This window comes from Mucor mucedo, assembly GCF_025094135.1.
Source record: "Mucor mucedo strain NRRL 3635 chromosome Unknown EV154scaffold_185, whole genome shotgun sequence".
Classification (NCBI taxonomy): domain Eukaryota; kingdom Fungi; phylum Mucoromycota; class Mucoromycetes; order Mucorales; family Mucoraceae; genus Mucor; species Mucor mucedo.
This window is the reverse complement of record NW_026252469.1, coordinates 1-64196: the sequence shown is the minus strand read 5'-3', so window position 1 is coordinate 64196 and position 64196 is coordinate 1. Positions and strand designations below refer to the sequence as shown.

Below are 64196 nucleotides of genomic sequence, written 5' to 3'. Positions count from 1 at the left end.
ATAGTAGAGAAAGATGTACTAGAAGAGGCCTTATGTCATTACAAAGTATAATTTTTGGCTCCCGATATGATGATGAGTGTTATATAAAAAAAAAAAACGTAGCGGATTGTCCTTCATTTCATCTTAAATATCACATAAAATTTTAAAAATGAACCAAACACCTGTCAACATTCAGCCTAGACCTCAACAAACTGAGGAACTGGAAACAACTCCACGTCTGTCTGCAGCTACCCCTAGACCCCAGGGAAGCTCCACGACTAATAGTCGTCCTGGTGTTACAGACAAGATCCCGAATGCAAAGAGCTGGATCAATGACTTCGATAGTAATGGCAAGTGCTCAAAAGATATTGTGGTTGAATGGATGCTAGTAGGAGATAATTGGAGTAAATTCAGCGGATGTGAAAGTCAAAAACCAGGTGAAGCCGAAAGCCAAACAGGTATGGCGAAAAAGCTGGCCCAAATCCTCGTCAACAGAGGACATCGTGAAAGAACCACAAAAAGTATCATAGAGACGATTAGATATTTGAAAAAATCGTTTACCGCTACTTACAAGACGGTAACCGCTACTGGATATGGTGTTGATCCTGCTGTTGATGGTAACGTCACTGTTGAAGGTAAGAAGAAAACTACTAACTGCTAACTATTATACCGTTAAATTTGTTTAACTTACTATATCTAAACTTTTAGAGAAAACCACTCATTTGTTTAAGTGGTATTATGATCTTCTCCCTTTACTTGGCTCGGATCCACTTGTAACTGGTGAAGGAATGCAGTCGAATGGGAATATCGTCAGTGGGACTCCTGATTTAAGTGCGTATGATGAACAGCCTGATTATGAAGACGATGTTCATTCAACCAACATGGATGATGTTGATGATGTCAACTTGGATGATGATGATGATGATGATGACGATGATGTTTTGCCCCTCTCTTCCACTAGACCACCTTCGCCTAGACAAAGTAGAGGAAAAAAGAGGAGTCTCAATGAGTGCATTACCGACTTCTTTGAGAGACAAAGAAAAGCATCTAAGAAGTATGAAGATCGCGAGGACGAGCTATTGGAGTTTCAAAGAGAAAAGAGGGATGACGAGAGAGTAGCAATGATATTCGAGAGACAAAAGCAATGGCTGCTTTTGAATAAAGAACTTCGAAACGAAGAAAAAGGATCTGAAGGATATGAAACCATAAAGAAGTTTATGGAAGACCTTGCAGATTATTAACCTATTTTTTTTTTAAATAAATGTTTATTAATTTTGAGCGTTGTTATGCAATATATCATTCTTCAACTGATTTCTTCTGAAATTTAAACTACTATCATCATCTGACCTATTCTGCGAACTACTGATGAATCTTCTATGTCCACTGGCCTCTCTGAACTCCTCTATGTCAGTTGAATCTTCTAAAAGGAAATTATGCATAATGCAACAAGCACGAATCCATCTTCCCGCTTCGATCAAAGTTTTCCTGTCACGAATTGTAATACGAAGCTCTTGAAGGCTTTGGAACTTTCCTTTCAGAATTCCATTGCAATGTTCAATTGCGATACGAGTTTGAGCTACATACAAATTAAATTTCTCTATTTCTTCTTTTGTAGCCTGTACTGAACCGGTTCTGTATGATGAGATGACAGTCGAGGTAACACTGTATGCACTATCAGCTAATATATATTCACCAGGGGAGAAATGTCTATGTGGGGATTTGGCCAGACTTGTTGCTTGATAAACATTATTATCATGAATAGCACCAGGACATCCAGTGACACAAACACGAATTCTTCGTTTGTGATCACAAACGAGCATTGTAGAGATACCATACGCACGTTTATAAGAATAAAAATTATTCTTGGCATAGCTGGGACTACGCTCGGTTCTTATAAATGTACCATCGACAAATCCGACGCATGACTTGAAGTGGCTTCTTTCGCCTATCTTCTTTGATATATGTTCCCTTTCTTCTGCCGCTGGCCAGTAAACATACTGATCTTCTTTAGCCAGAATTGCATTTATGGTTCTCTTGGTGTAATTGATCACAGTACCTTCTACTTTTAATGTTAGATCATAATAAATCTGAGCGTTTTTTTTGTCATACCAGAAACACCAAAGTAATCGGATACCTGCGTGATTGAAGCAGCATTTCCTTTACATCCCAATCGATGAAAAGTGATCAAGAAATGGAGCTCAATTTTCTCTTTCGTGAAGTTCTCGAACTCCTCATAATCACCAAACGCTCTGACTGCGTCTTTGAAGGCTTCTTTACTCATCCTTATTTTACTTTTAAAGACACTTTCTCTACCTTCGTTTAATAAATCGAGATATGTGCCAGTACGAATACGAGTACCCCAGTTTTTTTTTACGCTGTATCTTTCGGTTTGTAAAGCAAGGTAAAAAGCTGCCATTGTTTCCAGATTCTGTTTTGTCATTGCGATTATGCGACGATCTACTTCGGTCGACTTGGTTTCTCGTTCATATTTTGTAATGAAGAAAAACAGCATTTTTTTAACGTCTTCCATGAGACGTTTTTTAGTTGACAAGAGAGGCATAATAATAATAAAAGTGTTGTTGAAGTGGAAAAGACTAAAGTAATAAATTATGTCATGCTTGATAGCCTTACATCATGTAACGAAATACCAAAATGTTATTGGACGAAAAAAAAGCTGGAATTAATTTTTATTTTGCTGGAGCACTTTTTGCTCCAGCAAATTTAAGAAATCACAAAAAGAAATCGGAAAATGCTTGGCCAATAGAATTTATCTAAAATTTGCTGGAAGCTGGAACCTGGAGGCTCGATTTTATTTGAGCGTCCCTAATGATTAGTAAGAAGCTTTTGGACATTATGAATGATGCTTTGATCAGAACAACACAAAGAGCCACAGCGATGGGAGGTATTAAAACACTTTTTTTTGGTGATGTTGCACAGTTGCTACCTGTACGTATTGACGAAGGCCTAATTTGGGATTCTCCGCTATACAACTACTCTACTAAATTTACATTGCACGCACCGATTCGACAAGTTGATCAAATACTTATTGATGTTCTTAACAAAGTTCGCATATGTAATTTCGATGAGGAAGTGGTTAAGTTTATCAATTCTAGAACGGTCCTTAAAAGTGACATACCAGCCAGTTGCCTACGTCTATACACAACGCGAGTTAACGTAGACAGAGCCAATACCAAGGAGTTTAAAACCTGGAAGGCGATTCGATCTCGATCACTTCTATAGATATTTACAACGGTGGCAATCGGAAATCAGCTGTCAGAGCCTTAAAAGAAACCAGACTTCTTGAAGAACTATTACTGAAAGTCGACATGCCGGTCATGCTCCTTCAAAACTTGCGGGTCTCTCAAGGTTGGGTAAATGGCACTTTAGCAAAAATTTTAGAAGTCGATGATGAAAATATCTTACTTGTAAAACACAACGCCGACGGCAGTCAACAAACAATTTGGATTCAACGAATTACCAGATCGATTCCAGGCACAAGCTACGTCAGGTCACAATTTCCAATAGTCCCTGCGTTTGCTACTACCATACATAAAGCACAGAGTATCACAATTGATTCTGTTGCGATTCACTTAGATAACATGCCTTCCCACGGTCAAATGTATGTAGCAATGTCCCGAGTAAGAAAAGCTGATGATTTATACTTCTTTGGTGCAGATCTACCTGTCAGAATTAAAAGAAAATTTGGTGTGAACCTTGACGCTGTTGATATGATTGAATACTCTGAGCAAAGGCATCAAACCCCATGAGTCGTACAAATATTATTCTATAAATAACCACATACATAGCACTATAAATATCAACACAAGCAACATAATATGACTTTTAAATTATATATATAATAAATATCGACTACCAAGTCATAACGTTTAGTAACAAACAACTCTTAATGATGATCTTAAACCTCAATTAGATCTCAAGAAAAATTACGAAAGAAAAGTCGAAACAAAGTTACATAGTATTGTCTCCATTTCTTTTTTGCAATTCTCCTTAAATCACGGTAAATTGATTTAAGTACTTTTTTTTTTTTTTTTTTTTTTTTTAATATGTGAAAACGATTTTCTGCGTCCAATTTATAAAATTATCCCCTCCCTCCTTCACGGCAACTTATGAAATGTTAGACAGCTGGCGATCCTTCGCCTTATTTATAACTTATTTATTTAAACGACTTGTTTAATTATTTTTAAGTGAATCGTACCTGAATACGACAGTTTTATGTCGCTACAGATTTATTATTCTAATCCAATAACTCCCAGCTCTCTGGAAATGTTTAATCAACCTACACAGAAGTTTATTGAAGTAATGATTCAATATAAAAGGACCTTTATTTTTATTATGAAGAACTCTCCAACTTATAATGAAGAATAAAAGAGTATCATCCCTTTTTTTTTTTGTTTTTATTTCTATCTACTTATTTTATCCTTTTCTACTCCAATCATCACAAGTCCTATAGCCTCGATTATAACATTTCATAACACTATTCCACCTTCTTTCACATTTGTGTGATAATTTTCAGCAGATAATAATCCAAAATTGAATTATATATATGTTTGAACCTTTAAATCAAAGGCATTTCGTCTGATCAATAAAAAACAAAAATATTTAAAAAAATATTACGTAATCAGCTAATTTAATTTAGCCTTTATAATTGTTTTAACTTATCAAAAAGCATCTGAAAGGCTTCCTTGGCTCAGTTGGTAGAGCGTTAGTCTCATAATCTGAAGGTCGGCGGTTCGAGCCCGCCAGGGAGCATTTCTTTTTGCTTTTCTCTCTTCTTTGTAGTGCATCTAGATGCTTTTTATTTATGCCTTACATTGTATGGATGAATTTCCAATCTTTACGCACATTGCAGCATCTTATTTTACATTTCATCAAAGTCAATATGAATTTCAAGAGGACATGATATTTTATAAATGAAGTGAAACAAGTTTTGTACTAGTATAGATTTTTTTTTTTTTTTGCATGATAGGTGGTGTAATGTTATCTTGTAGACCTGAATGTTACCTAAATATGTAAAGGATCGACTTTTGTTTTCACCCAAAAAAAAAATAAAAAATAAAATAAAAACATAACCGGGAATTTAAGTTTTTTGTGTTTACAATAAAAGCAGCTTGTCATTGATAAATAAAAAAGTTCCCAGAAAAAAAATAAAAAAAAAAAATAGAGGTTACACTAGCGAGAAAAAAAAAATTATATTTCTTTGGAGTATGTTCCCCGGCGGTTTTAATTTTTTTTTTTTTCTCTCTCTCTCTTTTTTTTTTAAAAAAAAAAAAAATACATGAGCTTTGTAATGGACAGAGCAACAGAAGCCGCTGCCAATGATTTAGCAGAAGTTAGAAAATTAATCGAAGGCATGAATGCTCTTGTCAATAGCCAACAAGCTCAACAACAAGCACAGCAACAACAAGCTCAACAACAGCAAGCCCAACAACAACAACAATTGCAAAAGCAACAGAAACAACAACAAGCACAACAGCAGGCCCAACAACAAGCACAACAACAAGCCCAACAGGCCCAACAGCAAGCTCAACAGCAAGCTCAACAACAAGCCCAGCAAGCCCAACAAGCTCAGCAGGCTCAACAACAGCAAGCTCAACAACAGCAACAACAACAACAACAACAGCAACAACAACAACAAAAACAACAACAATCGACACAATCTAATGTGTCATCATCTCCTAGATCTGTGGAAACTTCACAAACCTGGTCCCCACAACCCAATACACAACCCGAGACGAATGCAGAGAATTCACCTGGATTCAAGTAAGTTTTTTTTTTTTTTACATTATTATTATTTTTTTTTTTCCTCTGATTTTTATTGATTAACTCTCCTTGTTAGTGCTAACCATGCTCAACAGAATTCGACAACAACAACGACCAGTGCTCCTACAAGTGGAATTATTATCGAAGTAAACCATTTAAGCTTAACTCGTACATTATATTTCCAATTATCTCGTAAGTGTGTTCTAAAATTTTTTGACATATTCGATAAAAAAAAAAAAAAAAAAGAAGAAAACTCACGGTTTTGACACGTAGCTGATGCTACGATCGAGCCACTGGTAGCTTGGTTAAAGTTGTCATTTCAAGATAATTCAATTTCGGGTATGGTGTTACAATACAAAGGTTTTGATGGATTATGGAAATGTCTTTTAAATAGTAGGTAAGGGATTTAGGGGGTCGATTAGGATCAAAAATGGAGTATAACTCACACTTCTTGACTGTATGTAGGAGATGATTCGTTAAAGAGAGTGTTAAAGCAAAGTCTAAAAAACAACACCATGTTACAAATGCGAGTTCCAAGAGAGCAGGATCTTTTGAGCGTGAGTTTTTTTTTTTTTTTTTTTTATGTTCAACAAAAAGGGGACCTATGGCTAACGATTTTTTATTTTGGCGTAGTCTGGATATACCGATAAACGTCTTTTGGCTCTTACAACAAGACCCTCCACACCCAATTCAAATGCATGTATAACCACACCTGAAGCTGGTGACAGTACAAATTAATTTTTTTGAATCTAAACCCAGAAATCTGTTATAAATAAAAAAAAAAAAAAAACAAGAATTACACATTTTTTTTTTTTTTTTGCCCTTTCCCCCCCTTTCCCTTTTCTTTCTTATATCCACTAATGCAACGTTCATCGCCTTCACTTCAACCGCTTTTAGATGAAGAGGCAGACATGTCTCAACCTCCAGCACCTATACAGTCTTGGGATCAACTTCGAAAAGAAGCAAGAACTCTGGAAGGCGAAATTGAAAGTCAATTAGCATCTTTATCTAAAATGGGACAATCTACTGCCACGTTGGAAGATGTTGGACAAGAAGCTAAAACAGACGACTTGCTAAAAAAGGTATGTACCCTTCTCTTTCATCTCTCCTCATTGTCATGAACATACTTAATATTGTATACTGTAGCTACAATTGGTGATTACAGGCATGGGCGACTTTATTGATAAACCTAGTTCAACACCCACCAACCCTTCCATGATTCATTTACTCAGTAGACATAAAGATATCTTGTACGATTATACCAAAGAATTCAGAAGAGCCAAGGTACATTTAATTTTTTTTTTTTTTTTTTTTTTTTTTTTGCATAAATTTCTGATGTGATTTCCCCCCCTAATTCATAGGCGAATATCAAGGCAGCTCGAGATAAGGCGAATTTGATGAACCAAGTGCAAGATGAGATTAGGACGTTTAATTCAGGAAATAGAGACAACGCGGATTATTACTTGACAGAGCGTAACAGGGTAGAGAGTTCACATCGAATGACAGACATGATTTTAGAGTAAGGAGTGGTAGATAAAAAGGGAAGCACAGGACTGATGTAATTGATAATTAGACAAGCGTATGCGACAAGACAGGATGTGTCTCGACAAGGTCGTATTATGCATGGAGTCAATCAACGTGTGGGTGGTGTTGTGAGTCGTATTCCTGGCATTAATAATATTATTTCTCGTATTAATACCAGAAGAAAGCGCGATACTTTAATTATGGCGGGTGTTGTCTCTACTTGTTCCATCCTCATCATCCTTTATTGGATGCGTATTTAATTTAATGTGATCTGTCTGTGGACCCCCGGAACCCCAAAATTTAAATAAAACCATTTAATTGTACCTTTTTCTTTTTTTTTTTTTTTTTTTCTTTTCCCCCTTCATCACACAGACACACACACACACACACACACACAGACACAGCTACACAATGTCGAGACTTGTCAATGCATTACAACAACAAGAAGAAGAATATGTTCGAAGACCTCCACTTCATCTACGTACCTCAAAGAGTTCCACTATACGACATAATTTATTACTTTCACCGACTCGAACTACCAGTGGATCACTACGAGGGGGTCCAACCAGTCGAAGAAGAACCAACAGTCTAAACACAGGTCCTAAAAAGGATTTCAAGTTGCTTCCAAGACTGGAAGAAGAAAACGCAAAATTGCCACCCCAAGTATATAATACCTTTATTTTTATTTCTTCATATATGTTATACTCACAATATCTATTCTCCAAAAAAAAAAAAAAATAGGAGTCAATCGAGTTTATTCTCGCTCAAATTGAAAGACAAAATGCCAAATTAGATGAAGACCCAAAATCAGTGTGTATTCAATCGAATCAACTAAAAACACACTTATCGACCATTCAAAACCTTGCAGTCACATCGGATGAAATCGTCGACTCGACTATCGATTGGGAGTTCTGGACTGCCCTGACTGAAGACTTTAGTTCGGTTGCTCTGAAACTACCTCATCTCGTCTCGGCAAAACTAAGAGCAGGAATTCCCCCTAAAGTCAGAGGCGTGATCTGGCAAGCCATGTCCCAATCCGCTTCCCTCAACCTCGAAACTGTCTATGGTCAACTCGTGGCTGAACACTCTCCCTATGAACGCATCATCCAAAGAGACTTGGCTCGTACCTTTCCCGGTATTGATATGTTTAAGCAGGAAGGTGGTCATGGTCAACAAGCCTTGGAAAGAGTATTGAAAGCTTATAGTCTATATGATTCTTTGGTTGGTTATTGTCAAGGTTTGGCCTTTTTGGTTGGTCCGTTATTGTTAAATGTAAGTCTCATCACTATCCTAACCCCCCTCTGTCTCTCTCTCTCTCTCTTTCTAAAACCTCCTTTTTCTCTCTCCCTCTCTGTAGATGCCTGAACAGCAAGCTTTTTGTGTATTTGTAAGGTAAGCAAAAGAAAAAGGAACTTGTATGTTTAAGGGATAGAATAAAAAAAAAAAAGGCTCACATATAGTTAGAATTATGGAGACGTATGAGATGAGAACCATGTTCACATTAAATATGGAAGGATTACAACTCAGATTATATCAATTCTCCAGCCTACTAGATCAGATCTTACCCGATTTATCGGATTTTTTAAATTTGCATGAAGTCAATGTGCCCATGTACGCTTCTCAATGGTTCCTGACTTTATTTGCTTATGCTTTTCCTATGGAACTCATTTTACGTATCTACGATATTGTGTTTGCTGAAGGTGCTGCAGAAACCATCATGCGTGTCTCCATCGCCATGTTGAAACGATCTCAATCTAAACTCATGAAACTTACAGAATTTGAAGATATCCTCGACTTCTTATCCAATAAACTGTATGATGCTTACAACAATGATCCAACACAAGTCATTTCAGATGCTGTCGAACTCAGTGGTCTTATCACCAAGGAAAAAATGGATCATATAGCAGAAACGTACGTCTCTGAATTGGAACAAGAGCAAAAGCAAACTGAACAAGTACTGGCTGTTCGTTTCAATTTCTGGTCCAAGAACAATACAACATCTAGTACGGGTAGTAATCGTAGTAACACACGTAAAAAGAAGACCATGTCTTGGTATAGTAGTGCACCTGCCAAAAAGAGTTATGATTCCGATCGTCATTCGATTAGCTCTCTAAGAGAACCCGATGTATCTCAATTACATCATCAAATTGAAGACTTGTTATTAGCTTTACAACAAACGCAACGTGAATCCATTGAATTAAAAGACGATTTAATGCAATCAAGGTTAGACAAGATGGATGTGGAAGCAGAGCGAGATGCATTAAAGATGACAATGGCTAGTGCGTTTCATAACACCAAGTATGAACGCGAGTGTATAGAATTACGTAAAGAGAATACAAAGTTAAAGCGTGACAATGATGATTTAGTGCATCAACAACTTATGTCAAAGGATGCATTGACAGCCTTGGTTGAACGTATGTTGGATATGAAGAATCGTGTGGATGCATTGGAATTAGAGAATCGAAGGTCACAACAGGAATGTCAACGATTAGAAAAGGATAAGAAACGTTTACAAATGATTTTTAATTCTTCTTCATCAGCCATTTCTTCTCCTTCCTCTTCCTCTTCTTCTTCCATCAAGAGTTATAGTAAAAGATGACTCTAAAATTTATATTGATATCCCCCCCACACACATCCTTTCTACCCCCCATAGTATCTTTTTTTCTCTCTTTCTTTTATCCCCCCACCCACTTATCCATTTTTTATTATTATAATACATAATTGTTTTTTTTTATAAATTATCACCAAAACAAAGGATAAAGTATCCCCCTTATTCATAAAGCATATGCGAATACACACAACGAGACTATCATATAGGCTGCTGTTATTATTATTGCCTTAGACAAACAGCCGAGTCAACTTTTTGTCAGGCATCATCTCATGTGTGTATTATGTCTCATTTGGGATGATCATATAAGTATGAGGGTTGATCCACCAATAAAGCAAATATACCTGTGTGGGTTTTAATAAAGTATCCAGGATCCGAATAGCTTGATCCACTCTACATCGTGAGCACTTTGCTGTGTATTGAGAGGATTTGATTAAAAAGAGGCGCATTTTAAAGTGGACTACCTTCTTTTGATACTAGGCTGTTGAGTGAGTTCAAGTCACCAACGGGGGGGGGGGCTGTAAGTTGGAAATTGTCCAAATCATCAGCCCCGCGGTCAGGCGAGCCCTAAGCTAGAAAGCCACCCCTCATGTTCCTTAAACAAGACATATATCATATGTATACATAGGAATGCACAGACACAAGCCTCCACGTGGCTGTTCTCGAGCAACACGCTTTTCTCTTCACTGGCTAATATGTGTCAACTTTGTTTTCGTCTCAATGGTAATTAAAGCTTGCAATTTTCTTTTTCTCTTATTACTGTTTATAGTTGGGAATGTCAATGTTTAGTCATTCAACCTCTGTCCCCCTTAATCGGTTTTAAAATGAGAATTGCTTTCACAATGGTGGTGCCAGTGCACATCAACCCTAGAACTGTTGTCCGACTTATTTATAAAGTCTTTAGATATTTCGTGCTGATGCCAGCATTGAAACATTTCTACAGTCTTGTCCAGACAAAAATCATGCAAAAAAAAAAAAAAAAAAAAAAAAAAAAAAAAAAAATGGTTTGTTTACTTTGCATATGTTGGCTCATAAACTTAATTTGCTTTTACTGGTTTTTTTTAAAAACTGATATTACCCATTGAGTAGTTTGTATTTTCCTCAACAGATCCATGTGCGTAACATGGTATATTCCATGCTGTATGCTGGAATAGGAAAAAGAACAGATTTCACTTTTCTATGGGTGGGATCATTTGTGTAACCAAGCGAATTTAAAGGTAAGCTCCCTCAATTTTCAATGGCGTTAATACCAGGGACCACTTTTAATGCAGAACAACGCCAGCAAACGTACTCAATGTACCAAACTCCTCTCAATCCATTAAATAAGGGTATCATGTTACTTTACTTTCACCAACCCAGTATTTTCTTAACCTTCTTTTCTCCTATACCCGAATCCCGTTCTTCAAAAGGTCTAATTCAAGACAGCAGCCATAACGTATATTCTTACAACATATTTAATACGGCTTTAATTGGGATGTCTTATGTGAGTTTGGTAAGGAATACTGGTCTATTATTTAATGTTCATAGGGTAGATATAGGTACATGACGGATAAAGAATTGAATGGCAATGAGAAATGACCAATTTCTTCCCGCGGATGTGGGTTCAAATTGGCCCAAGTTTTTATTTAGGAGGTATTCTCTTTTTCTGCGAGTAGCGCAATAAAGAGATCAAGAAAAAACAGAGAGAAAACTTACAAATCAGGATCCTGAGCAACTTAAATTAATCTAGGGTAAAAACTGCTAAACGTCTTTTGAAAAAATCGAGTTTATGCTCGATTTTGATCAAATCGATTGGATCGATTTAGTTAATTGACAAAGAAATTCAGGCCACCCGCTTCAATAGCGGAACAAAAACGTGAAGCGACGTATGCAAATATATCGTTAGATCTCTTAACATATAATTAACCAAATTATATTTATCTGATCAGGAAAAGAAAAAAATTCTGGAAGTGTGTATTTCTTGCAACTTTCTTAAATCTAAACACTTAATTATAATAGCAGTTTCTTCTTTTTCTTATGTTACTTTTAACACGATGTGACACTTCTTTTTGGAATACTTAGATTTTTTATTCTTTTTTACTTGATGTATTCTTTTTTTTTTTCCTTCTTTTTCTTTTACCAAACAGATTATCCGGCTGAATAGCTTCAATATCAACTCCTTTTATGTACCAAATTCTACTCTTTTTCATCTTTTCCCTTCCACTCTCTCTGTTCAAGGCGGCATGTGACATATGATATCACCCGCTGTAAGTGTATAACATATCCATTGTTTAACTCTTTTATCAACATCTTCATAGATATAAAGCCCTTGATACCGAGACGGATTTGGTTGCCCCTCACATCAGCGAATCGGAGCAAAAGAATGTTACAAGTAGAAAGATAGTAAAAGATCAAGTATTTAGGGTAAAGCACTCATATATTCTCTCGTATTTTGAACGAGAGGAATTCTACAAGTCGTACCAACAATGATGATTTTGTAATTATAAATATAAAAGACTGTAATCTTACAGGTAAACTGCTCACTCACGTCAGTGTTACAACCGTTACAAGCACTACCAAAGACCATCAAGCTGTTGAAGTCATCTATGATGATCTGAGCTTATGGGACTATCCGATTGAGGTAGTTATGTATCGTCCACTGTCACAGAAGCATAATTATTTAGTATGAGAGTTAATCCGGAAGTTTTTTTTTTAACATTTGTCAATGTGTGAGATGGGCATCATTTTTACTAATAAGATCAGGATGAATACGACAAATTGTATACTACGACTTTTGATGATAAAGTTCACAACAAAGTACAAACGGAAAATATCAACAGTTTAAACTTGGAAATAAAGCTAAAATCGTCAAGTTTATTCAGTAGTGTATATCTTGCATGATTGCTATTCTAATAAACATATTACATCTATCAGCGCAATAGGTTTGGTATTAATATATGTAGACAACTGTCACTCATCATTGTATCATCAGATAAACTAGTGGATAGACTGAAAATATGAATATGAGATAAGACATTATATATTATTTTAGAGGAAACCTTGGAAATGTTAAAACCCACATCATTCAAGAATTTGACAATCTCTCGCTTCCGCTTGAGTTTTCACATATCATGGATAGTCCCTGAATAAACATCATTAGATGGCTCAGTGCGTTTTTAATTATAAATATCTGGAAGCAGGAAAATACGCCGTAGATGCTGTATTGAACCAACCCGATATTTTTACGAACGGGATGCGGATTTATAGCAAGAAGAAAAAAGTATTGTATTAGACATGATAAAGCCGAAGTATTGAAAAAATAGAAATGCTAATTCAATTAGATACAAGTATTTTTTGGTAAGTTAATGTATGTGACAATGTTAATTTGCGTTAAATAAAGTGTGTAATATACATATATAAAGTATGATGTAAACGATGTTTTTTTTATTTGTTTCCATATGCTTTAAGGGGGAAGGATAGCAAAGGTCTCTTTTCCCAGACACTAGAGATTTTGCTACCGAAGAGTAGTCTAGCAAAAAGGAATACTGCGCTTCAATGTTAATAAGTGTTAGATAGAAAATTTAATTGCATGCTTTACCCTGTCATTCATGGTCACATAAGGTTTCGTACTACAAATAAACGGATTAAGCGAAACGCCGTGAACTCGTAAGCCTCTTCGTATTTGTACTTTCGTCGCTTTTAACATCCTGTTGTAGAAGAAAGAAGATGGAAGAAGTCTATGACTATTCTCAACATAGATACTATATTAACATCGGTAAGCGACTTAATTTTTTTAATTACGGCGTTGCTTACTTCGTATAGATTTGGGCTATGACTTTATCACCTCCGGAAAAGCAGTCATTGATAATCGTTACATGATTCTTAGAAGGTTAGTCGACATCAAAACAGCAGAATTTGTACGTGTATTTATTTTGACAGAGATTCCTTTTTAAAAAAAGTTCTGAACTCGGATACCGGACCTCAATTTTGTATGACACTACCACCAGAAATGTCATTGCCAGAGGAATCAAGGCCGATGAAGCGAATGAGGATCAGAAAGGGCTCCAGGAAGGCGTTATTTATGTACGCAACACCTTAAGCGAGCTTGCTGACATTTATTTAAAATCAAAGCAACAATCCTTCGACACTACGGCACTGTACGCGCTCTTGTACGAGGAAGCTATAGACCTGTTACAAAAAATACTGGATCAACATAGAAAAGAGTTGATTGCAAGTGAAAATATAAATTTTTTTTATTCTTTGAATCTTCCAACCAGTTGGGATCATGAAATAAGAGAAGAATTGTTCCTGCCTCTATTCGTAAAAGCTGGTCTTCTTCATGAAAATGATGGTCCGGGCAGGCTACTGTTTTTTTCGATGTTAGAGTTGAATTTTCAGAGCATGCAAATACAAGGATACGGTCCTAGAACTAGAGACATAAAGTATGGTGATCAGCGCGTTATGTGTACAATAGATTATCAAGGTACATACTCTGTGGATTTGAAATTGGTATCAGCTCAATATCCTGCTTTCAGATTAGCAAACAGAGACATGGTGCCACAATTGTTGAAACAAGCTCATTTAGTAATCCCGTTTGGACTAAAGGAACTACGATTGTCATTAATAGCATGTGTGGAAAAGCATTGTGATACTACGTTATCATCAGAATCTATCGACGACATGCTTGAAAAACTCAGTCAAGTTTACAAAGAATTTGAAATTTTCGTAAGAGTTAATGGAAATGAAATTGGAAAGATAATTAATTTTTTTTATTTTTTTATTTTGCCAGGAATATATAAGTGCTGATTTAGATGGTCAGCCATTGCCAGATTTGAAATCTCGCTGGACGAATGACTCAATCACTTTAGGGGACATACTTGAACATTTTTCTGGTTTTGTTGAAAAATTCTTTAGAAATGAAGTAGATAAATTTCTTGTAGGCAAGAGCAATACAGTACCCAGGCCAATAGACATTTTTTACACAAGTCGAATCCCGAGAACTTTTTTCGCTATGGGGCTAATCTCATCATTTTATTGTTGGTCGAAAAAGTATTTCTGGGAACTAAAAGAATTTTACATATCCGTGGAAATCGGTGATGATTCCCCCGTATTCGAAACATTTGACTATGATCACCGAACAGATGCAATTGAAAAGCTTTTAGTCTACCGAATGGAAGAATTTAACGTGCGCAGAAACCCAGTTATACTACCCAAAAAAGCAACAATGGAAGAACCCAAAAGTTGCTTAAAATCTATTATCTTCATCAATATCGGTAAATTGACTCCTTAGTGGCATCGGCTTCGTATTAACCTGATCTATTTGAAACCAAACAGACATATTGCCTACACGAATCCAGACTGCTTTTACATACCTAGATAAAGGTAGACAAGTTGAACAGAAGCAAAAGTTTGAATGGTAATGGAGATAGACGTCAAAATATCTTTTAAAAGAAAATCCAACTAAGTTCTATTTTATGGCATAATAGTGATATTCAACCGTTAAAATGTTTCATCACGCAATCAGAAATATATCAAAGACCAGTACTACACATATCAAATAGGTAAAACTACTTAAAGAAACGCTTATGATTGTCAATTCTAATTGTGCGTTTAGACTGAAGTTGGATTTAGAAAATATTTTTGGTGACTATCTTCAAATGTACTCAAGTTACAAAAGAAATGTGAAAAAAAGATTGCCAGTGAGCCCAGCATCCGAACTACTTGGCCAGGCTTTCCGAGACATGCGGAAGAGAAGAACTTCAAAAAATGATGAAGGGATAAAGTCAAGTAAAACCCCGCTAAAGGAAATCAGAAAATTATTTGTTTCCTCAAAACCAAACCTACTTGAACAGCTTACGGCAAACTTTGACATGGACGATCTTTTTGTGTCGAAGGACGAATTTCCTGCTTCGGATAGCGAGTCATTTACCACATGCCATCCAGGCTACATGTATTTTTTTATGCTCACATATCTGCACTGTCTCAACAAGCAAATAGAGGAAAAATTGGAAAGTAATTTCGGAAAGAACTGGCAAGCCAACAAAATTTGGTATGGTGTCTCTATTGATAAAAATCTATCGGACAATGTATTCGGTACAATAAACAAATTGGAAAAATCATTCTTTGCAAGTGGAATACTTGGGAAGGACGACGGACTTCGAAAAGCAAAATTATGTACCCGGGGTGAAGAAATTCTACCAGCTATCCAACACAAGTATCAACACTTGGACTTTAGTTTGAAATCATACTTTGTTGTTGCACAAATATCTTCAAAGCATATTCAACTCAGTTTGCATCAAGTGGTTAAACTGGCATCACCCGGAAAAGATCCAGCGTCCATCATTATTCAGGATGAAATGATACAAATCGATGATGTATATGATACACTTTGTAAGAGTATTATGAAGAGCCTACAAGTCAATTGTCAAGTTGACTATTGTACCACGCACAATAGTGAGGAAGACACACAATATGATTTGCAGTCATTAGAGATATATAACAATATTTATCGAAATTTAAAACCATGCGTTGTTGAACTTGTAAGCTGGTATACCTATAATTAGCGTCTCATTGTATTAATTGTTTTTTGGTAGTTCGAAAAAACCAAGTCAAATTTGGACATGGATTCCAAAATACAGCTGAATATCAACACGAAATGTGGTTGCAGTATTAGCATATTTCTTCGTGACATTATTGAAGTATGTCTTATGTCAGTGATAGAAAGCATATCAGGAGATATAACGGCATCTTTGACCAACAAAAAACTATTTGAAAACTATGTACAGAAATATATTTTCGTGTTTGGTGATCCGTTCAATCTGGCGCAGGGTTCAATGATCCACATAGCATACACCATGATTATGCAAAAAGCGATGGATGACGTCGTATATATGGAAGAAAAAGATACAAAGATATTTGTACTAAGAGAATCAATCTTCCAATTACTGGAGACGTTTTTATCTGGAAAAAAGCCTTACATGTTTGAAAGGTTTGTCACCGGAACTTTGTGCCAAGTATCAAGCAATACATACGGGATACGGATTTTATTTAGTTATATATCCCGATCGATGAGTTTCACCCGAATAAACAGTGATGGTGATATCAAAAATACTATTGCAGATGATGGTAGTTATTTGGTATTTATTCAGAAAGGGAAGCCAGTTCCAACAAAAGGGTTTATAATTCAGATCAATGAACCTAAAGGTAAGTTCGTTGCCATGATTGTACTTCTTCGTTTGTTCTAATGAGACCCACTTCTACTTACACATAGATATCAAATTAGGGATTCTTCAATTAGAAAGTTCAACCAGTACTGTTCCGGACAAGTATACTCTATTGCACAACGACACTCCTGGTGTTACTTATACAAACGACTCTTATTATTTGACGGGTATTTCTATTAATACATATGTGATAGAATATGAGCAGATTAGCAATAATTTATCTATCAAAATATCAAGAGGATGCGTGGGCAATATTAGGGACTATATTGATGAACCTTATTACTTAACCGAAAATATCATGGAGCCATTGACACTCGCTTATCTTTAACATATCACTGCCTTCAATAAAATCAACCTATTTTTAAACCACCGTTTTAAACCTACGTGACTTTCAATTTTAAAAATCCCCCTTCACTCTCCCCCCACCCCCCAGGGACACAATGGGCCCCCTTTTTTTTTAAAAGAAGAAACACTTTTTTCATAAACCATGCCTTTTGGATTAAAAGTACCTTTTAAGAACACACTGATTTTTAGTGGTGTTGCAGGTGGCATTGCAGGTTTTGTCTATTCTAGTAATAAATATGCCCAAGATGCCAGAACCAGACTTGCTCAACGAGTTTCTTTTCTCGCTGACAGACCTTGTGGTGTCCATGTAAGTCTTTTTTCCCCTCTTTGATCTCTCTTTCTTGTCCTCACCCCATAAGAAACTAGGAAATGCCTCGTAAAGTCACAGTGTATATTACTGCACCGCCTGGTGATGGACTTGAAAAGAGTCGAACTTGGTTTCGTGAATATGTCAAGGTAATATAATACGCCCAACCCACCGAAAAAAAACATGTCTTAAAAAAATGACACTCTTTACTTGCTGCAGCCTATTCTTGTTGCAGGTGCTGTCGATTACGAAATTAAAGAAGCTAAGTCACCTGGCCAAATCGGAGCTTCTGTCATGGAAGAAATCGTTCAACGTCGTCGTGAAGCCGTTGAAGTAGCCAATGCAGAATCAGCAGACCACGAACAATTAAAACACAAGTCCGACACAGGTTTTACATCACCTGTGGATAATATGAACAACAACAAGAAAAGTGAAGTGGTATCCGATGGGATTTTAGCGATTGGTAGAAATGCGAATCGTGAAGTGCTTTGCGCATTAGACAAGCGATAGGATACTATTCTTGCTGTGTTTGCAGAGGAGCGTCTTCCTGAAGTGAAGGATGTAGGAAGAGAAGTGGAGAAGACAAAGGATGAGACATCTTTTATTGCAGAGGAAACCCCGGAAATGTTAAAACACACATCATTCAAGAATTTGACAATTTCTTGCTTCTGCTTGAGTTTTCACATATTATGGATACCCCCAAATGAACATCCTTAGATGGCTCAGTGTGTCCTTAATTATAAATGTATCTGGAAGCAGGAAAAATACGCTGTAGATGCTGTATTGAACCAAATCGACATTTTTAAGAACGGGATGAGGATTTATAGCAAGAGGAAAAAAATATTGTATTAGATATGATATAGCCGAAGTATTGAGGAAATAGATATGCTAATTCAAGTAGATACAAGTATTTTTGGTAAGTTAGTGTATGTGACAATGTTAATTTGTGTTAAATAAAGTGTGTTATATACATATATAAAATATGTTGTAGACGATGTCTTTTTTTGTTTGTTTCCATATGCTTAAAAGGGGAAGGATAGCAAAGGTCTCTTTTCCCAGACACGAGAGATTTTGCTACCCTGTCATTCATGGTCACATAAGGTTTCGTACTACAAATAAACGGATTTAGCGAAACGCTGTGAATTCGTAAGCCTCTTCGTATTTGTGACTTTTCGCTTCTAACATCGTGTTGTAGAAGAAAGAAGATGGAAGAACTCTATGACTATACTCGGCATAGACATTGTATTAGTATGGGTAAGCGACTTATTTTTTTTAAAAATTATGGCGTTGCTCACTTCGTATAGATTTGGGCCATGACTTCATCACCTCTGAAGCGATAAATATTAATGGACTTACAAGAACTATTGGAAGGTTAGACGACATCAAAACAATAGAATTTACAAGTGTATTTGTTTTGACAGTGATCTCTTTTTTTAAAAAAGATTTCAATTCAAATACCGTACCTCAATTTTATATGACACAACCACCAGAAATGTCATTGCCAGAGGAAACGAGGCCGATGAAGCGAATGAGGATCCGAAAGGGTTTCAGCAAGGCGTTATTTATGTACGCAACATTTTTAGCGAGCTCGTCAAAATTTATTCAAAATCCGAGCAAAAATCTCTCGATAATACGGCCCAATACGCGGTCTTTTACGAGGCAGCTGTAGACCTGTTACAAGAACTACTTGATGATTATAAGCAAGAGTTAAATAGTTTAAATATGGATTTTTATTATACTTTGGTTCTTCCAACCAATTGGGATTATAAAACAAGAGAAGGCTTGTTCCAGCCTCTATTCGTAAAAGCTGGTCTTATCCATAAAAATGATGGTCAGGGCAGGTTGGTGTTTTTTTCAGTGTTAGAGTTAAACTTTCAGAACATACAGATAGATAGACCATTCCGTAAGGGCGTAGAATTAAAGCATGGTGATCAGTACGTTATGTGTACAGTAGATTATCAAGGTATATCTTCTGTGGATTTGCAATTGGTATCAGCTCAATATCCTGCATTCATATCAGCAGAAAGAAAATGGGCACCACAATTATTAAAACAAGTTCATATTGAAATGCCCTATGGATCAGATCAATTACGATTGTCACTAATAGCATGTTTAAAAAAGCATTGTGGTACTACGTTATCATCAGAATTTATCGACGAAATGCTTTTAATTATCAGTGAAGGCTTCAATTTTTTTAAAAGTATAGTAAGTATTTAAGGAAATGAAGTTAGGAAGAGAATTTAAACCAAATGTTTTTTTTTAAACTAGCAAATCTCGTTTCAGATTGTTTTATCCAGAAGGCCGTTTGAACACTTAGAATATCGCGAGTTTGAGAGGTACGGATTAAACAGAAGAGAAATCGATGCTATGAAATCAGTCACTATGGAGGACATATTTAAACATTTTTCTGTACCTGCTGAAAAAGTCTTTGAAAATGAATCAAGTAAATTTCTAGCGGGCACGAGCATCATAAAAATTAAGTCGATATTCATCTTTTACACAACTCGAGCCAATAGCATTTCTAAAGCATTATGGTTAACCCCATTACTTGAAAAGTGGACAAAACAGTATAAAGACGAACTAAATTTTTTTCCCAAATTAATCGGATATCGTAGATGTTCCGTATTCTGTGATATTGACGATTCTGCCCGGGAAGTAATAATTAAACAGCTTGTAGCAAATCAAATGAAAGAATTTAACAAGCGCAGAAACCCAGTCATACTACCAAAGGAAACAACAATTCAACAACCTAATAGTTGGTTGAAGCCTATTAGTTTCATCAATATAGGTAAAATGACTCCATAGTAGTAGTTATTGGCTTTGTATTAATCTATTTTGAAACTAAACAGACATATCGCTTACACAAATTAAGACTACTTTAACATACCTAGATAAAGATAGACAGGTTGAACAGATGCAAAGTATTGAATGGTAATTGTAATAGTCAGCAAAATATATTTTATAGGAAAATACAAACTAAGATCTGTTTCATTGTATAATAGCAATATGCAACCATTGATTAGTTTCATCAAGAAATCAGAATTATATCAAAGACCGATACTACAGATACCAAATAGGTAAACTACTTGAAAAATCGTTTGTTATTGCCAACTCTAATTGTACGTTTAGACTGAAGACATGTCTAAAAAAGATTTTTGGTGACCATCTTAAATTATACTCAAGTTACAAAATAAGTGTGAAAAAAAGAACACTAGTGAACCAAGTATCCAAATTACTTGGCCGAGCATCCCGAAAAATACAGAGGAGAAGAATTTTAAGCAATTATGAATGGATAAAATCACGCAGAAATCGACAAAAGGAAATCAGGAGATTATTTCTTTCTGCACAGCCAAACCTATTTAATCAGCTTACGGCAAACCTTAAAGTGGAAGATCTTTTTGTGTCAAAAGCTAAATTTTGGGGTTCGGATAGCGAGTCATTTACTACCTGTCATCCAGGTTATATATTATTTTTTTTGATCACATATCTGCATTGCCTCAACAAGAAAATAGAGGAAGCACTAAAAATTAATTTAGGAAATAATTGGCAAGCCAATAACACTTGGTATGGCGTCTCTATTGATAAAAACTTACTGGATAATGTATTCAGTTCAATAAAAAACTTGGAACAATTATTCTTTGCAAGTGGAATACTCGGGAAGGACGACGAACTCCGAAAAGTCAAATTCTGCACTCGTGGAGAAGAAATTCTACCAGCTATTCAACACAAGTATCAATATTTGGACTTTAGGTTGAAATCATACTTTATTGTTGCACAGATATATTCGAAGCATATCCAACTCAGTTTGCATCAAGTGGTTAAACTGGCATTACCCGGAGAAGATCCAGCGTCCATCATTATCCAAGACAAAATAATTTACATTGAACATGTATATGATACGCTTTGTAAGAATTTTATGAAATTTATACAAGCCAACTGCCAAGTTAATCATTGCGCCACACATACAAATAAGGAACGTATACAATATGATTTTCAGTCATTTGGGACATATAGCAATATTTATCGAAATATGAGACCATGCATTGTTGAGCTGGTAAGTTGATTTATAACTAACGTCTCAGTTTTTTGATCGCTTCTTGGTAGTTGGAAAAAAACAAATCAAATTTGGACATGAATTCTAAAATACAGCTGAATATCAACCCGAACTGCAATTGCAGTATTAGCATATTTCTTCGTGATATTATTGAATTAGGCCTTATTCCAGTGATAGAAAGTATAACAACAGATATAGTGGCTTCTTTGACTGACAAAACGTTATTCGGAAACTATGTGCCGAATTATATTTTTGTGTTTGGAGATCCGTTCAATCTGAGACAGGGTTCAAAGATCCACATCTCATACACCATGATTATGCAAAAAGCGATTGATGACGGCGTATATATTAAAGAAAAAGATACAAAGACATTTGTACTAAGAGAATCAGTTTCCCAATTGCTGGAGATGTCTTTACCTAAAAAAAAGCCTTACATGCTTGAAAGGTTTGTCACTGGAACTTTGTGCCAAGTATCAAGCGAAACATTTGCTCTGAGGGTTACAGTTTCCTACACAAACTATCACTACGCTTTCACCCGAATAAATAGTGATGGTGATATCAAAAATAATATTGCAGAAGATGGCAGTTATTTTGTATTTATTCAGAAAGGGAAGCCAATTTCAACAAAGGGGATTAGAATTCAAGTTGATGGAGAACACGGTTAGTTTGTTACTATATTTTTTTTCTTCATTTGTACTGATGAGACCCTCTTCTACTTATCCATAGATTGCAAATTAGAAATTCTTCAATTAGAAAGTTCAACCAATACTGGTCCGGACAAGTATGATTTGTTACACAGCGACACTTCTGGTGCAACTTATGACATAGCATGGGAATATTTGTTGAGTAATACTATCAAAAAGTTTGTTGTAGAATATGAACAGATTAGCGATAATTTATTTATCAAAGTATCAAGAGGATGTATGGGCCATATTAATGACTATATTCATAAACCTTATTACCAATCCCTAAATATTGCCGAGCCATTGACACTCGCTTATATTTAATCTATCACTGCTTCAATAAAATCATAATTATCAGATTTTAACTAACAGTTAAAGTTTATGTCTTCATTCGCTTGAATTATGAATGCCTTTGCTGAAATTGGCATTCCTTTCTGAATAAATACCAAATAACTTCCATCTCCTGCGATGGTATTTTTGATATCATCATTACTGTTCAATTAGATGAATGTTTCAGACTTGTCTTGTTGACAAAATGGGATTTGCAGCGCATATATGTTGATTGATACTTGGCACAACGTTCTAGAGGTAATTATCCCAGACGTATGTGGGTTTTTTATACGTACACCTGGCTCCATCAGTTGCCTAATTGATTCTCACTCTAATAGTTACGAATGTGTTTGTATCTTTTTCTTTAAAATTTACGCTGCTGCAGATCGCTTTTTACAGTAATATGGTGTATGTACTGTGGATCGTTGATTTGTAAGTCAGATTAAATGGATTCTCAAATACAAAATAAAATTTGGTACATAATTTTAAATGATCCATTATTTGTAAAGGAAGCCAATACATAGCTGTCGTTGTTATGTTTTCTACTACTGACAGAAACTTTACCTCGGTGATGTCACGTAGAGACATATTAAATTCACGTTTAAAGAATCTTTGTTTCTGTTCAGTTATCTACCAATAAAATGACAAGTAATTGAAATACGTTTGTTTTATTCTAACTTACTAGTTTAAGTACGCATGCCTTTATATGTTGACGATTATTATTAATATACATTTTAAACGACTCAAAATCATATCCTACATCTTTCCCAGTCTTATGTGTGGTATAATTGTTAACTTAACAATAGATTTGTGCTTTTCATGACTTAATTACATAATGTATCATGTAAATCATTGGTGTATACTACGCCGTATTGTGCTGTAATGAAAACTTCATCTTTAGAATTATCAACTGTTTTTTACAAAAAGTTGTGCGGTAGTGAATTAAAATATATGCCTGGTGTTAATTAGTTCTTGTAAACGCACTTTTTTTTAATTATTTAGATAGAAGATATCAATTAACGTTTCTCTCTGTTAATTGATTTTTATATTATGTTCCTCCTTTTTTTACAGCTTCCACATACATTTGAGATTGTTCTAAAAACCTGGAAAGGGAGACGCTTTCAAGTTCTTTTTTTTTCTATCCTATCTATCCTTATATTAATCGATCCAGCCAATTTCTAAACAATTGCTGATATACAAAATATTACAGTGAGGACACCTCTAATTATGTTTTTCAAATACATAGCCTTTATAAAAGAAATAGGGATGTCACAAGAAATAAACTTCATACATTATGGCCAACGGACCAATATGCTCCCAACTTATAATCTCTTAAGGACGCTGCTCTTTTTGCCATGAGCCCGATTCCTATGGCTCGATCAGGATAAATGAAATTACATCATCCAACTGTTCTCATAGCAACATATCCCTTAGTAAATCCTAAAAGAATAAAAGCCACTTATACGTTGAAATAAGGTAACGGGAGAATACGACGATGAGGTGTTTGATTTCAAAAACTAAACAAGTTCAAATCATTCTTATTATGGTCGCAAGAAATAGTACCAAAGTATTAAAAGGCAATAATGTCTATCAGCTTTGGTGTCAATGTACAACCGTTTTTCCATATCAAGCAAGTCTGATATAGCTCACTACTAAGTTTTTAACAATTAAAATTACTGAGCAAACAAATGATGACTATACCAGTCATCTGGGTCTTGTATTTTAGAAAGAGAAAAGATGATATATTACATATTTTCTCTGATATTAGAATAATGTGACAACAGTGCCATATACGCTCAAGGTGCCTAATAGGAAGATGGCTCTGCTTAAAAAAAAATTCAGGCGACAACAAAATAATGGAATGAGGGTGGTCGCGGCAAGATTTTTTTTTCCTTTACAGTCAACACGCTATAGATTCTACTATTGGTACAAAAAAAAAACATAGCGATGGAAGCTTGCTATAGGAAGGAGCATGTTGATACCTCACAAAGTCTTTTCAGTCATTAACTAAAACGGGGAACAAAGACAATGAATATGACGGCACAGTCAAGTATGTTTGCTTTAAAACGCTCAAACAACTTAGATCATGTAGCATACAGACATAAGAAGATAGTGCCATGTTGGTATGAACGAGAAATAATTTATCACAGAGATAGTTGTTCTTGTATTTTATGACGTCTGTCAGGGACTGAGCTATTGAATTATAAATATTGGCAGAAATAGACAAAAGTTTCAAAAGCGAGCGTCATACTGTAACGTAGCTATAACCGAGGAATGAATACATCACCCAAAAGACTTGGCCTAAAATTTATCACTGTATTTATATTTAGCATAATTTCTATCTCAGCGAAATGAAGGTGTAACATTGAAAACAAGAAATACCTAAAAACGGAGAAATTAAGCATAGTAGAGAGAAAACGTGATGTAAAGATAAAGTTGAGTCCATAACTACAAGGACACGTGAGAAAAAGCAACTGGAGGTCAAGCTCTCGGGAGAAGAATACAGAAGGAATAAAAATAATAAAAAAAAAGAGGGGGACCTTCTGCCAAGAGCGACACAATGACGACAGAATCCCATTCGGTAGCTTTTTTAGGTGGATGCTGTGTTCTCAGCTACATTGAAAGGAAACGATTCCCGGATTAGCAAGGTGCTTAAATAAAGTTTTTTTTTAAAAAGAAATAAAGAAAAGGGCTGGAACGTGAAGGAGTTACTAGGTAGTCAGTGTTCCTTTTACTTTAAACATTTGTTTGAAGCGTTCCCCCAAAAATAAACATTCTCTAATTTGGCGTGTAAGAAGGCTTTATTCTAAATACACTGTATGACAAAGAGTCAACTGTGCTTCAAGAAACAAAAGATCTGCATCTATAGAAGTGTGGATTCAATAAGAAAGAACCCTATAGATAGACACACTAGTGTATAAAGATTAATTGACGTTTGCATTTGTAAGAAGTTAAACTCAGTGGAAAGATGGCCTTGAAAATTGTTTCCTTTTTTGTAAGAATTCTTTTGGAGAGTTATTAGGGATTTGTTTTGAAAAAAAAAAAAAGATATTTGTGGGGGGATAAACGGCTATTATCAAGGCAGGATGACATCAAGTATCTGTCATTCATTTCAATAAACAAATCATAATGCAGCCCTTTTAAAATGAAAATGATGTGCGTTTTTGTTATTTTGTATGCTAATGGGGTTGTACACGTGTGTAAAATAGCCAGTGCAGATAAAGTGAGCGTTTACTATAGTTGATTTTATGTAAATGATTTATTGTGCATTATTTATACTAAAAGCAGATATTTTATAAGTAATTAATAAATCAGTCTATCCTATGTCCGTGGTTCGGGGGGTGGGGTGGGGGGTTGGGAATAAAGGATTGGTGGTGTACTAGCCAAAATGATTCAAGTATTTATAAACAATGAGTGTGTACGAGATGTCACAAATGACTAAAAAAGATGCGAAATATCAGTAACGCCATTTAGCTTACTTAACAACTACGCCCCCCCAACATCTTCCTTCCAATCAAGATTGAAACCCTCTTAAATTAAACTCGCGCGAAATTGGGTACCGTGAGCAGCTGTGTCCAATAAAAAATACGGAACATTTATTTATTTTTCTTTTATTTTTTATTTTCATATAATTTTTCCTTTCTCTCTCTTTTTTATTTTTTTATTTTTATATAAAGTTATTATGGGATTTTTTCAATCGTTGTTTAACAAGGATAAAGGAGTGGCAGTGAAAAAGGATGTGGTAGCACACCCAGTCAACAATAATAACACACCACCGGTATTGACGACCAGAAACACTACAGGTAATTTAAACACGGGAGAAACCAGCCTTCCTGCACTGCAACCCCAAAACTCGCATCATTCTGTCTCGCTTTCCAGTATCCTGCCATCTTCCTCGCCACCTACCTCACCTAAACAAGTCTTACGCACTTCCAGTTCAATTCATACCCATAACAGTAATAGTACGAAAACGCCGATCTCATTATCCCCACCCGTATCACAACGAGCCTCACAAGATCTAGCGAGACCTCCCGCTAGATTTCAGTTATTAGAAGAAGGAGGACATCTTCATCATTTGACGCTACCGGCTCCTAACCGGATTACTGCTTCATTGAATGGACTTGTGACTGGGATTGCGAATAAATCTTTACGTCTGACTCAATGGACCGAAAGAAAGGTCACGTATGATGAGGTGCTGAAAGAACGAGCAGCCCTAAACTTACGATTGCATCGCACCTCTGATGATAAAAAGACCCTGGCAGAAAAATGGGGCACGTGTCAAGAAACAATAGGAAAGGGCACTTCCGGTGTAGTCAGAGTCGCTCACAAGGTAGAAGGAACAGGTGAACGTTTGTACGCCGTTAAAGTAAGCAGAGAGAGAAAAAAAAGCCTCGTATTATTTATTTAAATCCCTCATCATTCTTTTTTTTTTTTCCATTATAGGAATTACGTAAACGCCATGGAGAAAATTCCAAAGATTATGTCACACGATTGACATCCGAATACTACATTTCTTCCACTATGCATCATATCAATATCATTCGCACCTTTGATTTATTACCCTTAAACGAGACGTCACCGATCTTTGCTCAAGTGATGGAATACAGTGGCGGTGGAGATTTATTCGATGTCCTGTACGATTGTCCAGATGGATTAGAAGTAGCTGAAGCCAACTGTTTCTTTAAACAATTAATGCGGGGTGTCACTTACCTTCATACCATTGGCGTAGCCCATCGTGATTTGAAACCCGAGAATTTACTCTTGACAACCACGGGATGTTTAAAAATCTCGGATTTTGGCTCTGCTGCTTGTTTCAAGGGGGCCATCATGGATAGTGATGGAGAAGAAGAGGATGATGAAGAAACCTGCTCAAAGATTCACTTGATTCGTGGTTTAGTCGGCTCAGAACCTTATATCGCACCCGAAGAGTTTACACAATCGAATTATGATGCTCGTTTAGTAGATGTGTGGAGTTGTGGTATTATTTATATGGCCTTGAGAAAGGCATCACATTTATGGCAGGTAGCAAAAGCAGGGGAAGATGAAGCTTACGATAAGTATTTGAAATTTCGACAGTTACTGGATGAAGAACGAGAGAATGCGAGAAGGGAACATGCACGAAGAAAGGGGCTGGAAAAAACCATGTCACAAGAGGAAAGAGCACAGGAACGTATACAACGTGAGACAAGTGTGTTAAAGGCAAGAGAGACTATTCGAAAACGTGCCAAGGAAGGAAGGTTTGATACTTTGGATGGTATTGATATTAATGCAAAGAAAATCATTTATCGTATGTTGGATCCTCAACCTCAGAAAAGAATTACGGCATCGTGTGTGCTGGAAAGTGAATGGTGTCAGGCAATTGATTGCTGTCAACCTGAAGAATAATTCCAAATACTCAATATTTTCTTTCCTCTCCCCCCCTTTTTTTTTCTTCGTGTACAAATATCCTTGTTTATATATTATTATTATTTCTTTCTACCTTCTTTTTTTTTAAATTAGTAGCTCAATAAAAAAAAAAGGCTCATTAATAGAATAGATGGCCCTCCGCGATTTTTTTTTTTTGTATATATTTCAAAGTAGGCTTACATCGAAAGGGTAAAGGAAAGTTTCTCTAAGATCTGATTCATCTGATTATTACAAAAATACCGTACTTCAATGGGATCCTTTGGCGCAGTTGGACATCAGCTACCCATAAAAAAGTAAATCTTTCTTTATTCATAATGCAGCACACAGCATGGAATGTACCATGCTACGCACATGGATCTGTCGAGAAAAACACGAACTATTCAATGGGCAATACAGTTTTTAAAAAAACTAGTAAAAGCAAATTAAGCTTATAGGCTTCTTTCTTTTAGACAACACTATAAAAATGTCGCAACGGCTCTCATTTACATCAATGCAAAGGCTAATTTCATTCTAGTACCTATTGAAAAGACAAAGACACCGTATAATGGCTAGAGCAGACACTACTAGCGCTTTCAACCATGAAGAATGGAAGACAATGAGAAAAGCATGTCTTTACCTTATTTACTACACTCATTAGCCACACAAAGTTGCCTGTGTTACCATGTACCTCAAATAAATGAAGCACCGCTCCCAGGTGTAAGGCTGTTCTCATATTCCGCTTATTACTCTCAAGGTGAAAGAAATGAAAATGGAAGAACTCTATGACTATTCTCGACAAAAATATTGTATTATTCTGGGTAAGCAACTTATTTTTTTATGTTACGGCTTTGCTTACTTTGTGCAGATTTCCACTATAACACCATTGAGTCTAACCTAACGGTCGTGAACGCACAATCTTATACAAACGAAAGGTTAGTCAACAATGCAACGACAGAATGTACTTTCTTTTTTTGTTTTGACAGAGATTGCCTCTTGTTTTTTTTTTAAAAAAAAGTGTTGAAAAAACGAACGATACCTCAATATTATATAACACTGTTACTGGAACCGTTATTGCCAGAGGCGCCTTGGCTGATAGAATTAATCAGGACTCAAAAGGGCATCGAGAAGATGTTGTTTATGTGGAAAACGTTTTCAGCGAACTGATTGAGAATTTTTCTAAAAGCGAGCAAGAATCTTTCAGTTATACTAAACTATACGAGGCTTTTCTTCAGGAAGCCATAAATGTATTACAAGACATACTGCAACAGTATAAACAAGAGTTGAATGGTTCAAATATAGACTTTTTTTATACTTTGATTCTTCCTACAAATTGGGATTACAAAACAAGAGAAGACTTGTTCCAGTCTCTATTAGTAAAAGCTGGCCTTACCCAGCGAGATGATGGCCAGGGCAGGTTGATGATTTTTTCAGAGTTAGAGTCAACTTTTGAAATCATGCAGGCAGATCCAGAAGTCGCTGATCATGTAAAGTTAAAAATCGGTGCTCAATACATTATATGTACGCTAAATTATCAAAGCACATGCTCTGTGGATTTAAAATTGATATCAGCTCAATATCCCGCTTTCACAGTAGCAGGAAGAAAATGGGCCCCACAACTATTGAAACAAGTTCATTTTGAAATACCTTATGGATTAAATGAACGACGATTGTCATTAATAGCATGTTTAAAAAAACTTTCTGTTACCACGTTATCAACAGAATTTATTGATGATATGCTTGAAATAATTGGCCATGAGTTCCGAGAAACTAGGCGTTCAGTAAGATTTAGAGGGATTAAAATCGGGAAGAAACTTATTAAAAACGTTTTTATTTTTTGTAGTTATTTCGTTCGTTTCAAACCGTTTTATCCCATCAGCCATTTCAGCATTTGGAAAATAACCAGGTTAAACTATATGGATTAAAAGAAAAGGAAATTAGGGCTATCCAATCGATCACTTTAGAAGACATACTTGAGCATTTTTCAGGTCCTGCTGAGAAAGTCTATGGAAATGAAATGGAAAAATTTCTTGCGGGCACAAGCAATATAAAAGCCAAGTCGATGTTTATCTTTTACACAAAACAAACCCAGAGTAATCCTGAATTACTAGGGTTACCAATGTTAATTGAAAAGTGGGCGAAAACGTATAGTGAAAAACAAATAAAATCTTACGACTTAATGGCAAATAATGTAATCTTCAGATTTGATATACTTGACAGGAATACCCGAAATTTTGCGAATATACAACTTGTAAGAAACCAAATGCTAGAATTTAACATGCGCAGAGACCCTGTTATACTACCCAATGATACAACAATCAAAACTCCCGGAAGTTGTTTAAAGCCTATTATTTTCATCAATATCGGTAAACTGACTCCATAGGAGTATTGTCTTCGTATTAACCTATTTTAAAACTGAGTAGACATATCTCTTACACAAATGGAGACTATGTTAACACATCTAGATAAAGATAGACAAGTTGTACAGAAGCAAAATATTGAATGGTAATAATGATAGGCTGAAAAATGTCTTTTATAAGAAAATTCAAATTAACTTTTATTAACTACAATGTATAATAGTCATATGCAGCCATTGAATAATTTTATCACCCAATCAGAGTTATACCAAAGACAAACACTTTGTATAACGAATAGGTAAAACTAATTAAAAAAGCCGCTTCTAATTGACAATTCTTAACTATATCACCTTTAGATTAAAGCTAGGATTAGAAATTAATTTTGGTGATTATCTTAAAATGTATTCCAACTACAAAAGACAAAATTTGATGAGAAGAATGCTAGTGAACCCGACATCCAAATTACTTAACCGGGCTTTCCGAAACGTGCGAAACAGACATACTTTAAGTAATTATGACAGGATAAAATCAAGTCAAAATAGGCCAAAGGAAATTAGGAGTTTGTTTGCATCCTTTAACCCAAATCTATTGGAGCAGCTTACAGTAAACCTTGAAATGGACGATTTTTATACGTTGAAAGATGAATTTTGTGGTGCGGGAAGTGAGTTATTTACTACCTGTCATCCAGGTTATATCTTTTTTTTTATGATCACATATCTGCATTGCCTCCACAAACAAATAGAAAAAAAATTAGAAAGTAATGTAGGCACCAATTGGCGAGCCAACAACATTTGGTATGGCATCTCGATTGATAAAAACCTATTGGATACTGTGTTCGGCTCCATAAAAAATTTGGAACAATTATTTTTAGCAAGTGGAATACTTGGGAAGGACGACAAACTTCGAAAGGCAAAATTTTGCACTCGTGGAGAGGAAATTCTGCCAGCTATTCAACAAAAGCTAGTGAATTTAAAGTTTAGGATGAAATCGTTCTTTATAGTTGCGCAAATGTCTTCGAAGCATATTCAGCTCAGTCTACATCAAGTTGTCAAGCTATCAGCATCTGGAGAAGACGCTGCATCCATCGTTATTCATGATAAAATAATACATATCGATGATGTCTTAGATTCGCTATGTAAAAATATTATGAAAAACATGCAAGTCAATTGTCCATTTGATTATTGTACAACGCACAAGAACGAGGAAGATGCGCAATATGATTTCCAATCATTTGAGACATTTAGAAATATTTATGAAAATCTAAAATCATGCGTTGTTGAGCTAGTAAGTTAGGATATAACTAATGTCTCAGTCTATTAATTACTTCTTGGTAGTTGAAGAAAAACAAAGCAAATTTGGATATGAATTCTAAACTACAGCTGGATATTAGCATAAAATGCGGTTGCAGTATTAACATATTTCTTCGTGACATAATTGAAGTAGGTCTTACGCCTGTGATAGAAAATATGGCAATAGATATAGTGGCTTCTTTGACCAACAAAGAATTATTTGGAAACTATGCACCGAATTATGTTTTTGTGTTTGGAGACCCGTTCAGTCTGACGTATGGTTCAATGATCCACACCGTATACACCATGATAATGCAAAAAACGATTGATGACGGTGTACATTTTAAAGAGTTGAATACAAAGACATCTGTGCTAAAAGAATCAATTTTCCAATTACTGAATTCGTCTGTGCCTAAAAAAAGGCCATACATGTTCGAAAGGTTTATCACTGGAACTTTGTGCCAAGTACCAAGCAAAACGTATGCGTTGCGAATTCTATGTAATGAGCCAGGCATGTCATACCCTTTCATCCGAATAAGCAGTAACGGGGATATAAAAAATACCATTGCAGGAGATGGCAGTTACTTTGTATTTATTCAGAAAGGCAAGCCACTTTCAACAAAGGGTTTTAGAATTCACATAAATGAAAAACTCGGTTAGTTTGTTGCTATAATTTTCCTTCTTTTGTACTGATGGGACACACCTCTATTTAGATGGATCACCCATATTAGATGTTCTTCAGTTAGATAGTTCAAGCAGTAATGTATCGGAGAAGTACACTTTGTTGCGCTACGACACTCCTGGTCAACATTTTATAATCCATTACGATTTTGAATCTCCTTTGGTCAGAAAAATAGTAATAGAATATGAACATATCAGCGATCATTTATCTATCAAAATATCCAATGGATATATGGTAGGTATTAAGAATTATTTTAGACATCCTCATTACCAATCCGAAAATATCATTGAGCCATTAACACTCGCTTATATTTAAATTATACACAACATATGAATGCTTGAATAATAATATGCGTAACTTTCTTAAATCACCTTTTTTTATTACCACCACTTTTATTAAAATAAAACCCTCCCTAATGATTTTTTTAAAGAAGACTACCACGACCTTTGGATTAAAAAGTGCCTATCAAGAGTGCACTGATCTTTAGTGCTATCGCTTGTAATATTTTGCGTCTGGCCTATCACAGCACCACCTGGCGATGGCCTTGAAAAAATTGGAACTTGGTTTTGGGAGTACACCAAGATATACTACACCATGCAACAAACAAACAAAATTTAAACAAATGAACTGACGTTTTGTATGCTCTAGTTAATTCTTGTTCCAGGTACAATTGATCATAAAATTAAAGTACCCAAAACTTCTGTCTGGGAGAAATTGTTCAACGTTGTCGAGAACCCTTTGAGGCAGCCGCTGCAGGAACAGCAGAGCACCAGCAATTATAAAACGAGCCAATTATATGTCCTACATGAACTGTGGATAATGTTAACAACAAAAAGAAAAACGAAGTGGTCTCCGATGATATTGTAGTAAATGATCATATGGGTCATAAAAAAAATTATTTTTCTTTCCCTTAAACTTGTTTGGTTACACGAATGATATCTCCCATAAAAAAGTGAATTTTTCTTTATTCATAATGCAGCACACAGCATGGAATGTAACATGTTACGCACATGGATCTGTCGAAAAAAACACGAACTATTCAATGGGCAATACAGTTTTTTTAAAAAAACTAGTAAAATCATTAAGTTTATAAGCCATCATATGCAAAGTAAACAAACCAGTTTTTTTTTTTTTGCATAAATAAGAGCCAAGAAAATAAAAAAGACTTTTTCTTTTTTATTCTACTTCTCTACTTCTCACCTTAACATGCTCAAAGTTATATACATCTCTTTACACACCCTTCATTCTTCCGTTCTGTAAAGAGGTTCTACCACTGCCGCCTTATCCCATTGGAAGCATTGTCCGTTTGTTTCCCTGATCATGGTCTCTTGAAATTGTTTGTGTTAATAATGTTACAGAAAGGACACACAGGTGAATTTAATGAGGAGATGCACCGTATTATCGTCTTTGTTAATTGAAGGCCTTTTGTCAAAGCTTCGATATACGACTGATACTGCCTCTTCGATGGGGTTTGGCCAGCCTCAAGAAGTGTGATTAGGTTCTCTTCAGGCTCCAATTGGGGGGAGTCATTCGTCTGTGATGGCACTTGCAGAGTCGCCTTGCATAGTAATCTTCATTGCTTGATGGCCTTCTTTGATGCTATGAAATGCCAAGGTTACCTTCTCTTTCCACGGTTGGTCACGGGAAGGAGTATCTGTAAAAGGGTAGTGACTAAGGTCTCAAGTGTCCCCCTCTATAATAATATGTTTAAAATTTGGAAAATGGTAAGAGAACAGAAATTATCTTCATCAATTATGGGACTAACTTTATTGCGTAGCAACTCTTGAAACTTGTGGTCTCTTGAAAATAACCGGTGTTGATAATAATATATAAAAGGTATGTATACTGAATGTTTTAAAAAATTGCCTTCAGTTTTCTAAACTGTTGTGTTTAGATGTACACGTCGTATGAAGCTACACACAGGTGAATTTGATGAGGAGATGCACCGTATTATCGTCTTTGGTGATTGAGGGCCTTTTGTCAAAGCTTCGATATACGACTGATACTGCCTCTTCGATGGGGTTTGGCCAGCCTCAAGAAGTGTGATTAGGTTCTCTTCAGGCTCCAATTGGGGGGAGTCATTCGTCTGTGATGGCACTTGCAGAGTCGCCTTGCATAGTAATCTTCATTGCTTGATGGCCTTCTTTGATGCTATGAAATGCCAAGGTTACCTTCTCTTTCCACGGTTGGTCACGGGAAGGAGTATCTGTAAAAGGGTAGTGACTAAGGTCTCAAGTGTCCCCCTCTATAATAATATGTTTAAAATTTGGAAAATGGTAAGAGAACAGAAATTATCTTCATCAATTATGGGACTAACTTTATTGCGTAGCAACTCTTGAAACTTGTGGTCTCTTGAAAATAACCGGTGTTGATAATAATATATAAAAGGTATGTATACTAAATGTTTTAGAAAAATTGCCTTCAGTTTTCTAAACTGTTGTGTTTAGATGTACACGTCGTATGAAGCTACACACAGGTGAATTTGATGAGGAGATGCACCGTATTATCGTCTTTGGTGATTGAAGGCCTTTTGTCAAAGTTTCGATATACGACTGATACTGCCGCTTCGATGGGGTTTGGCCAGCCTCAAGAAGTGTGATTAGGTTCTCTTCAGGCTCCAATTGGGGGGAGTCATTCGCCTGTGATGGCACTTGCAGAGTCGCCTTGCATAGTAATCTTCATTGCTTGATGGCCTTCTTTGATGTTATGAAATGCCAAGGTTACCTTCTCTTTCTACGGTTGGTCACGGGAAAGTGTATCTGTAAAAGGGTAGTGACTAAGGTCTCAAGTGTCCCCCTCTATAATAATATGTTTATAATTTGGAAAAGGGTAAGAAAAAAGAAATTCTCTTCATCAGTTATGGGACTAACTTTATTGCGTAGCAACTTTTGAAACTTGTGGTCTATTGGAAATAACCGGTGTTGATAATAATATTTAAAAGGTATGTATACTGAATGTTTTAAAAAATTGCCTTCAGTTTTCTAAACTGTTGTGTTTAGATGTACACGTCGTATGAAGCTACACACAGGTGAATTTGATGAGGAGATGCACCGTATTATCGTCTTTGGTGATTGAAGGCCTTTTGTCAAAGTTTCGATATACGACTGATACTGCCGCTTCGATGGGGTTTGGCCAGCCTCAAGAAGTGTGATTAGGTTCTCTTCAGGCTCCAATTGGGGGGAGTCATTCGCCTGTGATGGCACTTGCAGAGTCGCCTTGCATAGTAATCTTCATTGCTTGATGGCCTTCTTTGATGCTATGAAATGTTAAGGTTACCTTCTCTTTCTACGGTTGGTCACGGGAAAGAGTATCTGTAAAAAGGATAGTGACTAAGGTCTCAAGTGTCCCCCTCTATAATAATATGCTCATAATTTGGAAAACGGTAAGAGAAAAGAAATTATCTTAATTAGTATCTGGACTAAATATATTACATGGCAGCTCTTGAACTTTGTGGGTCCTCTAGAAAAAAATCCGTCACTTATATTGCTGTCTCTAGTTTAAATAATATCAAAACAACACATGTATTGGCTGCAAGGATTTACTCTCTTATGGCTAAATGAACATGGCAATCATTAAAAATGTATACATAACCCGATTTACACTTATTGATATATCTAAACAAATAAAATCAGCTACACATATAGCCCATCTATATTTTTATCCCTAATTATAAACAACTAGTTGAAGAACCTGATGGAGGTGGCCATTATTTTGACAGTTGTGATGAGGATTTCAACGATATACATGAATTCCCCGCAGACATTGACAATGAGCCTGCTTCTGACTTTAACAACGAAGAAATGGATAGTTCCAATGCTACTCCATGCATATCAGTCTTTGATTCAAATCCGTTCTATCCATTCAGCCAGTTACTTGGTCCACATTGTACCTTGCAATCCGAAACCGAGTACCGGGAATCTCTGCAGATCGACGTATGTCAGTCCGTGTATTACCAATCACATTGTTTTTTGATGACACCAGCGGCAACAGATCAAAAAAGTGGAACTGTTTTGACAGCTGGATTATGAACATTGCGGCCTTTCCTTTGGATGAAAGTAACAAATACGAAAATAATTTCTTTCTTTGTACCAATAATCAGGAAGTCACTGCAATGGAAATGGTCAAGCCATTGACTGATAATTTGCTCAAGTTGGAAAAAGGTCTGGTGATATATGTTGCTGAGCGACAAAAAGACGTGTTCGTAATCGTACCTGTTCTCTTTTTCCGCGGAGATAACGTCCGTCAACCTAAGTTAGCGATGAACAAAAGGTCAAGGGCTAATCACCCTTGTAGATTTTGCTACTGACAGTCTGACTCTAATAAGCCTTTGACAACAGGTAAGACACCCGTAACATTGCGTTACACTGCTGATACATACATTGCGGAAAGAAGAACTCTTGAAGACTTTAAGGATTTTGTACATCCCCGATAAACTTGTGCGATCCAGTATCGTTCATCTTCCAAACAGAGGACGTGTTACGAATTAAGGCACGATACAAGGTCCTGGAGTATCGAACAATTAGAGTGATCTAGGCTTTGAGATGACAGGAGCAGAGAAATTGCTGAAACTTGAAGCGGTAGATTTATCGAAGGATCTACCCGTAGAAACTCTTCATACATTACTCGTGGAAATGACCAAGTATTGCTTCAAGATTTCTCAAGATCATTTTTTCAAACGATAGTCAACTTAAAAAAGCTTACAGAATTAATCAGAAACTATAATTCAAAGGCGTTACATCGTAATGTCACTTCTTCTTTGAGCGCCCATCGTTCTTACCTTAGTAAAGACTTTAAAATTCTTGTGCAGCTTTTTCCTTCGATTTTACAGTTAATGATAATTAGCAAGCAGCCCAAGCAGTATCTATTAACTTTATACCTACCATTTACTTTGAACGTTCAATAAATTAACCTGCTTCTAAAAAAAAGAAGATCTACGGATATATCTAATGCCAAACCCCTCAAGAAAGGAATTAATGCCTATCATATTGCCAAGTTCGTTGAGGTTGTCATGGATGTGTTAGACAGACATGACAAGAAAAGATTTTTATTGTTTTAGATAATTGCAGAATCCATCGCTCTACATTTGTAGTAGAAAATATAAAAAAAGGGGGGGTTGAAAGCTTCTATTCATGCCGCCGTTTTCAAACCCTATAAAAAAAAGAATTGGGCCAAAATCAAAAAGTGATATTAAAAGAGACAGATCAGCTCACACCCCGTATTGCATCAGCCAGCAAGAAAGTCTCTGTTAGCGACTGTCAAGACTAGATCTGTCATCCTCAACCTTTTTGGAATAGATGTATTAATAAAGAAGTAGGATTGAGGCGTCTCTATTTATAAACATATTCATATAAAAAAGGCGTGTATATAAAAAAAAAAAGCAGTTTCTATTTTGGGTCCAAGTGTCTTTTAAAGTTACTTGATGTTAATTATAGATGAGTGAGGTGTTTTCTTTCTGAAGATGAGGGATTAATCAGTTTAAATGCACGTTAAATTTGATGTGTAACAAAGTGGAGGAGATATGCCACAATTTACACTTTTTGTGAAATATGTAGATTATTGAAGGCCGTTCACCTTTACACATGTGTCACATCGAATTATTGGGCCTGTGTATTTGATGTTTACGAATGTAAATGTACTCTCTATGTAAATGTGGAATCCATAGAGAAATAAAAGAAAAAAAAAACTTTATTAGAAAAAAAAAAAAAAAAAAAAGAAAAGAAAAGAAAAAAAAAAAAAAATTTAAAGATCTTCTTCACCAGCATTTACGGCAGCGGCTGTTTGTAAGCGCTTTAATCTTGCCTGCTTTCGTTCTTCTTCTTCCAAGGCTTCCTTCATTTCTTCATCCTTTTCCTCTTGAGTGATCTCTGGTAAACCCAATTGTCGACGCAGGTGAATAATTTCCTGACGCATCTTGTCCTGTTTCTGATCTTTTCGTTTATTATCATTTTTCAGCCGTAAGATGTACTCATATGAATGCTGTAGCAACACCACTTTACTCATTTGTTTCACATCTTTTTCTTTGGCTTGTCTATCAGCACCTTCTTCATCCTCTAGCACCATAGCTTCAATAATCTCTGTCCTTAACGAATCAAAGCTTTGTTTCAATGTATCTCTTCGCTTTTGTTCCGCGGCTTTATGCGCTGACCTTCGATTTTCAATACCAGATTGGATAGTCGTGGAAAAATCAATCCCCAGACTCTTAGCCTTTCCTTCTTTTAAATTCTCATAATTCGATTTCGATGTGAGTAACGCCCGCGCTGTCTCTTCCTCAATAGACGACAGGCGTTTCCCATTTGGTTTTAATGACGGTGAGATGAGGGGTTTTAAGGCCCGTGGTGATTGTTGTGGTCTCAGTCCGCCACTGGGGGACATTTCGTAGTTGGCAGTGGAAGTAGGTGAAGTCTGTGAGATGCGACGTCGTTTGACATCGGGTTCCTCGACAGGAGGTAACATGGCATCAGGTAGCACGGGCATATGATCTACGACTAAATTGGATGAAGCATACTGTGTATTTGTACCCGAAGAAGGGATACCGCTACCCAATTTCATCAACAGGGAAGGTGTTGCGGGTGAAATAAAGGGAGAATGCTTAGTTGTGGTAGGCGATTGATTGACAAACGAGGTATGTGGTGTCATGGGTTTTAATGCTAAGGGACTATCTGATTTGGATTTGGGCATGACAAAGGGTCGTGGTGACTGCAACAGTTTCTTGAGTGGTTTCTTATTGGGATCGGGAGAGGCGTTTGGTCGTAATTGGTTGTGCATATTGCGTAATTGCTGTTGTTGTCGTTCGATAAATGCAAGCTTTTGTTGCAGAGTGGTGGAATCGCTTCCGTTTGTGCTGCTAGGTGATGGGTGTAACGCCGGAGAAGAAAGTGGTGAAAAGATTTGTGCGTTGTTATTCATACCCATTAAATAATTGTTATCGTAGGTGGGTGCCATGGCCGGTGATACCAGTGGCGTAAAGAACTCCTAATATTATATGTGAGTATTTCTCTCTCTCACTCTCACTCTCTTTTATTATGTGTGCAGACATTTTACCTCTTCATCCGCAAACTCTTCGACGTGCAGAGGATGTTGTAAAGGAGTGTGGTAGGATTGCATCATGGCATGCTGAGGAGCGATTTGAAGTGGTGACATGACGTAGTCTGTTGTATTTTGTGCTTGTCCTGCCAACACACCGGTATTGAAATGACTGGGACTTTTATGGGCCGTAGTGACGGTTGGAGTGAAGCTTCCGTTTTCAAAGGTCGTATTGTTGCTGGGTGCGGAAGTGTCGTCCATAAAGTTAAAAAAGTCATTATCTCCATCATGGTCATAGTCTTGTTTAAACACATGACCATCACCTTCTAGATTAAACGAACTGAAATCCATTCTTTATAAAAAAAAAAAAAAAGCTTTTTTATTCAAGGGAAAGAGAGAGAAGAGGGAAGGGAAAATAAGCGACAGAAAAAAAAAAGTTTTTATACCTAGCAAACAACGAGTGTGTGTGAGACGGACATTGTAAAAACCTACACACACACTTTTTTATTTTATTTTTTTTATTTCACATCTTTTTTTCTCTCTCTTCTTTTTCTCTCTTCTTTTATAACATTTTTTACAAAAACTACAATGGCAGAGGCTTTTCTAGGCTATAAAGTATCGGTTTTATTACACTCTGGCATTAAACTGGAAGGTGTTGTTTCTCATATTGAACCCTCCACGCAACAGATGACTTTAAAAGATGGTGAGTTCATCTTCTTACCCATGAACCCATATTGAATACATACTCATCCCTTTCCCCATCAAAAGTGACCCTGTTTCTCTTTGGTCAAGCACCTTTTAGCACTCCTCTGTATGGTGTGGTTGGAAAGGATATCAAGGACTTGCAAATTATCTCCACACCTAGCAGTACAACCCAACAACAACAACCACCACCAATACAACAACAACAACAAGCATACACACCTTTAGATAACCATGTACTTGAACAAGACCCTCCACCTCCACTTGTCATACAAGCCAAGGTAGCACGCAACTCTACGTCTTATGGCCCATGTACTAACCTATTGCCTTTGTTTCACTAGATATTGACGCCCTCCAAATCCAAAAGTACATACATATAAATTTATAACATGCACTTTTTTTTGAAAAAACTAACAAACAAAATGGAATGGATTGTCTTAGGTCGAAAAATCAAACAAGCTCCTTTACGCACAAATAAACGACAGATACCAGCGGATGGATGGGCAGGCGAGGATGTAAATATATTTAGAGAAGAAGAATTTGATTTTCAAAAGAACCTAGACATGTTTGACAAAGCAAAAGTCTTTGCCGAAATACGAGTAAGTTGACTATCAACATAAAGCGTGTATACCCCACTTTGTTTTTTAAACCCGTGGTAAAAAATAAATAAATAGGAGTCGGATGAGACGGCACCCGAGGAACTCTTAGTGACACTCAATCGCTTACCACAAAAAGTTAATTTACTGCCTACCGAAAACGTTCTCTCGGTTGAACGCACTCCTTACAATGAAACAACCAGTGATGATCTTGGGGATGAAAGTGATAATGATTCTCAAACACCCGATGAATACACCACCCATCGTCACAGTAGAAGACGGAAATCACACGTCAAAAAACCAACACGTATCCTTACCTCTTATTCTGGTATCCACTGTCCTTCTGTCTCTCCAGCTCAAATGGCACATGTTCTACACGAATGTACCAAAGCCTCACCTGCCTTTGATGAGTTGGCCATGGAAAATGCAGGCAGAGGTACCTCCTTTTTATTATTACAGTTGCTCAGTCAAATGGACGTGGTTTCTCCCTCCATTGTGATCTTGGTAGGAAATAACAAGAATGGATGTAGTGGATTAATTGCAGCACGTCACTTAATTAACCATGGTTGTCTTGTCACGGTCTGTATCTCTACAGAACAACCTTTAACAGCTGCTATGAAACGCCATGAATCCATGACCAAGAAATTCGGTGTGATTATAGTGTATGATATTCTGGAATTGGGTGAAGCAGATTTTATAGTGGATGCTATTTTGGGTGCAGAGGATAATCTGGCAGAAAGTCCTGACTGTGATATTATATGTAAAACTGTGGATTGGGTGAATGAGCAGACAGATAAACCTGTACTCTCAGTGGATTTCCCCACTGGTGTAGATGCTAGTACGGGAACAGCTCTTTATGCTGAACAACATGTGATTCGACCCAAATGGACGCTATGTTTAGGTGCGCCCAAGTCGGGATGTAAATCACTACGTGTGACGGGTGAGTTATTCCTTGTGGATATAGGTATACCCCGATTATGTTGGAAACGGGTCGGCATCAAGGGAAATACCATTCCTTGGGGTGCTGACTTTTTAGTGCCCTTGGAATATCATTCATAATTATATATATAATAATAAATGGAGGGGGTATTCAAAAATATATATATATTATCTTTATTATTTTTTTATCGGTCATAGTCTGAGATGGAACTTGCTCTCACATCGCTTGTTCTTGAACACGTCATAACACTACTTGTAGATTCCTGTGAAGAAATAAACGCTGTGAAAGCAGAAGGATGTGCTTCTTCCTCTTCTTCTTCTTGTGACGTTTGAGAGGAAAAACCTTCATCCTGTGATAAATTGTGTTTCTCCAACTTGCGTCGTTTATACCATTGATGTTTTCTTTCTTGAGCTTTTAATTGACTTAGTTCTTTGGATAGTTTAATCTTGATGTCTTCAAAGCGCGCCAAATCCGTCTTTAGTGCTATATGACGTTGATGGGATGAAAATCCACTGTCAGCAGTGGCTGCCAGCTGATTTTCAATGCGTTGTCGTGATTGTAAAGCATAATCCACTTGGATTTGTAATTGTTCCATTTTCGCTAATCGATGGTCGGACATACGTTGAGCGTTTTCTTCTCGTTTGGCCAACATAAGTTTTTCAGAACACCCTGCGGGGTGCACAGCTTGAGATTTGAGCTTGGATCGACTGCTTCCTCGCTTATAATGATAACCGGAATCCAGTAGTTTTTGCTTAGCCATGTCAAAAAGACGGCCCTTTTTCGAAATCAGCACAGGATTTTCCAGGGCGAGATCGAGTGAAGCGCGGTTGATGGCTTCTTCATAGGATGTCAAGGGCCTGTTCTTTTTCTTGCCGTAGATGGTAGCATGCGATAAGATAAACTCACGAGTGGAAGGTAATTCTGTCTATTGAGGTGTTAGTCTCTAAAGATAAAATCTCTGAGAGAAAGGGGACTTACCATGATGTCTTGTGCGACGAGTGGTGGTGGTTTGAGCTCTCGTAGACATTTTTTGAATTTGATGGAATGAAAAGGCAACATATCAAGTGCCGACAAAAATTCAGAAAGCTCGGTGTCGTTGAAAGCCACAAGTTGAGACAGGTCCTCGTCGGTAGCGCCTGCTTCCAGAAAAGCAGCATGGTATTGCTCTAATGCAATGGAGGAAAGGAATGCACTTAAGGTTTGCATATGAATAAATAAGAAGAAGAAGGACTGCTTGATAGCAAAAATCGCTCAGCCTTTTTTCTTTTTTTTTTATAGAAATTTATAAAATTAGTGGGGGTCAATTAAGGGAGACCTTGTCTATGAGGAGCGTCCCTTTTGACCGATAAATTTCTGATAAATTTCTAAAGTGTTGAGAAAAAGGTGACTTTTTATTTTAATCCAATTGAATTCAACTTTATTTTTTTTTTTGGTTGTTTGCAGGAGGCTTTAAGGTGAAGAGAGAAGAAGATGAAACTTGTTTCTTTTTTTGTTTCTTTTTCTCCCTTTAAAATGTCCTTGTTAGGTTACGTGGTGGTGTTCTTTTTATTTTGTTGCAGCTACGCTTTAAATTTGACCGCTTTGTTCTTGCCCAAATGGTAACACAGCGATAGTTAAAAAAACGTGTGTTTAAAAAAAAATATATATTAAAAATCCGGGTTTATATCAAGGTTAACTCGTATCATTCCAAAACCATCTTACTCTGAAACGAATTATGGTCTGTTCAAATTATGTTCAAGGTAAATCTTTCTTTTTTTTTTATAGCCCAGTGTGGGTAAAAAATAAAAAAAAATTGTAGCATCATCTTATTTTTATAAAAAACATATAGTCTCACGGGTGAATGCAGACCATTTCCTGGTCCTAGTGATTGTACACAAGGTAAAATAGAAATAAACAAACATATTTTTTTTTTAATCTTTCTGTGTGGTTATTCATATTTATAACAAAGAAGAAGGGTTTTGTCAGCTGTGGTAATTATCACCTTAACATTTTATCTCGAACGAAAAATTGATCATCCTTTTATTTTTTTTACATACACACAAAAAAAAAAAAGGCAGGCTGCAGGAGCAGGCATGATACTTGGCGCAGTGGTTGGTACATTAACCATCGTTGCTTTATTGGGCGTGATGTGCAGTAATCGAGAGAAGAGAGAGAGAGGATGGAAGCTGGTATCAGGGTAACAAAAAAAAAAAAAGTGTGTGAGAGGTCACACAACGAGAATGGTTTTTCACGTTTTTTTAATCAATTTAGAATGCTTGTGCTATTTGGTAAGTTGTATAAAAGAAATGGAGTGATTTATATAAAAAAAAAGAAATTAAGGTTTTGTATAATATTATAAGCTGTGCCTTCGATAGTGTCTTTTTCGATTATTGCGTACTTGTATAATACAAGTTCCATATTTTATTCAGGAACCAAGTACGATCAATCATTCATTATGAATTCAGCTTCGTGGTGTATCAGTGTCATACTAGCCTTCTCTATGCTTCTGGCTTCATTCATTGGAAATCCGCATTATTACGAAAGATTGGATTAAAATCGGGGGCTCTTTTTATAATAGCAATCTTTCTGTGTCACGATAAATAAAAGTGGTTGGTGCAAAAAAATTAAAAAAAAAAAAAATTACTTTTCCTTAAACTCCCTCTTTTACTTTAATTTTTTTTTCCCTTTTGCTCTCTTCTCCTTTACTTTTTTCATTTAATTTTTTTTTTTTTGCAGCCGCCAAAGTGTGATGTTTCACTCTTCTGGCTCTAGACACGAACAGTACCTTGTTCGTTCACAAAAGAAAGCCATTCTTCAAAAAAAAAAACGCACTTCTTTAGAATCCGAGATTTCAGGAGCAGATAGTGGATACACGTCTTCATCATCCACCAGTTCGCCCAATACCAGTATCAGTCATGTGACTGACGACGGCGAAGAAGAAAATATAGTTACCAAAGATATACAGGCAACCATAGCACCCGTAGAGCAAAAGAAAAAGAAACAAAAGAGGCAAAATCAACCTCCTCGGCAACCCGATCTCGTTTATTCTTGTCCGAGACCTCTGGCCTTTCCGTTCCACAACGACGACCATTTCTTACCCATTGCGGAAGCAGATCCGCGCGATGTAGCAAGGGTCTCCCCTTCCTCTTTATTATTAAATCGATCCGCCTCGCTGCAGTCCAGTAAAACATCATTTTCCACACAGAGATTGAAGAGAGACACAGAGTCTTCTTATAGTCAACAATCTTCCATCCTGAGTACAATACAACGTGGCACCGTGCGTTCCATCAGATCCCTTTTTCAGTTACCCGAATCTTCTTCATCGAATGATCCTTTATCCCCTACCACCAGCAATCCAAATAGTTTACAGCGGCTGGAAATCAAAAAGGGCACGGTTCAGTCCATCAAGGACATGTTTTCCAACAAGAAAAAATCTCCCCTTGTCCTACCTAGTAAATTGCAACAGGAGAGACAGCATTCTACAGGTATGGTTGGTGCAACCATCGGTCATTTCGAGTCCTCCTCCTCCTCCTCGAAAGCTCCCTTTCAACCCGTGGCTGTTAATGTGACAAAACCCAATGCCACAAAGAAATCATTCAAGTCGCGTGCTTCTGAATTCGCCTCCAGAGCTCTTTGGAAGCAACCATCCTCATCAGCTCAACCACCACCACCACTATCATCATCATCATCATTATTGAAAAAAGCGCCATCACCACCACAGACACCACCAGTAGTAGCAGCAGCATCGAAAATAAAGGCGGAGACGAAATCACTTTCGGCACGGATATTCCCAAAAACGTGGCGTCATGTATCACTTACTAGAGACGAAGCACCAGCTAAAAAGTCACCCACAGCAAAAGATGATACCCTCCATCCCAAGGCACCCAAGAAATCTTTGTTTGCTTCCTTTAAAAAGAAGATGGCTACAGGCTCTAGCAAAGTACAACCTTTACCTTCAACCTTAAAGAAAGATGATCCAGCTTCTGTACAAAAGAAGAATAAGCCAACCGAAACAACAGAAGAAGCACCAACAGTAGCACCACCAGTGACCACCGTGCGTAAAATGTGGAAGAGTTTTAAAAACCTGATGTCTGGTAAAAAGTCGTCTCGTGTAGGTGTATTGTAAATCTTTTTCTTTTTTCATTTACGTTATGACATTTTTTTTTCCTATTAATTATTATTTCCCTCTTATGTTATGCCACTCTCTATTGTCACCCCCCACCTCATATACCACACGCAAAAAAAAAAAACTATTGCTTTTTTTTTTTTTTTGCTTTCTTTTTTTTTCTTTTCTTTTTTTTTTTTAAACACACAAAACAAAAATTTGTTATAAATCACACACACACACACGCCCCCTCGTTTAACATTTGATTGGTCAAATGTTGTATTACTAGTAATTTTTTAAAAATAAAAAAAAAAACATATAAATTCATGTCAGCTCTTAGTCATGTCTTACTGCATCAAAGTAAGCATAACAGTCCCCCTCTCGCGTTGCAGAAAACACAAAAAACCTATATAAACACCCACTCTTTTTTTTTATATTTTCTTTTTCTTCTTTATCTTTCTTTTCTTTCAACTCACACACACACAAAAAAAATGTCTCCTACTGTTCAATGCGCATATATCGGGTTAGGCGCAATGGGTAACGCCATGGCCGGTCATATCGCACAAAAATTATCTTCTTTAGGTTGTCCACCTCTTTTGGCTTTCAACCGTACTCAAGCACGCGCCGAAGCTTTAGCTCAAACACATCCCGTCACCGTCGCTTCTTCCCTCGATCAAGTGGCTACCGCCAACATCATCTTTTCCTGTCTCTTGAATGATGCTGCCGTGATCGAGACCTTGGACACTTTAATCCCCCTTTTAAAGACCGATACCATCCTGGTAGAACAATCTACCATCAGTCCTGCATTGGCTCAAAAGTATGCTGCCAAAGCCAAGGAGGCTGGTGTTGTTTATTTAGCTTGTCCCGTGATGGGTCCCCCTATCAAGGCGAAATCGGGTGATTTGACCGTGTTAATGGCAGGTGGTGAATCCGCCGAAATTCGCGGTAAGGTGTTACCTTTATTGATCCCTGTGGTAGGTAAAAAAGTGATTGAGCTGGGCTTACAGGATGTAGCTGAATCCTTGAGATTGAAGTTGTGTGGTAATTATTTCGTCACATCTGTGGTTGAGATGGTAGCGGAGGGAATGACGTTGGGAGAGGCATCTGGTGTAGGACAAGATAAGGTGAAGGAGCTCTTGGATGCTGTGTTCCCTAATTCGTTAATGGGTGTCTATGCCGATCGTATGTTGAAGAACACGTACAAGGATGAGATCGCGTTTCCTATCACCACTGCTAAAAAAGATGTTGCCCATATTGTACAATTGGCCAAAGATTCGGGTGCCAAGTTACCCATCACAGAGGCCTTTTTGAAAAATGCCGATGAGGTGTTGGAAAACCATGGAAATTATGATTTGTCTAGTGTTGTGGGTAATTTACGTGTTCAAGCAGGTCTTCATTTTGACCTTGCCGAGAAGAAATAATAAAGACTTTTTGTTTGTTTGTTGTAAAAATTATGCAGAAATTTTTTCTTTTCCCAGTTTTTAGGCTTTTAGACTATCTATACAACAAATTAACCTGATAGCTGAGGTTACCCCAAGGACAAAAATCACTACCCGGAGCGTTTGATTACAATGACAAACACCCACAAAATCTTGTAGACTAAAACCAGCATTATAAACTTTATATTATTCAAGGATGCAAATAAGATTCTCTGTTGTTTGCTATTTGCATAGTCATAACAAGACGAGCCACAAGAAGCTGTGACCAATTTGATGACATGTATGACGTTCTTGGCTGTGTGTGATTTATTCTACTTGCGACCTCTCCTCTAGATTTCTGCCAAAGTTTAGATCAAACGAGCCCTAGTAGGGTAAGCGGTTGAGGAATATTTCTTTCAGTATACTTCTATCAGGTAACAATTATTTATTGAAAACGCACTTGTTTCTAAAAAATCTTAAGCACTCAACCAATAATCACGATCATACGATGTGACTAGACGTACTTTGTTCTTAAGGAAAAATTTGGATTATATATTCAAATAAAAAGAAGTAATTATAATTACTACACAAGATACATCTCTGATCAGAATTAAATCTTTGCAACACTCGCCGTCCTAAGTAAGAAAGATGCGGCCAGCTTAAAGATCATCTAAAGAGCCATAGACATTGCATATACATATTACGCTTGCATTTACCTGCTACCTAGTTCAAAGTATTACGAACACGCCAATGAAATTATAGAAAAATTGGTGATGAATCTGATTCATCAGTACATAATATAAGGTTTCTTTATATGTATCTGCTCACATTTGTATTAACATAAAATCAATGAATACAACTGGAACAGATGCTCTGTCACTACTACTCTATTATTCTAAATGCAAGCGATTTACACAGCCTTTTTTTTGTACTCCGGTATCGCTTAAGTGTGTCCTAACTTAGACTTTTAATATAGAAGCGTTTCTTAAAAAAGGATTGTGTCCCTGAGGTTGAGAGATTGAAGGGGAATTTTTAAATTGAAAGTCATGTAATTAAAATGGTGGTTTAAAGCAGGTGCGGATACTCAGGTATGATTTTATTGGAAGCAGTGATATGTTAAATATAAGCGAGTGTCAATGGCTCGAGGATATTTAGGGTTGAGTAATAAGGATTATTAATGTAGTCATCAGCATAACCCAGACATCCTCTTGATACTTTGATTGATAAATTATTGCTAATCTGGTGATATTCTACAACCAAATTTCGGATATGATTATACGATAACCAAAAGCATTCTATGTTATAAGTCACACCAGGAGTGCCGTCGCGCAATAGAGCATACTTTTCCGGAACATTACTAGTTGAACTATCTAATTGAAGAATGTCTAAAATGGTAGGTTTATCTAAGTAAAAGTGGGTCATATTCAGTACAAAAGAAGGAAAATCCAGAGCAACAAACTAACACATTGTATCATTGATTTGAATTCTGAAACTCTTTGTTGAAACTGGCTTCCCTTTCTGAATAAATACTAAATAACTACCATCTTCAGCAATCGTATTTTTGATATCACCATTACTGTTTATTCTGATAAAAGGAAAGAACCCATTGAGATCGACCCGCATGCCATATGTTTCGCTTGATACTTGGCACAAAGTTCCAGTGACAAACCTATCAAACATATTGGGTGTCCTTTTAGGTACAAGCGGATTCAATAATTGAAAAATTGTTTCTTTTAGTATAAATGCCTTCGCATCTTTTTCTTCAGAATATAAGCCGTCGTCGATTGCCGTTTGCATAATCATGGTGTATGCTATGTAGATCTTTGAACCCTGCTCCAGATTAAACGGATCTCCAAACACAAAAATATAATTCGGTACATAGTTTCTAAACAACTTTTTGTTGGTCAAAGAAGCCACTATATCTGTTGCTAAACTTTCTATCACTGGCATAAGACCTAATTCAATAATATCACGAAGAAATATGCTTATACTGCAACCACATTCCGTGTTGATATTCAGCTGTATTTTGGAATCCATGTCCAAATTTGATTTATTTTTTTCCAACTACCAAGAAGTGATCAATAAACTGAGACGTTATTTATAGGTATACCAACTTACAAGTTCAACAACGCATGGTTTTAAATTTCGATAAATATTTCTATATATCTCAAATGATTGGAAATCATATTGTGTGTCTTCCTCACTCTGGTGTGTGGTACAATAGTCAACTTGACAATTAATTTGTAGGCTCTTCATAATACTCTTACAAAGTGTATCATATACATCATGGATATGTATCATTTCATCTTGAATAATGATGGAGGCTGGATCTTCTCCGGGTAATGCCAGTTTAACCACTTGATGCAAACTGAGTTGGATATGCTTCGAATATATCTGTGCAACAACAAAGTATGATTTCAACCTAAAGTCCAAATGCTGATACTTGTGTTGAATAGCTGGTAGAATTTCTTCACCACGGGTGCAGAATTTTGCTTTTCGAAGTTCGTCGTTCTTCCCGAGTATTCCACTTCCAAAGAAAGATTTTTTCAAATTTTTTATTGAGTTGAATACAGTATCCAATAACTTTTTGTCAATAGAGACGCCATACCAAACGTTGTTGGCTCGCCAATTCGTTCCTACAGCACCTTCTAATTTTTCCTCCATTTGCTTGTTGAGACAGTGCAGATATGTCATCATAAAAAAATACATGTAACCTGGATGGCATGTAGTAAATGACTCGCTATCCGAAGCTGAAAATTTGTCTTTCGACACAAAAAGATCATCCATGTCAAAGTTTGCCGTAAGTTGTTCAAATAGATTTGAATTTGAGGAATAAAATAATTTTCTGAATTCCTTTTGTCCATTTCTACTTGATTTTATCCATTCATCACTGCTTAAAGTACTTCCCCTTCGCATATTTAGGAAAGCCCGGCCAAGTAATTTCGATGCTGGGATCGCTGGTATTCCTTTTTTCACATTTCGTTTGTAACTTGAGTACCTTTTAAGACAGTTACCAAAAACCTTTTCTAGACCTAACTTCAATCTAAACGTATAATTAGGATTGACAATACCAAGAGTTTTTTCAAGTAGCTTTACCTAGTTGATATACGTAGTATCGGTCTTTGATATAATTCTGATTGCTTGATAAAATTATTCAATGATTGCATATCACTGTTATACAATGAAACAAAACTTAGTTTAAATTTTCTTAGATATAAGATATTTTGCTGTCAATCCCCATTACCATTCAATATTTTGCATCTGTTCAACTTGTCTATCTTTATTTAGGCATGTTAAAGCGGTCTTAATCTGTCTAAGCGATATGTCTGTCTAGTTTCAAAATAGGTTAATACGAAGTCAATAACTACTATTATGAAGTCAGTTTACCGATATTGATAAAAATAATAGGCTTTAAACAACTTCTGGATTGTTCAATTGTTGTTTCATTGGGTAGTATAACTGGGTTTCTGCGCATGTTAAATTCTTCTATCTGGTTGTCTAAAAGCTGTACAATTGCATCTCCTCGGACACGATAGTCAAAGACTTCGGATATGGGGAAATCACCACCGAGCTCCGCTATTGTGTAAGATTCTCTTAGTTCCCAGAAATACTTTTTCGACCAACAATCAACTGATGAGATTAGCCCCATAGTAAACAAAATGTTCGGGATTCGATTTGTGTAAAAAATGTCCAATGGCCTGGGAACCAGATTGCTCGTGCCTACAAGAAATTTATCTACTTCATTTCTAAAGAATTTTTCGGCAGAACCCGAAAAATGTTCAAAAATGTCCTTCAAATGGATTGGTCTATTCGTCCAGCGAGATTTCAAGTCTGGCAATGGCCGATCGTACAAAACATCCCTTATTGTATCCTGGCAAAACAAAAAAAAATGTTTTTAATTGTCTTCCCAATTTCCTTTCCATTAACTCTTACGAAATCATTAAATCCATCGTACTTTCGACTGAGTTTTGCAAGCATGTCGTCGATACATTCTGATGATAACGTAGTACGACAATGCTTTTCCACACATGCTATTAATGACAAACGTACTTCCTTTAGTCCAAATGGGATGACAATGTGAGCATGTTTCAACAATTGTGGCACCAAGTATCCTTTTGCTAATCTGAAAGCAGGATATTGAGCTGATACCAATTTCAAATCCACGGAGTATGTGCCTTGATAATCTATTGTACACATAACGCGCTGACCATTATGCTTTAATTTTAAACCGCGACGGGTACGTGTATCCATCTGCATGTTTTGAAAATTTAACTCCAGCATTGAAAAAAACACCAGCCTGCCCGGACAATCATTTTCATGGAGAAGACCAGCTTTTACGAATAGAGGCAGGAACAATTCTTCTCTTATTTGATAATCCCAACTAGTTGGAAGATTCAAAGAATAACAAAAATCCATATTTACACTATTCAGTTTTTGTTTATAACGATCCAGAATTTTTTGTAACAGGTCTATAGCTTCCTCATACACGAGCGCGTAAAGTACCGTATTATCGAAAGATTGTTGCTTGGATTTCGAATAAATGGCAGTGAGCTCGCTTAAAATATTGCGTACATAAATAACGTCTTCTTGGAACCCTTTGTAATTCTTATTCGCTTCATCAGCCTTGTCGCCTCTGGCAATGATATTTTTCGCGGTAGTGTCATATAAAATTGAGGTACGGTATTTGTTTTCAAAACTTTTTTTAAAAATAAATCTCAGTAACCCCCCCCCGTATAAACTCTGCTGTTTTGATGTCGACTAACCTTTCATCATCATTTGTAAATCTAGTAATGGCTACCGCTCCAGAGGTGATGCCGTCATAGCCCAAATCTATACGAAGTAAGCAATGCTGTAATTTAAAAAAATAAGTCATTTACCGATATTTATACAATATCTATGTCGAAAATAGTCATAGCGTTCTTCCATCTTCTTTCTTTTACAACACGATGCTAAAAGCGACGAAAGCACAAATACGAAGAGGCTTATGAGTTCACGGCGTTTCATCTAATCCGTTATTTGTAGCACGAAACCTTATGTGACCATGAATTCAATGACGGGGTAAATCATGCATTCAAACTTTCTATCTAACACCCACTAACATTGAAGCGCGATATTAGCTTTTGCTAGACTACTCTTCGGTGAAAAAATCTCTAGTGTTTGGGGAAAGAGACCTTCGTTTTCCCTTCCCCCTTTAAGTATATGGGAACAAATAAAAAAAGACATCGTTTACATATATCTCGCACTTTATTTAACGCAAATTAACATTAACACATACACCAACTTACCAAAAATACTTGTATCTACTTGAATTAGCATATCTATTTCTTCAATATTTCGGGTATATCATGTCTAATACAATATTATTTTTTCTTCTTGCTATAAATCCGTACCCACTCTTTAAATGTCGGTTTGGTTCAATACAGCATCTACAGAGTATTTTCCTGCTTCCAAATACATTTATAATTAAAGATACATGTTCACCCGGGGATATCCACGACATGTGAAAACTCAAGCGGAAGCGAAAAACTGTCAAAGTCTTAAATGATGTGGGTTTTAACATTTCCAAGGTTTCCTCTGCAATAAAAGATGTCTCATCCTTTGTCTTCTTTATGTCCTTCCACTTCAAGAAGACGCACCTCTACAAACACAGCAAGAATAGTATGTCATTCCTTGACTAATCCACCAAGCACCTCACGATACGTATTTCTACCAATCGCCAAAATACCATCTGATACCACTTCTTTTTTCTTTTTTCTTCTTGTTGTACATGTTCTCCACAGGTGATGTTAGACCTGTGTTAGACTTGTTTTCTAATGGTTCATGGTCGGTTGATTCTGCATTGGCTGCTGCTTCGACGGCTTTGCGACGACATTGAACAATTTCTTCCATGACAGAAGTTTCGATTTGGCCAGGTGATTTAGCTTCTTTAATTTCGTAATCGACAGCACCTGCAACAAGAATAGGCTGTAGCAAGTAAAGAGTGTCAGTTTATTTTTTTATACATGTCGGTGGGTTGGCGTATTATATTACCTTGACATATTCACGAAACCAAGTTCGACTCTTTTCAAGTCCATCACCAGGTGGTGCAGTAATATACACTGTGACTTTACGAGGCATTTCCTAGTTTCTTATGGGGTGAGGACAAGAAAGAGAGATCACAGAAAAGAAAAGACTTACATGGACACCACAAGGTCTGTCAGCGAGAAAAGAAACTCGTTGAGAAAATCTTGTTCTGGCATCTTGGGCATATTTATTACTAGAATAGACAAGACCTGCAATGCCACCTGCAACACCACTAAAAATCAGTGTGTTCTTGGAAGGTACTTTTAATCCAAAAGGCATGGTTTATGAAAAAGTGTTTCTTCTTTAAAAAAAGGGGCCCATTGTGTCCCTGGGGGGGGGGGGTCGGGGGAGAGTGAAGGGGGATTTTTTAAAATTGGAAGTCACGTAGGTTTAAAACGGTGGTTTAAAAATAGGTTGATTTTATTGAAGCAGTGAATGTTAAATATAAGCGAGTGTCAATGGCTCGATGAAATTTACGGTTCTGTAATAAGGTTTATCAATATAGTCATCACTATAGCCCATGCATCCTCTTGATAATTTGATAGATAAATGATTGCTCATCTGCTTACATTCTACAGCCAAATTTCGGATATGACCATACGATAAGCAAAAGCAGCCTGTGTTATAAGTCACACCAGAAGTACCACCTTGCAATAGAGCATACTTTTCCGGAACAGTGATAGTTGAACTATCTAACTGAAGAATGCCCAAAAAAATATCGTTGTCTAAGTAAAAGTGGGTCCCATCAGTACAAAAGAAGAAGAAAAAAAGAAATGGCAACAAACTAACTGTATCTTCTATCAATTTGAATTCTGAAACTCTTTGTTGAAACTGGCTTCCCTTTCTGAATAAATACCAAATAACTACCATCTTCTGCAATCGTATTTTTGATATCACCACTACTGTTTATTCTGATGAAAGGAAAGAACCCATTGAGATCGACCCGCATGCCATATGTTTTGCTTGATACTTGGCACAAAGTTCCAGTGACAAACCTTTCAAACATATAGGGTTTTCTTTTAGGTACAAGCGGATTCAGTAATTGAAAAATTGATTCTTTCAGTATAAATGCCTTCGTATCTTTTTCTTTAGAATATAAGCCGTCGTCGATTGCCTTCTGCATAATCATGGTGTATGTGATGTGGATCTTTGAACCCTGCGCCAGATTAAACGGGTCTCCAAACACAAATATATAATTCGGTACATAGTTTCCAAATATCTCTTTGTTTGTCAAAGAAGAAACTACATCTAATGTTATACTTTCTATCACTGACATAAGGCCTACTTCAATAACATCACGAAGAAATATGCTAACACTGCAATCACATTTCGTGTTGATATCCAGCTGTATTTTGGAATTCATATCCAAATTTGATTTGTTTTTTTCCAACTAACAAGGCGTAATTAATAAATTGAGACACTAGTTATAGTTATACCAATTTACAAGTTCAACAACGCATGGTTTTAAATTTCGATAAATATTGCTATATATCTGAAATGAATGGAAATCATATTGCATATCTTCCCCGTACTTATGCGTAGTACAATAGTCAACTCGACAATTGAATTGTATGCTCTTCATGATACGTTTGCAGAGTGTATCATATACATCATGAATATGTATCATTTCATCTTGAATAATGATGGACGCTAGATCTTCTTCGGGTGATGCCAGCTTGACAACTTGATGCAAACTGAGTTGAATATGCTTTGAATATATCTGTGCGACAAAAAAGAACGACTTCAACCTAAAATCCAAATGTTGATACATGTGTTGTAAAGATGGTAGAATTTCTTCACCACGGGTACAAAATTTTGCTTTTGGAAGTTCGTCGTCCTTCCCGAGTATTCCACTTGCAAAGAAAGATTTTTCCAATTTCTTTATTGAGCCGAATACAGTATCTAATAGGTTTTTATCAATAGAGACGCCGTACCAAGTCTTGTAAGCTTTCGAGCTGTTTCCCAAATTAATATTTAATGCTTCCTCTATTTGCTTGTTGAGGCAATGCAAATATGTGATCACAAAAAAAAATATATAACCTGGATGATAAGTAGTGAATGGCTCGCTATCCGAACTCCAAAATTTATCTTTCGACACAAAGAGATTTTCTACTTTAAGGTTTGCCGTAAGCTGTTCAAATAAGTTTGGTTGTGAAGAAACAAATAATTTCCTGATTTCGTTTTGTCGATTTCTACTGGATTTTATCCACTCATCATTGCTTAAAATACTTCTCCTCTGCATTTTTCGGGATGCTTGGCCAAGTAATTTGGATACTTGGTTCACCAGCACTCCTCTTTTCACATTTCTTTCGTAACTTGAGTATAATTCAAGATAGTCACCAAAAATCTTTTCTAAACCTAATTTCAGTCTAAACGTACAATTAGAATTGATAATCATAAGCGTTTCTTTAAGTAACATTACCTATTTGATATATGTAGTACTGGCCTTTGATATATTTCTAATTGCTTGATGAAACAATTCAACGGTTGCATTTTACTATTATGCAATAAAATGGAACTTAGTTGGATTTTCTTATAAAAGATATTTTGACGCCTATCACCATTACTATTTAAAATTTTGCTTCTGTCCAACTTGCCTATCTTCATCCAGGTATGTAAAAACAGTCTGGAGTTGTGTAAGCGATATGTCTGTTTGTTTCAAAATAGGTTAGGTTAATACGAAGCCGATATCACTTAGAATTCAATTTACCGATATTAATGAAGATAATAGGCTTTAAGCAAATTTTGGGTTCTTCCAATGTTGTTTTGCTGGGTAGTATAGTTGGGTTTCTGCGCACGTTAAATTCTTCCATTCGGTTTTCCAAAAGCTGTATAGTTGCATTTCTTCGGATAGGATGGTTAAAGAGTCTGAAATTGGGGGAATCACCACGGAGGTTTGTTAACGTGTAAGATTCTCTAAGTTCCCAGAAATACTTTTTCGATAAACAATCAACCGATAAAATTAACCCTACAGCTAAAAAAGTTCTGGGAATTCGATTTGTGTAAAAAATGTCCAATGACCTGGGTGCTATATTACTCGTGCCTACAAGAAGTTTGTCTACTTCATTTCTAAAGAATTTTTCGAAAGAACAAGAAAAATGTTCAAGTATGTCCTCTAAATAGATTAATCTATTCGTCCAGCGAGATTTCAAGTCTGACAATGGCTGATCGTATAAATCATCACTTTTGATTTTCTGGCAAAACAAAAAAAAAAAATGTTTTTAATTGTTTTCACAATTTCCTTTTCATTAACTCTTACGAAAACATTAACTCCATCGTACTTTTGACTGAGTTTTTCAAGCATGTCGTCGATAGATTCTGATGATAACGTAGTAGCACAATGCTTTTCCACGCACGCTATTAATGACAATCGTAGTTCCTTTAGTCCAAACGGGATTACAAAATGAGCTTGTTTCAACAATTGTGGCACCAATTTTCTTTTTGCTAATCTGAAAGAAGGATATTGAGTTGATACCAATTTCAAATCCACGGAGTATGCACCTTGATATTCTATTGTACCCATAACGCGCTGCTCGTTATGCTTTAATTCTAAACCACAATAGAGTCCTTTATCCATCTGCATGTTCTGAAAGATTACCTCTAACATTGAAAAAAACAGCAGCCTGCCTGGACCATCATCTTCATGGAAAAGACCAGCTTTTACGAATAGAGGCAGGAACAATTCTTCTCTTGCTTTATAATCCCAACTGGTTGGAAGAATCAAAGAATAATAAAAATCCGTATTTACACTATTCAACTTTTCTTTATAATGATCCAGTATTTTTTGTAAAAGGTCCATAGCTTCCTCGTACAAGAGCGCGTACAGTGCCGTATTATCGAAAGATTGTTGCTTGGGTTTTAAATAAATGTCAGTGAGCGCGCTTAAGGTGTTTCGTACATAAATAACGCCTTCTTGAAGCTCTTTCGAATTCTCATTCGCTTCATCGGCCAATTTACCTCTGGTAATGACCCTTCTGGTGATAGTGTCATATAAAATTGAGGTACAGTATTTGTTTTCAAATCTTTTGATAAAAAGGAATCTCTGTCAAAAAACATGTAAATTCTGCTGATTTGATGTCGACTAACCTTTCAACAATATTTGTAGGTCTATTAATGACTACCACTCCAGAGGTAATGATGTCATAGCCCAAATCTATACGAAGTAAGCAACGCCGTAATTTAAAAAAATAAGTCGCTTACCTATAGTAATACAATATCTATGCCGAGAATAGTCATAGAGTTCTTCCATCTTCTTTCTTCTACAACACGATGCTAAAAGCGATGAAAGTACAAACACGAAGAGGTTTACGAGCTCAGGGCGTTTCGTCTTATCCGTTTATTTGTAGTACGAAACCTAACGTGACCATGGACTCAATGCATTCAAACTTTCTATCTAACACCTACTAACATTGAAGCGCAATATTAATTTTTGCTAGACTATTCTTCGGTGGAAAAATCTCTAGTACCTGGGAAAAGAGACCTTTGCCATCCTTCCCCTTTTAAGCATATGTAAACAATAAAAAAGGACATGTTTTATATATACAGGTTTAACTTATTTTCATTGGCTATATTTGCCCAAAGTGTTGCGATTCGCACAAATGATATAGTCTGTTATCACTAGTATAAAGTACGAGACATAAAAAAATAACAACTTTATTAAATAGAATAAAACCTGATATTTATACCAGGCTCAGAACTTCATAAATACAAAAGTTCAGATTATACATAAATAATACTTCAACTACAGTAACAAGATCCAAATTGACCATATAGTGGTCTTCAGCCATCGATTGCTTCTTGACCTCACCATATCCTAGGTTCATAGCATTGTCCGTTTGATGGGGATATATACTGATGATACAATCTGGACAACCAGCAAGACTTATTTCTCGGTTTTGGGTATCAACGCGTTCAGTAAAAGTAAAATCCAACTTTATATCCAGCTCATCATCGTCAAATAAAGGTTGGATTGCATGTAGAATATATCGTGCAATGAGCCTGGTTTCAGGTATCTCAGAATACGTTGGTTCCATGGGCAGAATCTTGAATTCCATTGGAAGATCTTGCGGTGGACCGTTTCTCCCAACAACCATTGGAGAAGCTGTGATGCGGATGCAATGAGCTTTTTTATCTAAATGATCATCCGCCGTTTCCGCCAGAGTGAGTAATGAGGCTGCTGCGCTTATTCGGCTTGTAGTCTTGATGTATACGCTTTGAAAAATTTGAATAATTGTAAGCATATTTTCTCCGGGAAAAGTGCATGTCATATTCAGGGAGTCAAGAATACTTTGTCGCACTTTCTGGTAAATCTTGTTACCGAAAAACGGAATCATGGTCTTGTGTAGGCGATTGTTATTTTGTAACAATAAAATGGAAGATAATGAGAGGATAAGGTGCACATCAGATTCCAGCGTCAATGTATTGTCTAATACAAAGTTAAATACATCTTTCTGTAGGTTGTAAAATCTTTCAGATATATCTATGTTGTCAATGCAAAGTCTGTTCGGACCTGGTGGATGCAGTGTCAAAGACAAAGCTGCTGATGACAATGACTCGCCTTGGATATTTTCATTTTCATCCCCATCGGGAGGTATGAAACTACTCGACACATCATTATGAGTCGTTTTAATTAATTGTTTAAGTTGGGCAGCAGCAGGAACAGCAGCCGCAGTAAGTGTGTCGATTGCTTCTTCCTGATATACGTGTAAAGCTTTTTTCTATTTAAAAGTTAATACAAAAAGAAAGAAAGAAAGAAGCATAGGGCTTACCCTCCGTGTGTAGCTAGAGAAGAGTTCCTCCCAAATGAGCTTGTTAAATCTTTGCGATTTAGGTGGCCTAAATCAACACAACTCAACTGTTTAAGGAACATAAATGCTCAATTCTATTGAATTTTCATTACTCACCCTTTTGTCGAGTTTTTGACAGCTTTGTAAGCGTCTGAGTAGCGGTTCGCCCATGCGCTATATAACCCATTCATAGAATCGGCCTGTATGTCCATTGACCAACCAGGTTAATGATTCCTTGTGTTTTGACACAAAGGCGGAAGACCGCAAATTCTTTACTTTGGGATCTATTAAAATCACAAAAGCTGTTAATAGTTTATTTATTTATTCCTTAGGCTTTTTTTTTTCTACCTTCCAGCCCCGAGTTTTCCATGTTCAAAGCGCAGAAGAAATGTCTACACCTACGTTTTTTTTAAGTCACGGATCTTTTTTTATGTATTTTAATATGGTCATGATAACTTACATGACTTACAGCAAACCCGGCCAAAACCTGAGGACCCAAACTGGGGGGTCCTCGTCGTGTAGCGAAGACTGGCCTCCGCCGTAATATCGCAAAATCTGCAATATGTCTTTTTCATTTTAAAAAAAAAGATGTAACGTTTTAGCATTTTTTGGAATAGAAAAATCGTTATTAACTAACCTTCTTATTGATATAAAAGAAGAAGAAGAAAAGAACAAAAGGGCGTGGGAGGGTTTTATGTAAACTGATAAACAAGAACTGGCTTATGTCAGGATGACTTAATTGTTTTTGTCAAAAAAGTATTAGGACGAGTTTTATTTATAGACTGCTAAACGAGAACCTAGTTTATGTCAGGATAATTTAATTGTTTACTTAATCAGCCAAGTGTTTGAGCTTTTACTTGTAATAGAAATATCTGCAAATAGCCCCATATACATATTTAATCTGGACCGAAGGTAAATTTCTTTTCTTTACATAGAATACTAACTACACTTTTCCTACCCCATTGGCTTTAACTATATTGTATGTTGAAGAGGAAGGACTCTCGACAACAACGAACCCCCCCCCCATCACCTTCATGACCAACGTCGCCAAAATAGGAAAATTGAAATTTATCAGGTTTAATCTTGATGGATATATGGCAGCAAGGAGTTAAAGGGTAGTGTAAAATACCTGTTTTGTTTACAGTCTGATCTAATTTATTTAAACTATAAGTTCATGGCTGGTTTACTCAAATCATTAAAATTATTGGAAAACTATCAGCCATATCAAAATTTTTACCACTTTAAATAAAGATTGGTTGTCTTGATTGAGGCTATATATTTATATCACTCTATCTACACTTATAATTCTTCCATTTGGTAATCCTAACTATATTCTGATTAATACTTTATGGCCCGGTCATTTAGTTTATGAGATTTATGATTTGTCGAGCATGATGGTCAAATTAAATTTCAGCCTTTCTTGTCTGTAAACATGCATTAACTATTGTATATCACTCAACTTTTGCCCGTGATATGATAGCTTGGTACTTCATGATTGAGAGAAGCAACATTTCTCTTTTCTTACGTAATGATATCCGGGGAACAAATCTTTTTGCCAATAATGGTGCGTGAAATTCTGTATGACACCCCCTCACATGAACCGTGCCCTTTTTTTTTTATTTTATTTTTACGGGTCTACTGCGCAAATAAATTTATTTTCTTTTTTTTTATCTTTTGCATAATTGTGAGAATTCAACATGACGATTTCTGTCCGCATTGTCAATATGGACTATTGCATGTCAGCCACCGGTCCTTTGGATCGTGTCTCGACCCCGTTTAGTCCCACGCCACTTTCGAAAGTTCCTACCGTCCGTATCTTTGGATCTACATTAGGTGGTCAAAAGATCTGTCTTCACATTCACCAGGTAAGCTTCCAACAGATTCTTACCAAACAAACAAAAAAAAACTCACTGCTTATGTCATGGTAGGTGTACCCTTATTTCTTTGTACCATACACGATCCCACCTCATTGCAGCACCCAGGAAGACATTCAAAAAGAAATTTTTCAATTTGGCACCAATCTCAATGAAGCCATGAATTTAGCTCAACCCCATGGAGAAAAAAACCACCATATTATGGCTCTTGTCTTGACTAAAGGAGTACCCTTTTATGGATACCATGTGGGACATCAAACCTTTTTAAAAATCTACCTAGTGAACCCAGCACAAAAGCAAACCATGGTGGATGTTTTAATGTCGGGTGCATTGATGGGCACACCCTTTCAACCACATGAAGCACACATTAATTTCGAACTTCAGTTTCTCATGGATTATAATTTATTCGGTATGGATTGGATTCATTTGGATGATGTAGAGGAAATCTATCAGTTTCGTTTACCCTTGGCCAATTACCCTCGAGCGTTTGACGTCAAGGATGCTCCATTGTATACAGCAGATACCGTAGATACACAACATACCAATACCATTCCTCGTGAAAGTTATAGTGAATTGGAATTGGATATTACGAGTATGGCCATTTTAAATCGTTTAGATCTGGTCGAGCGAGACATCCATACACAATTGCATGAACCCGAGGTTGCCAAAGATAAATTGGTGACTTCGTTACAAGTGATCTGGCAAGACGAATTAAAAAGACGAAAAGCAAGAGACATGGATGATCCCACCATACCACCCGTCTCTCAAACAGAACCGCGTGAACCTCACGTCCCTTGGTTAGCAGAACCTGGACTTCGAAAAAATATGGAAAAAATGATGGCAAATCATCATGTGTGGGAACAGGACAATTCTCCCTTGTTGGATCAAGTATTGACGGTATTTCAAGCAGTGGAAGCACTTCATCCTGTTAAACAAGTAGCTCCATCTTCTTCTCCTCAGAGAACTCCCATCAATTCTCAGCAAGGCGAGTATAATGTATCAGCAACACCTACCAGGTATCGTGATTGGAATATTTCATCTCAGTTGGACCCATCTATCATCCAATCCTTTATCCGAGATCCATCTTTTCGTCAAGAAGAAGACGAGGACGAGGACGAAGAGGATGTAAACAAGCAAGTTGATGCACACCTAGATGAAAACGAAGACGATTATTTCAGCCAAACAGATCCATTAAACAACAGTGTTTTAGCTCAATGGATTGAAGCACAAGAAGATCAATTCCAATACCAACCACGTCAACTCAATTTTGAAAACACAAGCGAACCATCACCACCACCGCCACCACCACCACCACCGGTTGCCTCAGCAGTGGCAAAAAAAAGAGACATTTTTGATATGGAGGATATGCCTTTTAGCATTAGTAGTTTACCTCCTGTACCTGGCCCACCCGGTCTTAATAAAAAAAAGCGAAGACGTCGACTTATTTCACAAGTCGATGGACCCAATGATACCCATGAACCCAAAAAGATTTTGACTTCAGCAGATGAATGGGATTTGCAAAGACAGCGATTAAAAAATATGAGGCGAGGCATGAAAAATACTACACCTGTGCCCAAATCGAATACAATACCCACCGAGAAACAGAAAGAGGAGAATAAGGCTAGAATCGAATACATTAAGAAAAGATGTCGAAAAGTGGAAGAGCGGTTTGGCAAGAAACCCGTGAAAGAAAACGTTGAAAATAAGGAAAAGAATAAGGTACCCGTAGTGAATAAGGAAGAGATTGTGATACAAGAAGAGATATCTGTAGTCAATGAGAAAGAGACACATGAAGAAGAAACGACAGTGCATACAGTACAAGCAGTACAAAAAGAACTCTCCATGGATACTTTACCATCTATTCCTTCTGATGATACTAACCTGCCCGAAATGTCAACGGCTTTAGTGCATGAAGAACATGATCCTTTTTCTCCTTTGCTCGAACCTACAGCATCCTCCCCTACACAGTTTGAATACATATACCAACCTTCACCGCCAGAGATACATGTACCTACCACCGTAGTGTACAGGGAACCATTTTACAGTAAACCATCGGATGCACCTTCGTATCCTACTGTATTTGCTGGGAAAGAGTTTAAACTACCTACGACAGATACATTGAAAGAATTCCAAAGCACTTTTCATGCTTCTCTTGATAAGAAAATTGGGTTGGAGCATACACGGATTAAACAATGGACACCTGCTGTGGACCCACCGAGTTATGAACATGTAGCGCAATGGAAACAAAGGACACGCGTGAGTTCACAACTAGACGAACCAACAAAAGACAACACCTTTGATTTCAAGTTGAGTGCGACGAAACCAAATATTGAAATTAAGGTGGATAATGATTTCATTGATTATCTCAGTTTAGAGATTCATGGTACGTTCTTTTTTTTTTATATACATAGAAGTGTGCTGATAAAGAAAGAAAATAGTGAATACGAGGGGGACATTATTACCGGATCCTCAACAAGATGTAGTGCAAGTGATATTTTGGTGCTTACAAACAAAAGATCGATGTTTTCCATACAATGGGTATTCAGGGTATCATGTAGGTATCATTGCTCTCAAAAGTTTTGATATATCCAAAGTAGGCCTAAGCAACACGCGTAACGTATTTTTTTCTCGCCCTTTATTTCTCACGTCATTAACCCCATGATTTAGGTGCCATGATCGATTATGCAGACACCGAGGAAGACTTGTTTAGCTTTCTCATCAACAGAGTTCGTCATTTTGATCCCGATATGCTGGTAGGTTACGAAGTCCAAAACGCATCTTGGGGTTATCTCGTGGAACGAGGTGTAGAATTGGGTATTCACTTATTGGATGAACTCTCTCGTATCGCCATGTCCACAGACAGTATCAAAAAAAGTCAATGGGGATATCAAAAGACCTCGGTGTATAAAGTATGTGGTCGACATTTACTCAATATTTGGCGTCTAATGAAGGGAGAAATCACCTTGACCAGCTATACTTTTGAAAACGTGGCCTACCATTTACTTCACGATAGGTAAAAGTTTTTTTTTTTTTTTTGAGAAATTCACAATTCTATTTGAGCCTCGCACTGACAAATCACTTTTGATTAAAAAAAAAAGAGTACCTCATTATTCGCATGAAACATTGACAACGTGGTACACAAAAGGTCCCGCTGTGTTGAAATACCGGTTGTTCAAATACTATTTAA

General features: G+C 36.6%; 22 protein-coding genes and 1 non-coding gene across 23 annotated transcripts; 16 read left to right on the top strand and 7 right to left on the bottom strand.

Moving 5' to 3' along the window:
- The first annotated feature begins 4676 nt into the window (after nt 1–4676).
- On the top strand, nt 4677–4749 carry EV154DRAFT_t135. The gene has a single exon. It is a non-coding gene; the product is annotated as a tRNA-Met (tRNA).
- A 477-nt stretch (nt 4750–5226) lies between these two features.
- EV154DRAFT_528830 (uncharacterized protein) lies at nt 5227–6586 on the top strand. The gene is made up of 5 exons (XM_051603612.1): nt 5227–5760; nt 5837–5952; nt 6034–6153; nt 6226–6317; nt 6394–6586. Exons 1-5 carry the CDS (start codon nt 5276–5278, stop codon nt 6496–6498), a joined length of 918 nt encoding a protein of 305 aa, XP_051451490.1. The 5' UTR covers nt 5227–5275; the 3' UTR covers nt 6499–6586.
- On the top strand, nt 6566–7609 carry EV154DRAFT_528829 (uncharacterized protein). Its single transcript, XM_051603611.1, has 4 exons — nt 6566–6842; nt 6907–7044; nt 7122–7279; nt 7334–7609. Exons 1-4 carry the CDS (start codon nt 6621–6623, stop codon nt 7542–7544), a joined length of 729 nt encoding a protein of 242 aa, XP_051451489.1. The 5' UTR covers nt 6566–6620; the 3' UTR covers nt 7545–7609.
- A 39-nt stretch (nt 7610–7648) lies between these two features.
- Nucleotides 7649–10083, top strand: EV154DRAFT_103102 (rab-GTPase-TBC domain-containing protein). Its single transcript, XM_051593864.1, has 4 exons — nt 7649–7947; nt 8026–8556; nt 8642–8676; nt 8749–10083. Exons 1-4 carry the CDS (start codon nt 7696–7698, stop codon nt 9881–9883), a joined length of 1953 nt encoding a protein of 650 aa, XP_051451488.1. The 5' UTR covers nt 7649–7695; the 3' UTR covers nt 9884–10083.
- Nucleotides 10084–13422: 3339 nt separating this feature from the next.
- EV154DRAFT_102957 (uncharacterized protein) lies at nt 13423–15375 on the top strand. The gene is made up of 5 exons (XM_051593862.1): nt 13423–13646; nt 13694–13760; nt 13831–14596; nt 14661–15144; nt 15206–15375. The coding sequence occupies exons 1-5, from the start codon at nt 13598–13600 to the stop codon at nt 15289–15291; spliced, it is 1452 nt and encodes a 483-aa protein (XP_051451487.1). The 5' UTR covers nt 13423–13597; the 3' UTR covers nt 15292–15375.
- EV154DRAFT_103029 (uncharacterized protein) lies at nt 15376–17478 on the top strand. Its single transcript, XM_051593863.1, has 4 exons — nt 15376–15432; nt 15503–16410; nt 16465–17074; nt 17154–17478. Exons 2-4 carry the CDS (start codon nt 15529–15531, stop codon nt 17420–17422), a joined length of 1761 nt encoding a protein of 586 aa, XP_051451486.1. The 5' UTR covers nt 15376–15432; nt 15503–15528; the 3' UTR covers nt 17423–17478.
- Nucleotides 17479–17578: 100 nt separating this feature from the next.
- Nucleotides 17579–18256, top strand: EV154DRAFT_431178 (mitochondrial import inner membrane translocase subunit Tim54; the record flags this gene model as incomplete). The annotated part of the gene is made up of 3 exons (XM_051596589.1): nt 17579–17746; nt 17806–17895; nt 17966–18256. Coding segments are annotated over 3 exons (549 nt in total), but the record flags the coding sequence as incomplete, so codon positions are not given.
- A 639-nt stretch (nt 18257–18895) lies between these two features.
- EV154DRAFT_556387 (uncharacterized protein) lies at nt 18896–22807 on the top strand (the record flags this gene model as incomplete). The annotated part of the gene is made up of 9 exons (XM_051605348.1): nt 18896–19000; nt 19051–19117; nt 19189–19951; nt 20015–20534; nt 20596–20677; nt 20749–20823; nt 20876–21800; nt 21896–22460; nt 22527–22807. Exons 1-9 carry the CDS (start codon nt 18952–18954, stop codon nt 22805–22807), a joined length of 3327 nt encoding a protein of 1108 aa, XP_051451484.1. The 5' UTR covers nt 18896–18951.
- A 3633-nt stretch (nt 22808–26440) lies between these two features.
- EV154DRAFT_556386 (kinase-like domain-containing protein) lies at nt 26441–28386 on the top strand. Its single transcript, XM_051605347.1, has 2 exons — nt 26441–27179; nt 27257–28386. The coding sequence occupies exons 1-2, from the start codon at nt 26496–26498 to the stop codon at nt 28196–28198; spliced, it is 1626 nt and encodes a 541-aa protein (XP_051451483.1). The 5' UTR covers nt 26441–26495; the 3' UTR covers nt 28199–28386.
- An 888-nt stretch (nt 28387–29274) lies between these two features.
- On the top strand, nt 29275–32935 carry EV154DRAFT_102827 (uncharacterized protein). Its single transcript, XM_051593861.1, has 7 exons — nt 29275–29976; nt 30039–30561; nt 30619–30700; nt 30776–30850; nt 30909–31836; nt 31887–32496; nt 32555–32935. Exons 1-7 carry the CDS (start codon nt 29617–29619, stop codon nt 32836–32838), a joined length of 2862 nt encoding a protein of 953 aa, XP_051451482.1. The 5' UTR covers nt 29275–29616; the 3' UTR covers nt 32839–32935.
- A 3519-nt stretch (nt 32936–36454) lies between these two features.
- On the top strand, nt 36455–36877 carry EV154DRAFT_528775 (uncharacterized protein; the record flags this gene model as incomplete). The annotated part of the gene is made up of 1 exon (XM_051603610.1): nt 36455–36877. One exon carries the CDS (start codon nt 36458–36460, stop codon nt 36827–36829), a length of 372 nt encoding a protein of 123 aa, XP_051451481.1. The 3' UTR covers nt 36830–36877.
- A 1385-nt stretch (nt 36878–38262) lies between these two features.
- Nucleotides 38263–39936, bottom strand: EV154DRAFT_607344 (uncharacterized protein; the record flags this gene model as incomplete). The annotated part of the gene is made up of 2 exons (XM_051607606.1): nt 39565–39936; nt 38263–39495 (listed from the first exon to the last, which is right to left on the bottom strand). The coding sequence occupies exons 1-2, from the start codon at nt 39895–39897 to the stop codon at nt 38263–38265; spliced, it is 1566 nt and encodes a 521-aa protein (XP_051451480.1). The 5' UTR covers nt 39898–39936.
- A 198-nt stretch (nt 39937–40134) lies between these two features.
- On the top strand, nt 40135–41903 carry EV154DRAFT_431182 (YjeF N-terminal domain-containing protein; the record flags this gene model as incomplete). Its single annotated transcript, XM_051596590.1, has 5 exons — nt 40135–40249; nt 40315–40560; nt 40741–40847; nt 40923–41067; nt 41200–41903. The coding sequence occupies 5 exons, from the start codon at nt 40135–40137 to the stop codon at nt 41901–41903; spliced, it is 1317 nt and encodes a 438-aa protein (XP_051451479.1).
- Nucleotides 41711–42990, bottom strand: EV154DRAFT_579504 (uncharacterized protein; the record flags this gene model as incomplete). The annotated part of the gene is made up of 2 exons (XM_051606588.1): nt 41711–42709; nt 42781–42990. The coding sequence occupies 2 exons, from the start codon at nt 42988–42990 to the stop codon at nt 41969–41971; spliced, it is 951 nt and encodes a 316-aa protein (XP_051451478.1). The 3' UTR covers nt 41711–41968.
- Nucleotides 42991–43071: 81 nt separating this feature from the next.
- EV154DRAFT_102437 (uncharacterized protein) lies at nt 43072–44409 on the top strand. Its single transcript, XM_051593860.1, has 7 exons — nt 43072–43382; nt 43455–43523; nt 43613–43662; nt 43733–43754; nt 43838–43960; nt 44035–44051; nt 44124–44409. Exons 1-7 carry the CDS (start codon nt 43255–43257, stop codon nt 44315–44317), a joined length of 603 nt encoding a protein of 200 aa, XP_051451477.1. The 5' UTR covers nt 43072–43254; the 3' UTR covers nt 44318–44409.
- Nucleotides 44321–46195, top strand: EV154DRAFT_473719 (uncharacterized protein). Its single transcript, XM_051597942.1, has 3 exons — nt 44321–44710; nt 44750–45571; nt 45731–46195. Exons 1-3 carry the CDS (start codon nt 44513–44515, stop codon nt 45887–45889), a joined length of 1179 nt encoding a protein of 392 aa, XP_051451476.1. The 5' UTR covers nt 44321–44512; the 3' UTR covers nt 45890–46195.
- On the top strand, nt 46159–47319 carry EV154DRAFT_528754 (uncharacterized protein). Its single transcript, XM_051603609.1, has one exon. It carries the CDS (start codon nt 46195–46197, stop codon nt 47287–47289), a length of 1095 nt encoding a protein of 364 aa, XP_051451475.1. The 5' UTR covers nt 46159–46194; the 3' UTR covers nt 47290–47319.
- Nucleotides 47320–48338: 1019 nt separating this feature from the next.
- Nucleotides 48339–50788, bottom strand: EV154DRAFT_102363 (uncharacterized protein). Its single transcript, XM_051593857.1, has 5 exons — nt 50674–50788; nt 50531–50616; nt 50383–50457; nt 49405–50329; nt 48339–49350 (listed from the first exon to the last, which is right to left on the bottom strand). Exons 2-5 carry the CDS (start codon nt 50545–50547, stop codon nt 48745–48747), a joined length of 1623 nt encoding a protein of 540 aa, XP_051451474.1. The 5' UTR covers nt 50548–50616; nt 50674–50788; the 3' UTR covers nt 48339–48744.
- On the bottom strand, nt 50774–52452 carry EV154DRAFT_102379 (uncharacterized protein). The gene is made up of 5 exons (XM_051593858.1): nt 52317–52452; nt 52176–52235; nt 52050–52116; nt 51242–51982; nt 50774–51157 (listed from the first exon to the last, which is right to left on the bottom strand). The coding sequence occupies exons 2-5, from the start codon at nt 52210–52212 to the stop codon at nt 51148–51150; spliced, it is 855 nt and encodes a 284-aa protein (XP_051451473.1). The 5' UTR covers nt 52213–52235; nt 52317–52452; the 3' UTR covers nt 50774–51147.
- Nucleotides 52453–52891: 439 nt separating this feature from the next.
- EV154DRAFT_102393 (mitochondrial import inner membrane translocase subunit Tim54) lies at nt 52892–53690 on the bottom strand. The gene is made up of 3 exons (XM_051593859.1): nt 53464–53690; nt 53317–53406; nt 52892–53250 (listed from the first exon to the last, which is right to left on the bottom strand). Exons 1-3 carry the CDS (start codon nt 53626–53628, stop codon nt 52993–52995), a joined length of 513 nt encoding a protein of 170 aa, XP_051451472.1. The 5' UTR covers nt 53629–53690; the 3' UTR covers nt 52892–52992.
- Nucleotides 53691–53746: 56 nt separating this feature from the next.
- On the bottom strand, nt 53747–57499 carry EV154DRAFT_102291 (uncharacterized protein). Its single transcript, XM_051593856.1, has 8 exons — nt 57436–57499; nt 56609–57371; nt 56060–56543; nt 55917–55998; nt 55772–55846; nt 54794–55718; nt 54139–54739; nt 53747–54074 (listed from the first exon to the last, which is right to left on the bottom strand). The coding sequence occupies exons 2-8, from the start codon at nt 57146–57148 to the stop codon at nt 53788–53790; spliced, it is 2994 nt and encodes a 997-aa protein (XP_051451471.1). The 5' UTR covers nt 57149–57371; nt 57436–57499; the 3' UTR covers nt 53747–53787.
- A 481-nt stretch (nt 57500–57980) lies between these two features.
- Nucleotides 57981–59707, bottom strand: EV154DRAFT_528726 (uncharacterized protein). Its single transcript, XM_051603608.1, has 5 exons — nt 59596–59707; nt 59484–59533; nt 59253–59419; nt 59118–59184; nt 57981–59066 (listed from the first exon to the last, which is right to left on the bottom strand). The coding sequence occupies exons 3-5, from the start codon at nt 59345–59347 to the stop codon at nt 58029–58031; spliced, it is 1200 nt and encodes a 399-aa protein (XP_051451470.1). The 5' UTR covers nt 59348–59419; nt 59484–59533; nt 59596–59707; the 3' UTR covers nt 57981–58028.
- A 3564-nt stretch (nt 59708–63271) lies between these two features.
- On the top strand, nt 63272–64150 carry EV154DRAFT_391057 (ribonuclease H-like domain-containing protein; the record flags this gene model as incomplete). The annotated part of the gene is made up of 4 exons (XM_051595110.1): nt 63272–63392; nt 63448–63621; nt 63677–64022; nt 64108–64150. Coding segments are annotated over 4 exons (684 nt in total), but the record flags the coding sequence as incomplete, so codon positions are not given.
- Nucleotides 64151–64196: the final 46 nt, after the last annotated feature.

Bases quoted from the DNA above. Each gene is read 5' to 3' on its own strand.
- EV154DRAFT_528830 (XM_051603612.1), top strand. From the start codon at position 5,276: ATGAGCTTTGTAATGGACAGAGCAACAGAAGCCGCTGCCAATGATTTA. The intron at 5,761-5,836 runs GTAAGTTTTTTT...TCTCCTTGTTAG, and splicing joins GAGAATTCACCTGGATTCAA to TGCTAACCATGCTCAACAGA. The intron at 6,154-6,225 runs GTAGGTAAGGGA...GACTGTATGTAG, and splicing joins ATGGAAATGTCTTTTAAATA to GAGATGATTCGTTAAAGAGA.
- EV154DRAFT_528829 (XM_051603611.1), top strand. From the start codon at position 6,621: ATGCAACGTTCATCGCCTTCACTTCAACCGCTTTTAGATGAAGAGGCA. The intron at 7,045-7,121 runs GTACATTTAATT...CCTAATTCATAG, and splicing joins AAGAATTCAGAAGAGCCAAG to GCGAATATCAAGGCAGCTCG. The intron at 7,280-7,333 runs GTAAGGAGTGGT...ATTGATAATTAG, and splicing joins ATGACAGACATGATTTTAGA to ACAAGCGTATGCGACAAGAC.
- EV154DRAFT_103102 (XM_051593864.1), top strand. From the start codon at position 7,696: ATGTCGAGACTTGTCAATGCATTACAACAACAAGAAGAAGAATATGTT. The intron at 7,948-8,025 runs GTATATAATACC...AAAAAAAAATAG, and splicing joins ACGCAAAATTGCCACCCCAA to GAGTCAATCGAGTTTATTCT. The intron at 8,677-8,748 runs GTAAGCAAAAGA...ACATATAGTTAG, and splicing joins GCTTTTTGTGTATTTGTAAG to AATTATGGAGACGTATGAGA.
- EV154DRAFT_102957 (XM_051593862.1), top strand. From the start codon at position 13,598: ATGGAAGAAGTCTATGACTATTCTCAACATAGATACTATATTAACATC. The intron at 13,647-13,693 runs GTAAGCGACTTA...TACTTCGTATAG, and splicing joins TAGATACTATATTAACATCG to ATTTGGGCTATGACTTTATC. The intron at 14,597-14,660 runs GTAAGAGTTAAT...TTATTTTGCCAG, and splicing joins ACAAAGAATTTGAAATTTTC to GAATATATAAGTGCTGATTT.
- EV154DRAFT_103029 (XM_051593863.1), top strand. From the start codon at position 15,529: ATGTACTCAAGTTACAAAAGAAATGTGAAAAAAAGATTGCCAGTGAGC. The intron at 16,411-16,464 runs GTAAGCTGGTAT...GTTTTTTGGTAG, and splicing joins AACCATGCGTTGTTGAACTT to TTCGAAAAAACCAAGTCAAA. The intron at 17,075-17,153 runs GTAAGTTCGTTG...ATATCAAATTAG, and splicing joins TCAGATCAATGAACCTAAAG to GGATTCTTCAATTAGAAAGT.
- EV154DRAFT_556386 (XM_051605347.1), top strand. From the start codon at position 26,496: ATGGGATTTTTTCAATCGTTGTTTAACAAGGATAAAGGAGTGGCAGTG. The intron at 27,180-27,256 runs GTAAGCAGAGAG...TTTCCATTATAG, and splicing joins AACGTTTGTACGCCGTTAAA to GAATTACGTAAACGCCATGG.
- EV154DRAFT_102827 (XM_051593861.1), top strand. From the start codon at position 29,617: ATGATTTTTTCAGAGTTAGAGTCAACTTTTGAAATCATGCAGGCAGAT. The intron at 29,977-30,038 runs GTAAGATTTAGA...TATTTTTTGTAG, and splicing joins TCCGAGAAACTAGGCGTTCA to TTATTTCGTTCGTTTCAAAC. The intron at 30,562-30,618 runs GTAAACTGACTC...AAAACTGAGTAG, and splicing joins TATTATTTTCATCAATATCG to ACATATCTCTTACACAAATG.
- EV154DRAFT_102437 (XM_051593860.1), top strand. From the start codon at position 43,255: ATGAAACTTGTTTCTTTTTTTGTTTCTTTTTCTCCCTTTAAAATGTCC. The intron at 43,663-43,732 runs GTAAAATAGAAA...TTTATAACAAAG, and splicing joins TCCTAGTGATTGTACACAAG to AAGAAGGGTTTTGTCAGCTG. The intron at 43,755-43,837 runs GTAATTATCACC...AAAAAAAAAAAG, and splicing joins GAAGGGTTTTGTCAGCTGTG to GCAGGCTGCAGGAGCAGGCA.
- EV154DRAFT_473719 (XM_051597942.1), top strand. From the start codon at position 44,513: ATGTTTCACTCTTCTGGCTCTAGACACGAACAGTACCTTGTTCGTTCA. The intron at 44,711-44,749 runs GTTACCAAAGAT...GCACCCGTAGAG, and splicing joins ACGGCGAAGAAGAAAATATA to CAAAAGAAAAAGAAACAAAA. The intron at 45,572-45,730 runs GTATCACTTACT...TCAACCTTAAAG, and splicing joins TCCCAAAAACGTGGCGTCAT to AAAGATGATCCAGCTTCTGT.
- EV154DRAFT_528754 (XM_051603609.1), top strand. From the start codon at position 46,195: ATGTCAGCTCTTAGTCATGTCTTACTGCATCAAAGTAAGCATAACAGT.
- EV154DRAFT_102363 (XM_051593857.1), bottom strand. The intron at 50,330-50,382 runs GTAAAGCTACTT...TTATACGTTTAG, and splicing joins ATACTACGTATATCAACTAG to ATTGAAGTTAGGTCTAGAAA. The intron at 49,351-49,404 runs GTAAGTTGGTAT...ACTTCTTGGTAG, and splicing joins AACCATGCGTTGTTGAACTT to TTGGAAAAAAATAAATCAAA.
- EV154DRAFT_102379 (XM_051593858.1), bottom strand. From the start codon at position 52,212: ATGGAAGAACGCTATGACTATTTTCGACATAGATATT. The intron at 52,117-52,175 runs GTATAAATATCG...TACTTCGTATAG, and splicing joins CTATTTTCGACATAGATATT to ATTTGGGCTATGACGGCATC. The intron at 51,983-52,049 runs GTTAGTCGACAT...TTTTAAAAAAAG, and splicing joins TTTACAAATGATGATGAAAG to TTTTGAAAACAAATACCGTA.
- EV154DRAFT_102393 (XM_051593859.1), bottom strand. From the start codon at position 53,628: ATGCCTTTTGGATTAAAAGTACCTTCCAAGAACACACTGATTTTTAGT. The intron at 53,407-53,463 runs GTAAGTCTTTTC...ATAAGAAACTAG, and splicing joins ACAGACCTTGTGGTGTCCAT to GAAATGCCTCGTAAAGTCAC. The intron at 53,251-53,316 runs GTAATATAATAC...TACTTGCTACAG, and splicing joins GGTTTCGTGAATATGTCAAG to CCTATTCTTGTTGCAGGTGC.
- EV154DRAFT_102291 (XM_051593856.1), bottom strand. From the start codon at position 57,148: ATGGACCTTTTACAAAAAATACTGGATCATTATAAAGAAAAGTTGAAT. The intron at 56,544-56,608 runs GTAAGAGTTAAT...TTGTTTTGCCAG, and splicing joins ACGATGGAGTTAATGTTTTC to AAAATCAAAAGTGATGATTT. The intron at 54,075-54,138 runs GTTAGTTTGTTG...ACTTTTACTTAG, and splicing joins TCAAATTGATAGAAGATACA to ACAACGATATTTTTTTGGGC.
- EV154DRAFT_528726 (XM_051603608.1), bottom strand. From the start codon at position 59,347: ATGGACATACAGGCCGATTCTATGAATGGGTTATATAGCGCATGGGCG. The intron at 59,185-59,252 runs GTGAGTAATGAA...GTGTTGATTTAG, and splicing joins GTCAAAAACTCGACAAAAGG to GCCACCTAAATCGCAAAGAT. The intron at 59,067-59,117 runs GTAAGCCCTATG...ACTTTTAAATAG, and splicing joins TCTCTAGCTACACACGGAGG to AAAAAAGCTTTACACGTATA.